The 72089-nt window shown below is 36.8% G+C and overlaps 1 protein-coding gene and 1 long non-coding RNA gene across 2 annotated transcripts; one reads left to right on the forward strand and one right to left on the reverse strand.

Moving 5' to 3' along the window:
• Positions 1-26530: 26530 nt before the first annotated feature.
• On the reverse strand, positions 26531-34023 carry LOC126586034 (uncharacterized). Its single transcript, XR_007610722.1, has 2 exons — positions 33506-34023; positions 26531-27346 (listed from the first exon to the last, which is right to left on the reverse strand). It is a non-coding gene; the product is annotated as an uncharacterized LOC126586034 (long non-coding RNA).
• Positions 34024-50887: 16864 nt separating this feature from the next.
• On the forward strand, positions 50888-53899 carry LOC126613708 (scarecrow-like protein 6). The gene has a single exon (XM_050281286.1). The coding sequence runs from the start codon at positions 51457-51459 to the stop codon at positions 53707-53709; it is 2253 nt and encodes a 750-aa protein (XP_050137243.1). The 5' UTR covers positions 50888-51456; the 3' UTR covers positions 53710-53899.
• Positions 53900-72089: the final 18190 nt, after the last annotated feature.

The raw sequence follows: 72089 nt of genomic DNA on the forward strand, positions 1-72089 counted from the left end.
TAGTTATTACTTGGAGATTTGTTATTTAGTACTATCGTCTAGTGGTATTCCTCTTCACTTGTAAGTGAGAGGTCTTAGGTTCGATTCTCGCCAAAGACGAATTTAAATCATATTATCACTAACTCATTGTGAGGTTTAAACCACTCATCACCCCCTTTGTATAAATAAATACCTTTTGTCAAAAAAAAAAAAATACTTGAAGATATTTTGTTAGGAAAACTAATGAAAATGACATGAAAACTTTAAGTTTTAACGATAAGAATAAAATAAAGGGTAAAGTGAATAGTACCATGATTGACTTTTTAGTGTAAAAATATGATTTTTCGTTAAAGTAAACAGTACCATGAGTTTTTCGTTAAAATTTCCTATTTTTTGGTATGCACAGTGTATATATACCCCGATATTGTGATATACACATTTGACATTTTGTTTATCTTAGGAACAATATGAAATTGGGGTGAATTGAAGAAGATCAACGGACAACTTTTTAATTTTCGGTCATCGAATCGGATGAATTGAATTGTTTGGCATAGGTACCAGATGGTGTCTTATCTTTCGGCCTCACATTCAGAGATGGACCAAATGATGTCTAGTTGACCGGTCAATAGCTTGACCAAGATGTAAGGTCCACACCATCTCATTGTTCTTGGTTAAAAACTTAAAATGGAGCCTCCTTGTATTTTGTCATTTCTGTTTAGTGATGTAAAATCAGTTTGAAGTCGTTATAGATAGTGTAGTTTTGAACAAGTTTATTAGGAGGATGGCTGGATTTATAACATTTTTGTTTGCTAATTTTTTATCTAGGTTGAAATTTAAACTTTTGTTTATCTTTGAAATGATTCAAAACTAATGCAATTCGATGAAATATATTTTGTGTTTTTGTCCTTTACGTAAAGCTCCCAAAACATAAATGTAGTATGTCAAAAAGAGAATTGGAATTAATATGTAACAGATAGTGGTTAAAAAAACCTCATCCATTTAGAGAGAAACAAACAGAATTCCTCTTACATCGCCTACTATTTTTGGTTTTGGAAGCCGTGACAATTCTTCTTGGTCTTTCCCTTCGCTTATCTTCATGTTGTTTTGATTTCGGTCTAGAATTGTGGCTGTGAAACTCTGTACTCGCTGGGAATAGTTGCCATCGTTTGCACCAAGCAGACAATCAACACAACGATTTGACTTTAATTTGGAGTTGCGAAAGCCTGGAAGTTATCAAATTGCATCGGGTTTGGGTTTAGTCAGTACAACAATCGAGCTTAACCGATACAACGTTGTGACTCTTCGAGAAGTTTGGAGCGTTGCAATGTTTTAGTTTGATTGTTATAATTACCAGAAACTCACTAGGACTTTTTTGGTTTTTGATTATCTATTTAGGAGAGTTCTTTTATTTTAGTTTTTCATCTCGATGTGTTGGATCTCTTGCACATCTATATATGAAGGGGTGAAGCTAGTTTATTTGCTGGATCTAGTCAATTTGGTGTCTGAAGTTATGTTGGTGTTGACCCTAAAAACTACCAAGCTTGCGTGGCGTGCATGCCGAGCAACTAATAAGTTAACTAGTCAAAATTCGTCCATTTGATCCTGTTTTACTTCAGAGGAAGTTGAAAGTCCTATATTAGAAATACAATTCAAAGTATCAAAATTCTTTCAAAATATTAACCAAAATATAATAAGATTAGGGTAAAATATATAATATAAAATCTACTCATCAAGGCATACCAACTTGTCGGCCAAGTTCAGCCGTAGAGTAAAATATGTCGATGTGGTGTTGGGCTCACTGCTAACTTATTGATTTTGCGACTGCGGCCGAGGAAGGAACACGTCTCGACTTTTGGGTTTAAAGCCTAAAGACAGGGTTGCTAGTTTCTTCGAAGTTCACAAATCGTCGGCATCGTTTTAAGTCTCGGTAATTATATTCGTGAGAGTATAAGTACGCCGAACTGGCACCAAATTGTACAGACACAAATACTCGAAAGAGATAAATGTCATGATTGTAAAAGTGGTGCAGTCATTGGAGTGCCAAACTCTAAAATGTACTTGCGAATATCCAATCATAAAACAAAACTCATCAATGTGCCAAGCCTAGTAACTTGGTAACACCTCACTTTGCCGAGAAGGCTAATGAGATGACCTTTACCAACAAGGACTCGGAAATCCTTGTTGACCGAGACTTGGAAAAATAATCAGTCGATCTCAAAGCAATGTTGTCTATCCAAACTGAAGATGCTCATTGGTCGACTAATTCTATGGCTCAAGTGCTGTCTATCCAAACTGAAGATGTTGTCGGTTACCTTCACAGTGCTATTTATCCAAACTGAAGATATGTTGGCGAGAAGAAAAGGGTAGAGGAAACAATCTCAAAGTTATTGAGAAACTTTGCGTAGGGCAATTTGTGTGTTGATTTGAAAGGGCCTTGAATGATGCACTCCCTTCTCTATTTATAGCAGTGAACCCACCTCATGGCCGAACTAGAAATGTATTCGGATTAGAACTCTTCAACCCAATCTGATCAAGTTTCAGCCAATCCTAACCCCTATAGGACTTTGAACCAAGCTCCTTAATGAATCGGATTCATCCCCTAATTCTAAGCATCTTCAGCTTTAAGACTCTTTGTTGCACTAGGGTTCGACTACCTCACCCATTTTCTAAACCAATCGTTCTAGCAACAAGATTCAGCTGACTTTGACCAACTCTAAGCTCAGCCCAAAATATTATTTTGGGCAAGATTAAAAGCACACCACAAAGTAGCACACAAATGTCCTATTGATTTTCCTTATTAACACTAAGATTTGTCAATTGTAGTATATGAAAATAAGGGTCTTACTCGTAAAAGATTCTTTTATCTAATTACTTAAAATGTCACGAAAATTGGGCTGATGTCCTTACTGACCAGCCACAGAAAAATAATTATTAGACCGACTTACACTTATCTAAAGTCTACGAAATTTGCAGACACTAGACACATAGAGGTACACTTGCACAAATTTTTGGTATTTTTGGAGTTGATTTACTATTTAAATTAAATCGAACAAAAACAGGACAAAAACAGATTTTAAGTAGTTCACTAATTAAGAAAAATGAGTTAGGGGAATTGCTATCCACCACCAAATAATCATGCAAACATGTTATGTTTCATTCAAATTCCTTTTATTTCCGGATGAAGATGCTTAAGTTGGTTCAATGTTAGAATTCAACTTATTACTCTTTCTTATGTAGTATGTTAAGAGAATGACATTTTCAACTTAACTTAGTCCTTAATATGCAATCTAGAATGGTGTGTTCATATATTTAACAAGTAGAAAATCATTAAGAACGAAAAGAGTTTGAGTATCACAAGGCATTGTAAGTACTAGCGTTGTCTTACTTATCCTAGAAATTAGTTCACATGTTAATCGCAATTAACAAGTACTACTCTAGAACATATGTAGGTCCTCATTCGACAAGGGCAGACATACACATATTCATAGCATTAGAATCCTAGATATTCTTACTAATTATGCATTCGTAGAAAACACATAAAGAATTCATCACTGACATAAGTAGCGAACCAATTTTCATCCATTCATAAAAGTAATTCAACGAAATGTAATAACAAATTGCAATCATATTCGGAGCTTCAAAACAGCTCCTAACTACTAAAAATCAAAAGATAAAACCGAAAGAAATCGAGTGAGGCCTCCTCTTCTTTCCTTCCTTCCTCAACGCTATTGCCTTGCCTTTTTTATTCATTTCCACTGCAACCTGCAGCCTTTTTTTTTTTCTTCTCTTTTTCAAAATTATTTATGTAAAACTCTACTTTATTCCCTCCCCCAACGTTTCTTTAAACCAATTCTTGCTGCATCATTTTCTTCTCCATAACTCCCCTCATTAATAACAATTTAGTGATGACAATAAGTGAGAGAAAATGGTAAAACAATTGTAACTCTTTGAGTGGCCTTTATGCCAAGTACTCCCACTTAATCCCCATCTTTAATTGCATTTCCTCTGATATTTAAATAGGTGTCAGCTGGCTTGTTCTTGGCTGCATCAGTTTTGGCTGCAAGATTTATTGGGTTTATTGCTTTCATTGCAGATACAAACTGCTCAGTCTCTTGTTAACCTTTTAGTATTAAAACGGCCATAACTTTTTCTAGAAAAATGATATTAACAATCCGTGAAATGCTCCAAAAAATAGACATCTGTAGATTTCCATGCATACAAGGCTCATTCTTTAATTCATTCTAAGTTGTTCGCAACTTGCTTCCAAAGTTAGCTAATTTGCACAGATAGTTTTGACGAATTTGTTACTTAAAATTCTACAAAACACAAAAACAAAGTAAATAGCTCAAAAATATAAGGACCTAACTAAGAAAATTTGATGTAATATATATATATATATATATATATATATATATATATATATATATATATATATATGTATTTGAGCTTATCAATAGTTAGTTATTAGGTTATGTAGTTAGACGTCATGGGCATTATACTTTTTGTCCCAATATGATTTGAGAGTTTTTGCTCTTGTCAGAATCTCCTATGAATGTCTGTCGGGCAATGAATGGGGATGATTATTTGGGGGGAGTGTTAGTGCATATAACGAGACTTCCTACATATCTTATTTGTCAGAAGAAACAAACCACATGTAGTTCCAGTGCTAAACCAAGAGAAAAATCCGAAAAAAAGGTCTAGGACAAGATCTCTAATCCTCCTAGATTCTGATTACTTGCCTTATCCCAAAATATCTTTCATAATTTGACTGAATTGAAGTCAAGGGTTGTAACAGGGCTTGGGGGTAATGGCTAACAAAGAAAGGATAGGGATAACAAACGTTCTTAAAGCGATAGCAAGCAAAGCAATGAAATAGACACTTGGAAATCACTTTAGAATGCAGAATCAACTTTTAAATACAAAGGGAAGATTCATGCAACACTTAGGGCCGAATTCAATATTTTGGACCCCTTTCTTTAACGAACAACACATTAGAGCTCTTTCTCATACTCTTTTCAATTTTTTTTTTCTTTTCTACCCGTGCCTTATTAAGGACTTTGGCACACACACACACACAAGAATCATTTCCCCCACACTTGCTCTCTGCAATACATTGATTAAAAAGGAGTTCATTTTAAGTCATGCTTTACTATGCTTTAAGAATAAGGGTATGGATGGTCCTAAAACTAGGCTAGGTAAGGATAGTATGGGTTAACAAAGAACATAGGCTTAACAAGGCTCAACGGGGTTAAACTTAAACACATAATGAAATAGGGGCACGGCAATTTGGCTTTGGTGGTCACTACACAACTTCATCTTGAATATGTGTTATACAAATCAATAGCATGCTTTGAATGAAATAGCCATGAGTTCTAGCATTTGGAACTAAATGATGAAACGCCTTCTAAGTAGCAACCAAGCAAAGAATAATGAGATCATGCAACGACTTTAGAAAACAATGATGCACAGATTATTAACTCTCCAAATAAACGTTTAGGCTCAAGTCTCACAAGGTTGTAGCGTTCATTTAAGTTCCTTCCTTCAAGCATGTTACAAAAACTGATTTTTCCTTTATGATTGCATGTGAATTTATAAATTGTAACCACAACCAAGCATACACCAAAGAGTAAATCAAATTTTCATCCATGTTTATAACTCTCTTTAACAGTCATGTAATTAAAAACCAAATCCTCATCATTGTGTTGGAAGGTACCCTAAGACACAAATAAACACACAAAAACAACTCGTTTTTTTTTTTTGGGTTTTTCAAAACAATTTTTCAAATTTTTATGAGATTTTTGGATTTTTATGTCAAAACACACTAAAACACTCCAAAAACAGCTTAAAAATACTTACAAACAGCAAGGAACAATACTAGAAGTAATGGGTGATAAACTCTTACGAATTTTATGCAAAACAACTTGGTTACCCCCCCCCCCACATTTAAATCAAACATTGTCCTCAATGTTTCAAGCATAAACTCACACAAAAACAAGCAAACAAACAAACAATGAATAAACATGACAAGTATAGCAAAGTAAAAACCAGACAGAGTAGAGTTTAAGAACGCAAATCTGGTTTTGGAGATAGATGATCTTGTTGACTTTCCACAGCTTTGATCTCGAACTGGTTTGGAATTCTGAGTGAGGAATATTAGAGTTCCTTGGTTGTGCAGTCTGCATTCTTCTCTGCTTGTTTCTTCTGCACGACAGGCAGACACGAAGTAGAGGTGATGGTCTGTTTCTTTCTTTAATCTTTCCAAGTGTCGACCATTTGCTTTCTTTCTCCTTGTCCCTAGCTGAGGCTGAATTAGCACATTGTCTCCACATGTTTCGAGGTATCATTTTCACTTCCCTTATCTGTTCCCCAGGCAGCTGTGGTAGCTTGAGGAAGCATAAGATGTTGAAAATGAGTACTCGAGAGCAAGGCTAGGTAAGCAATCAGGAAGGGGTTCCAGGCAGTCGGTTCCAGATCGGAAGATTGATACCAAGTGCTGGCTGATTGCTCTCTTTCTCCTTATCCCGCAGGTGAAAAACAACGACAAGGAGAAGGACAGGGAGAAAACATGATATGAGATACTCTTGCTTTCAACCTTCATGATATGAAATACTTTTGCTTTTGATGGGTCATTTGCAGAGGTATCCCAGGAAATAAGGAACACGGAGTGACTCGAGAGGCTTTGTTGGGAAGGCAATCTCGAAGATGAAGAAGGGTTATGTATGTCTGCCTTGTAATGGATGGTGAAGGTCGACATTTATATGAATTAATAATCGGTACTATTCTTTCACTCTTGTCGGCAACCGTTGGATGATTGAATAGTAATCTTCACGTGCTTTCTACGTCACCAGAAACCTTCGACAGATTGCCCATAATTTCCGCAAGGCTGAGTGTGCATGTGACAGATACTAACACGTATGGAAAAGCAAATGCCTCTTTGATATCTGAAATCGGCGCTTCGACAAATTGCCAGTGATTTTCGCAAGCTGAGTGTGCATGTGACAGATGTTGACATGTCTGGAAAAGCAAATGCCTCTCCGATTTCTGAGCTTGCCTCTTCGATATCTGAGCTTTGTTGAGTGCAGAGGTTGCATGTGACAAGTGCAGACAAATCTAGAATAGAGGATGGCCCGTGGTTTCTGAGCAAGCCCAGCTTTTGAGAAAGCTAGCACCTTTTCGATTTTTGAATTGGCCTCTTCGATTTCTGAGCTCACCTCTTCAATCTCTGAAATCTCGTCGAGTGCTGATTTTTATAGAGGATAACCAGTTCGTTTCTAAGCACACTTGAATTTCTGCTCGTAGAAACTCCCTTCATTGCACTTCTAAGATCTCAATTTGTCCGACCTCTTCTTTCTTCAACACCTTTGAAAATGTCTGGCCCCTCCGACCGTCGTTTTGACTTAAACCTTGGTGAAGAGGCATTCATGCCTTCTTCAGACAACATATGACGCCCATTCTTCATATCCCTTACTGGTCCTCTTACCGTTGGGGATTCAGTGATGAAGAATGATATGACCGCTGCGGTGGTGGCCCGGAACCTTATCACTCCCAAAGATAACAGACTACTTTCCAAACGGTCTAATGAGTTGGCTGTTAAGGATTCTCTGGCTTTTAGTGTGCAGTGTGCGGGTTCTATGTCTAATATGGCCCAACATCTATTTGCTCGAACCCGTCAAGTTGAATCATTGATAGCTAAAGTGATGAGTATGAAACACAAGATTAGAGGGCTCAAGCATGAGAATAAATAGTTGCACAAGCTTGCACATAACTATACTACAAACATGAAAAGGAAGATTGACTAGATGCAGGAATCTGATGGTCAGATTTTACTTGATCATCAGAGGTTTGTGGGTTTGTTTCAACAGTATTTACCTTCGTCTTTTAGGGCTGTTCCGCGTAATGAAGCTCCAAATGATCAACCTCCGATACCTCATCCTTCTGGGGCTCCGCCGTGTTGAAAATGTGCCCTAAAACCAATCATATGATGATACTTTACGGACATTTCACATGTTAAACTAATCTAGTTTAATATCAAGAGGCATAGATTTTTGTTTTAAGTCGTCTCATATAAATGTTATATGCTTAAACGATAAGTCCAAGGAATATGTAATTGGAAGAATGCGATCTAAAGAAGTTAGATTCATGAGACCATTCTTTCGTAAACACATCCTAAACGTTCCTGATCATAGGATTGTCAATTGGGCATTGACAGTTCATTAAGATCAGTATGTGCTATGTCTTCTCTCATGGAGAGTGACTGGTCTCGAGTCATTGGTGTGACTGACACCAAGATAAGTACGTAGGTGCTCAATAGCGAATGAGTCCACTGAACACGATCAACGAGGAGTTCTCATACTCATGTCACATGAGAACTCATGGTTGGGATAATGCAAAGTAGTCCTTTGACCTGAGGCATCATAGTTGTCTTGTGTTTAGGTCCTTGATATTTGACTATGTCAAAGTCACCCCGTCAGAGGGTGTCCACGACATAGTTGGGGTTAAGCCACTTAGTCATTGAGGCAAGTGAATGCACAACAAGGGATCTCTAACCTTCAAACCGTTTGAGGGAGAATACTCTATGATATGATTAAGAATCTCTGGCCAGAGTATGAATGAGATTTAGGAAGTCGTTCCAAATCACATTCAAGGTAATCATATAAGCACACGAATCACATTGGATAGTAGACATGAATAAACTATCAAACCAAACAATGTGGTCAAGAGTATTGTATTAGAGAAAGATCGTATTGCATTTGTAATCCTAAACTGAATAGGTTCTCCACCTCTTCTGATTAGCTTGGGTAACCATGATATGCTGCTAGGTGTCACTCATGGTTTGTGGAAGCCCTAAACGTATATAATCACTAAAGGGAGAATTGAAAGTAAGTTTCAATTCACAATCGATTTGAAATGGTTTTAATCGCCCATTGCTTCGCTAAAAGGAACCTAATGGATCGTACACCGTGTAAGGTGGAGATTGAAGAAACAATGGAGATGAGTAAGAATAATTAAATGGTTTAATTATTTATGGCAAGGATTAATTAATATGTTAATTAATCAAACGAATAAGTTTGTTAAAGACCTTGGGATAGTTTTGGACCTTAAGGCCCAATGGGCTTCGAACGTCAAGCCCATTGAATTAAGTTGTATGACAACTTAATGAATAATGATTCACAAAGGCCCAATTAGCCCAATAATACCCTAAGGCCGGCCATTTAGAGATGGAGTGAGTTTTGGACTTATTTACAAGTTTGCCACTCCAATGAATTAAGGTATAAATATGACTTTATAGCCAAAATTCATTTAGGGTTTTTCTTTTGGGGAAAGGATGAGAACATAAGCTCTCCTTTCTCTCTAAAGTGGCCGGCCTCCTTGGAGGGTTTAGCTAGCAATCCTACTACTCCAATGTCACTCATTTCTTCTCCAATCTAACCTTGGTGAAGAGACTTAGAGGTTCTCAATTTTGGGAACTTGGAGAACCATTTCATCCATCCAAATCCATAGATCTAAGATGCAAGGAATGAAGGCCCTCTCTTTGGGTGATTAGCCTTTGCTTATGCAAAGGGGAATATACAAAGGTATAATTTCTCAACTAACAAATGTGTTTTAAGTTGAGTCAAGATTCACCAATCTACTAGGCTTTGAATTTCATGGTTAATGTTTTGTTTTTAAGTGCATACAAGCATGATTCCGCCTTTTAATTGTTAATTGCATGCTATAGATGTTGCTTAAATGAACATGTTTTTCACAAAATTTCCTTCAATTGGTATCAGAGCCTAGGTCTAGTAGTTGGTGAATCCTTTTGGGTTTTGTAGTTCATAGTCTTTGATTTAAATGTTGTAATATGTTACAAGCTTTATTCTTGCTTCTTTGAATGTAAATTTTGTTAGAAAATTTGCCATATCAAATGTTGTAGATGTAGTTCATATGAGCATGAATATTGGAGCTAAAATTTGGTGCCATGTTTTTGAGGATTTTCGGCCAAATCCAAAGGGTGGATTTTTGGGTTCATGTTTGACTTGTTAAAAGTGTTTTCAAGTAACTTTTGCAACCCCTATGTACCCTAGTTTGGTTATATGTTATTTCCCTTAAGTTTGAGTGTTTTTGGGATGTCTTTGGATGAAAAATGTTCATGAAGCTTTTATGGGTTTTTCATGAATGTTCTTCATTGTTCTTGACATTTTAGCCAAGAACAAAAAGTTTGGTGTTTTGATTCAAAGTTTTGATTTATTTCATAAAGTCTTTGTTTTGTGCTTTATCAAATGTTTTAATGTGATTGAAATTTTGAAAGGTGATAGAAATGGTGATGGGTGTGTAAGAAGTACTTCTCTTACACACACACCACTTGCATGAATTTATGTCACACACACCACTTGCATGGCTTTATGACTTTGTTGAAAAATTTCAAAATTTTGCATTCCTCACTCTATCTAAAACCGGCCACCCTACAAGTGGGGTGCTTTTGGGGCTTTTATGCAATTACATAAAGTTTTGGTACTTTTGTGTATTTGCAACTTTGGCCCAAAAGTTTACGTATTTACGTAAAGGCCCAAAATCATTAAAGGACAAATTGTTTTGTTCCTTTAATGATGTTTTTCAATTTGTTGAAATTTTTGGGTTCTAGTTGTGATTACATGAAGTAGTGGACTTTTGTGTTTTTACAAAATGAGCTCAAAAGTTTAAGTTTTGCAACATAGCCCAAAAAGTTGAGGTTATTGCATTTTGGCCCAAATTAGGATGAGAACAAAATGGTTTTGTCTCTTTAAATGAGAATTGGATTTTCATTTCATTTAGCTCCATTTAAATCAATTTTATGGATACAAAAACCAAATGAAAATGTTGCATTCAATTTAATTAGTTAACGTGTTAATTAATTAAAGGGTGATTATGAACCTAAGCCTACGATAATTGAGCTATGTGAAAGGCCGTTTCAAATTTGTTTGAACCATGGGAATGTGTAGATTAGATTTTGGTTGTAATTTGATTTGATCAAATGTTGTAAAAGAGCATAAGCTCTTCTTTACTTTAAAGTAATTTGTATTATTCAAATGTTGTAAAGAGTATAAGCTCATCTTTACTTTGAAGTACTCCTTTCTTGTATTATTTGATATGCATGAAAATGGAGTAGAGGGTCCAACGCCCCTAAGACAACACGCCTTAATGTGATTAAACGCGTAACTAAAATCAATCACGATCCCTAGACCGAGATTCAACACTAGGCTCGTGTTGAATCTAAATAAAGGTTCATAGTCATCCTAAGGCCCTAAGGCAACTATATAGTCCATCAAATGAATGCAAAGTTTATGTTAGTAGTATCATATACTCTTGCTTTAAAAACCGTTTTATAAGCATAGTGGGAGTATTATATACAACTAAATTCAATCAAATGAACCAATAGTTGTAATAGGACCAAAATTGTTTTAATAAAGATTAAAATGAATATTTATATGTGATGAGACCTAAAAACCCTCAACCAAACCATTATTAAGTTGAGAAGCGTGAGAGTGCTTTGAACACTCTTTCGTGGCCTTCCACCGTGGTAGGCTCCGATCGTTTGTGACTCGTACACCGGCTTCACCCTATCATGGGGGAGTACAAAGTGCGTGCTTACACTCAGGAGGAGTCTATATGCATACTTGATGTTGTGAAAGGTAGGCAACAAGAATGATCAATATCATATCATTGTGAGGTTGTTCTAGAACCCCTACCCGAACTTGCATGGTGGGAATGACTTAACTAAGTGCAATGGAGCCAATATCATATCATTGTGAGGTTACATTCTCTAGAGGCCAAATAAGATGGGTACTTGCAAGAGATGCAAATGAGTAAGAGTACTCTCTCATTATTATTAATGCTAGCCAATATCATATCATTGTGAGGTGGGCTTGGTAGTAGTGAGTCTCCCATACCCTACTAAGAGTTTCCTCCAAAACTCTCAAATTCCAATGAGGGATATGGAATTTGCCAAAAATAGTGGGTGGTGCTATTTGATTTAAAGACCCGGATCAAATGGCTTAAAATCAATCTATTTATATTCGTTATGTATTTATTTACCAATATATTTGCAAATGCTATCCAACACTTGACAAATAAAATCCGAAAGCTTTAGTTTCCGGACTTGGTACTACAAAACCATAGATTGTCTTTAATGGCTTGTAAATGTACCTAAGTAGTCTCATCCTCACAATCTTCCTATTGATAATGTATCATTAGAAGAATATGTTAGAAAAAGTCTATCATAAAGAGGACAACACTTTTAATGTCATAATTCTTCAATTACAATTTGTTGTATGAAGAAATAAGAGTTGCTTTGAACAACTCTTAGTTAAATGCAAACATTAGTGCTTGTTTCTTTGTTACATGAACAAGGAACTTTAGAAGTAAGAACAAGGGCATGGACACTTTATGTGCCATGATTCTTCACTTACAAATTGTTGTATGAAGAAATGAGAGTTGCCTTGAACAACTCTTGAAAGTTTGTTATTATGTTTAGAACATAATGGTTGTTTGACAAAAATAGTCCATCAACATGGACTTATGACGATTTTGAATCATTGAGTGTTGAAGTGATAAACCACTTAACGAGACGGAAACTAGGCTAGGACTTCACATTTATGTCCCTATCCTAATGGTTCACTAAGTTTATTGTAAACTATGTAGTGAACAATAAACACATGCTCTCCAAAATGTTTGATGTGCATAACACAATTGAAATAAGTTTCAAGAGAGATAGTGGGAGTTTAGGGACCATGACTATTGTAGTCAAAGGAGAAGTCAAATGAAGAAGATAAAATTAACTCCAAGGGAACAAACTTTCTTTATGAAAGAATGGACATTGGAAGGGGTATTTGCAAGAAATGTCTTGCAAGTGTCAAAAACACACCTTTCGAAGGTGTTGTAAATTGTTCTTGAATAGTTCAAAATAGTTGGTTCTTCTACTTGAATGCTTGATTCCGTATTAGTAACTATGTTTTACAATCGTTGTAAAAGTGTGACTAATAAGAAGTAGAAGATATATGAGAGAAGAAAAAGGTGCTTCACATTCGGAACGTGAATAAAATAAAGATCTCTGCGAAAGCAGATAGTACTTACTTCCTCATATGAACTACCAAAGAAATTGGAAAAACCAAAGATTATCTTTACATTCCAATTTTAAGGAACTTAATTCCGTCACTATAGTAGAGATGGATGAATGTTTTGTTTGACAAAACATTGTTTTTTATTAGTCAATGATTGGATTATAGTAATCTAATTGATTGTCTCTATAGTAGAGATGATGTGGTAGTGTTAACTGCGTAGAATATAACGATGCTTAAAACCCAAAAGGTTGCAAGGTAGTGACTAATCCCAACTGAGTTGTGATACCTCAAAAACATAAAATACGAGTTGGTCATAGATCGATGCTTTGGATCGTTAGATCCGGACCCAACACCTTCTTATTAAAATTGTATAGAGGCGAAATGTTCGAATCTTTATTCTTTTGGAAAGAAGAAAGAATCACAAAGTTGTTGAGGTTAATTCACTTAGATGTTAGTGGCACTTGTCCACAACATAATACAACTCATGTTGTATGACATTCACCGAAGATCACTCTCGGTTGGACTATAGTTTATTTTGAATAAACACAAGTCCGAATACTTTGCAAAAGGTTTCAAAGAATTCAAGAAATGTAAGTTGATGAGTAAGACGTCTAAAGTATTTGCCTCCTTAGATTTGATCCAAGGAAAGATAACACTTTAGAACAGTTTCCTTGAATAATATCAAGGAAAGAAGCATCAAAAGATAATGGATTTCTCCATTAGGAGAAGAACGAACTTGAATAAGATTTAGTTCGTTGGATGTTATCAATTACCCATATATAGGATATATGCTTCTAAGACAATATGATTGTCAATTAGAAGATCTTCCAAAATTTTCATGACTCCATAAGATGTAGTTGGAAAGAAAGACAAATCTTAATCATTTTAAGATTTGGGGTTGTGTGTTAATAAGCAATATTTGTTTGAGAATTATCTTGTAGGTATCCTTAAATTAACATTTGGATATCACTTCTATAAACCAACTAACAAATGTTGTTTGTTAGGTAGTTCATTGTAATCCTACACCAGGATTTGCCTAAGATAGAGCAAATGAACGAGAGATAGAACTCAAAGAATGGGTTCTTTGAGAAACAAGATAGTGATCAACAAATATAACAACCTAGTTCCTATACCACAAGCTCCAAGGTAGTCGAGAAGGATTTATAAACCGTCTCAGTTGAATGGTTTGAACTTTATGACTATGTCATAGAGTTGCACCTCTTAATTCGAAAGAAATAAGAATGAAAAATCCTTATGACTACATTGAGTGTATATACGATATATACTCAAGGAAATGGTAAAGTACCATTTGACTCGAAATAATGAAACCTTTATAGCTAATTAGTAGCTTAAGGTGACTACAATCAAAGAGATTGGTTGACTTTGAAGAAACCATCTTTGACGTAGTCTTAGTTTCAATTAATTCGAAGATTGCTAGCTACAACTAAATGGTGATTCAATGTTTGGACATAATATGGGTTTCCGAAACCATTATTAAGATAGTCTTGATAATATATGTCTAAAACTATGAATCACAAGACATGTAAGTTGTAGAGATCCAACCATCATGGATCTTAGCAAGCTAGTGGGAGCTATAAGCGTCTTATGAGAGAAAGATCAAATCGTTTGATTTCTCATAAAGATGTAAATGAATCTTTTGTTTACTAGGTTTACAAAAGATTAGTGGGAGTTAATCATGTTCCTAAATTTGAATATATATATATATATATATATATACAAATATATGATATATTAATTTTGGAAATGAAAAGAATACTTCTTCGTTAAAGTTATGACTTTAAAACATTATATGAAGATAGAATGTATATGGGAGACATAGTCTATAAACATGAGAAGTAAATCTATAATGATAGATTTCAAGATATAATTTGATTATATCAATCCCTAATAATAGACAATAGATGATAGGAAGTTTCCCATATGATGATGAACTTCAATCAAAAAGGACAACTCTAGTGAGACTAAGAAGTTGCTCTTCTCAAAGAGAACGTACTCTTTGACTCCCAAAGAAATAATGCGTAAATAGAATCCTTTATGCATACACAGAAAAGTGATTTATGTATTTCATATTGTATGAAAAACATTGATATGAGTTGTACCTAGAACGGTACAAGACGATATCAGTGCAAGCCCAGGATCAGAACCATGGCAACTGTCAAGTGAGTCCTTAAGTATTTAAGAAATACTAAAGGATAAATTCCTCAAAGATCGAGGAAGAATTAAAGTAACGTAATGGAAGCGTAAATGTATTAGATTATGAATCTAATCCATCATTGGATGTTTCTTCATTATGAATGAAGAGATAAACATATATCTCTTCATTATGACTAAAGAGATATTTGGATGGAAACATTAAAGTAATGACTTTAGTGTGTTCCATTATGAATGCAAAATATATTGCCATATAGAAGTTTACAACAATGTTGTTTGGATAGGAAAGTTCATTTATGAACTCTCTATTCGGTTCCAACCAGAAAGTGTCTCTAGTGTACTGACACTATAACACTAATGGGGCGATAGCTCAAGCCAGGGAATCAAGGTCTCATCAAGATTCGAACTCAATTGAGAGACTGAACCACATGCTTAAGAATCATGTATAATGGTGACGTCGTGATTCTCAAGGTTGCTTATATGGATAACATATAGATATCCATTGTCTAGGCCTACTACTCAGCCATTTAAGAAATGACTACAAAAGAGGTATCATCACTGATGACCAAGCTGATTGGCTCTAGTGCAAGTGGGAGATTGTTGGAAATGTGCCCTAAAACCAATCATATGATGATACTTTACGGACATTTCACATGTTAAACTAATCTAGTTTAATATCAAGAGGCATAGATTTTTGTTTTAAGCCGTCTCATATAAATGTTATATGCTTAAACGATAAGTCCAAGGAATATGTGATTGGGAGAATGCGATCTAAAGAAGTTAGATTCATGAGACCATTCTTTCGTAGACACATCCTAAATGTTCTTGATCATAGGATTGCCAATTGGGCATTGACAGTCCGTTAAGATCAGTATGTGCTATGTCTTCTCTCATAGAGAGTGACTGGTCTCGAGTCATTGGTGTGACTGACACCAAGATAAGTACGTAGGTGCTCAATAGCGAATGAGTCCACTGAACACGATCAACGAGGAGTTCTCATACTCATGTCACATGAGAAATCATGGTTGGGATAATGCAAAGTAGTCCTTTGACCTGAGGCATCATAGTTGTCTTGTGGTTAGGTCCTTGATCTTTGACTATGTCAAAGTCACCCCGTCAGAGGGTGTCCACGGCATAGTTGGGGTTAAGCCACTTAGCCATGGAGGCAAGTGAATGCACAACAAGGGATCTCTAACCTTCAAACCGTTTGAGGGAGAATACTCTATGATATGATTAAGAATCTCTGGCCAGAGTATGAATGAGATTTAGGAAGTCGTTCCAAATCACATTCAAGGTAATCATATAAGCACACGAATCACATTGGATAGTAGACATGAATAAACTATCAAACCAAACAATGTGGTCAAGAGTATTGTATTAGAGAAAGACCGTATTGCATTTGTAATCCTAAACTGAATAGGTTCTCCACCTCTTCTGATTACTTGGGTAACCATGATATGCTGCTAGGTGTCACTCATGGTTTGTGGAAGCTCTAAACGTGTATAATCACTAAAGGGAGAATTGAAAGTAAGTTTCAATTCACAATCGATTTGAAATGGTTTTAATCGCCCACTGCTTCGCTAAAAGGAACCTAATGGATCGTACACCGTGTAAGGTGGAGATTGAAGAAACAATGGAGATGAGTAAGAATAATTAAATGGTTTAATTATTTATGGCAAGGATTAATTAATATGTTAATTAATCAAACGAATAAGTTCGTTAAAGACCTCGGGATAGTTTTGGACCTTAAGGCCCAATGGGCTTCGAACGTCAAGCCCATTGAATTAAGTTGTATGACAACTTAATGAATAATGATTCACAAAGGCCCAATTAGCCCAATAATACCCTAAGGCCAACCATTTAGAGATGGAGTGATTTTTGGACTTATTTACAAGTTTGCCATTCCAATGAATTAAGGTATAAATATGACTTTATAGCCAAAATTCATTTAGGTTTTTTCTTTTGGGGAAAGGATGAGAACATAAGCTCTCCTTTCTCTCTAAAGTGGCCGGCCTCCTTGGAGGGTTTAGCTAGCAATCCTACTACTCCAAGGTCACTCATTTCTTCTCCAATCTAACCTTGGTGAAGAGACTTAGAGGTTCTCAATTTTGGGAACTTGGAGAACCATTTCATCCATCCAAATCCATAGATCTAAGATGCAAGGAATGAAGGCCCTCTCTTTAGGTGATTAGCCTTTGCTTATGCAAAGAGGAATCTACAAAGGTATAATTTCTCAACTAACAAATGTTGTTTTAAGTTGAGTCAAGGTTCACCAATCTACTAGGCTTTGAATTTCATGGTTAATGTTTTGTTTTTAAGTGCATACAAGCATGATTCCGCCTTTTAATTGTTAATTGCATGCTATAGATGTTGCTTAAATGAACATGTTTTTCACAAAATTTCCTTCACCGCCGACTGCTGAGGCTCCGTCGACTATTGAGACTTCTCCTAAGCAGCCTTTGTGAAGGCTCCCTCTTGTATTTTTCTGCCTCCTGTTCATTTTCAACGAATTTTAATGTAAAATACCTTGCATATATGTCAATGTTTCAAAATTAAACCCACACCAAAAACAATTAAACAAGCAACAAATAAAAATGACAATCATGGGAAAATAAAATTGCAGAAAAGGGAAGGATTTTAGGAACGCAAAACATGGGTTGCCTTCCAAGAAGCGCTTGCTTTAACGTCTTGCAGCCGGACGACACTTCCTTCTAAGCTTGGATAGGGCCCACGGCACTGAGTGGGATTTCTTCCACAATCTGCCCCACATTACTCTCATAGTATAGCTTCAGGCGATGCCCGTTCACTTTGAATTCGTCACTATTCCTTAAGCTTTTAACTTGGACTGCACCATGGGGAAAAACATTAGTGACAACAAATGGCCTAATCCACTTAGACCGTAACTTACTAGGGAATAATCGTAGACGGGAATTGAATAGTAGCACTTTCTGTCCAATTGAGAATGTTTTTCCCCGAATCATTTCGTCATGAAACACCTTTGTTTTCTCCTTGTAAATTCGTGCATTCTCATAGGCTTCGTTCCGTATCTCCTCAAGTTCATTCAGTTGGAGCTTCCTATTCATTCCAGCAGCATCTAAATCCAAATTGAATGTTTTAACAGCCCAGTGCACTTTGTGCTCCAAGTTCCACAGGTAGGTGACACGGCTTACCGTAGATTAGTCGAAATGGAGACATCCCTATAGGTGTTTTGTAGGCAGTACGGTATGCCCATAGTGCATTATCTAAACGCAAGCTCCAATCCTTCCGGTTTGGCCCAACAATCTTCTCCAAGATTTGCTTGATTTCTCTATTTGAGACTTCGGCTTGGCCACTTGTTTATGGGTGGTATGGCGTGGAAACCCGATGCTTCACATTGTACTTTTTAAACAACGCCTCAATGGTGTGATTACAAAAGTGGGAGCCTCCATCGCTTATGAACACCCTCAGCATGCCAAATCTGGAAAAGATGTTAGTCTTGATAAAATCTGCCACCACTCTAGAATCGTTAGTATGGGTGGCTTTGGCTTCCACCCATTTTGACACATAATCAACGGCTAACAAAATATAAGTAAAACCATATGAGGGCGGAAAGGGTCCCTTGAAATCCATACCCCATACATCAAAGATCTCCACATTAAAGATGGGGGTTTGAGGCATTTGGTCTTTGGCACCGATTGTACCTGTTCTTTGGCATCTATCACAAGTTATACAAAATGTTCTAGCATCCTTAAACAATGTAGGCCAATAGAAACCACTCTCTAAAACCTTAAGGGCTGTCATTTGGGTGCCAAAATGACCCCCCACATGCATAACTATGGCAAAATGCAAGAATTGAATTAAACTCGGAATTATGCACACATCTACGAATAATCTGGTCAGGACAATACTTCCACAAATATGGATCATCCCACACATAAAATCGTGCATCATTTCTGAGTTTATTACGTTTGTATTTATCTATAGTGCTAGGAACTTGTTTTGTGACCAAATAATTGACCAAATCAGCATACCAGGGCTCACTTACCTCTAGGGACAGCAATTGTTCATCAGGGAAGTTCTCTAGAATGGGTAAAGAGTCCTCCTCGTGCACCAAACGGCTGAGGTGGTCAGCCACCATGTTTTCACTCCCCTTTTTGTCTCTTATTTCAATGTTGAACTCTTGAAGTAGGAGCATCCAATGAATCAGCTTTGGTTTGGCCTCCTTCTTGGTGAGGAGGTACTTCAACGCTACATGGTCAGAATATACAATCACTTTAGTGCCAAGTAAGTATGAACGAAATTTATCTAAAGCAAATACAACTGCAAGAAGTTCTTTCTCAGTGGTAGAATAATTCAATTGAGCATCATTTAGTGTCCGGGAAGCGTAGTGGATGACGTGGGGCTGTTTGTTCCTCCTTTGGCCTAAAACAGCACCAATGGCATAATCGGATGCATCACACATTAGCTCAAATGGAAGACTCCAATCTGGTGGCATGATGATGGGGGCCGAAGTTAACATGTCCTTGAGGGCTTTGAAAGCGGTCTTACACTCCTTATTGAACTCGAAGGCTACTTCCTTTTGGAGTAAACGGCAAAGGGGTTGGGCGATTTTTGAGAAATCCTTGATGAATCTCTTATAAAATCCTGCATGGCCGAGAAAAGAACGAACCTCCCTCACCGAAGTGGGAGAGGGTAAGTGACGTACAAGATCTATTTTAGATTTATCAACCTCAATCCTTTTTTCTGATATGATATGCCCCTAAACTATACCTTGTTTGACCATAAAATGGCACTTTTCCCAATTCAAGACAAGATTAGTTTGGATGCATCGTTGTAAGATCAGAGTAAGATTATTCAAGCATGCATCAAATGAGTCACTAAAGACACTAAAGTCATCCATAAACACTTCAATGATCTTTTCCATAAATTCTGAGAAAATACTTACCATACACATTTGGAATGTGGCTGGTGCGTTGCATAGCCCAAATGGCATACGTCGATAAGCAAAGGTACCAAAGGGACATGTGAAGGTAGTCTTTTCTTGGTCATCGGGAGCTATCACAATCTGATTATAACCCGAATAGCCATCAAGAAAATAATAAAATGAATGACTGGCTAACCTTTCCAGCATTTGATCAATAAAGGGTAGCAGAAAGTGATCTTTTCTTGTCGTAGCGTTGAGCTTCCGATAGTTAATACAAACTCTCTATTCGGTTTAGATTCGGGTAGGCACAAGCTCATTATCTTCATTTACCACAGTGACTCCGGACTTCTTAGGAACAACTTGGACCGACGAGACCCAATGGCTATCAGAAATTGGGTAAATCACTCCACAATCTAGTAGCTTGATGATTTCCTTCTTCACAACGTCCATCATGGGAGGATTGAGCCGGCGTTGTGCTTCTCTAGATGGTTTGGCTCTTTCTTCCAAGAGTATTCGATGCATGTAAGTGGTAGGGCTAATTCCCTTGATATCGGCCAATGTCCACCCAATGGCAGTTCTGTATTCCCGAAGCACCCTCATCAACTTGTCCTCCTCTTTTGCAGTGAGTGAAGAAGAGATGATGACGGGCAGCGTCTCTTGCTCTCCCAAAAACACATATTTCAAATGGCTAGGCAATGGTTTAAGCTCTAGGGAAGAGGGCTGGATTACAAAAGGAAGCAACTTGTTAGTCGAATGGTAATTGAAATTAGGTTAGGAGACTTACCAATATGCCTTGGATTTGACTCTAGGGCATCAACCATCTCCACCAATTCTTCTTGAATAGGCACGGCAAGATGTTCCTTGTTGTTGCCGTGTGCATGCCTAAGTGCTAACCCTTCGTTTTTTAGTCCAATGTTTTGCATGAGAGTCTTTTCAAGTGCATCCTCATTCAAATCATCAAGGAATTCTTGCGCCCAAGAGTCAATCACATCGATAGAGAAACAAGAGTGACCATCATGAGGATATCTCATAGCATCAGAAATATTGAAATCAATAACTTCCCCATCAAATTCCATGGTCAATGTTCCCTTGAATACATCTATCTTTGTACGGGCAGTCTTCATGAATGGTCGGCCAAGTAATATTGGTAATTGAAAGGAATGGTTCGAGTCTTCCATTTCAAGCACGTAGAAGTCCGCCGGAAAGACTAGGTGATTCACTTGCACTAAAACATCCTCCAAAACATCTTTTGGATACCTATTAGATCTATCGGCCAGTTGAATGATCACTCCATCATTTTTTAATTCTCCTAAGTTCATAGATGCATATATTGAATAAGACATGACATTTATTAATGCACCTAGATCTAACATGGCAGATTCAAAGCGAGTATTTCCTATAACACAAGGAATTGTAAAACTACCTGGATCTTTGCACTTAGGAGGTAGTTTTCGTTGCAACACAGCTGAGACATTCTCACTTACCCTTACCACCTCTTTGTTTGAAGCCCTCTTCCTTGTAGTGCACAACTCCTTCAGGAACTTAGCATACTTAGGGACTTGTTTAATTGCATCTAGAAGTGGAATGTTGACTTGCACCTTTCTAAATGTGTCAAGGATGTCTTTGTCACTCTCATCCTTCTTTGATTGCATAAACCTGCGAGGAAATGGTGCATTGGTTGGAATGGAATTAGAAGTCATGGAATTTGAACCCAACTTACTTTTGGTGGTCAAATTAGGGTGTGTAGATGGCTGCGGCAAAGATTGCTCAATCCTTACCGAAGGCAGGCCTTGCTCTTTCTCCTCAGATTGCATCTTTTCGTCCTCCTTTTGATTGGATTTAGATGGGCTGGGATCAGATCCAACTTTTTGTCCATTTCGCAAGGTGATGGCTTTGGCAGATTTGAAGCCTTCCTTTGGATTCACATCCGTCAAACTAGGTAACTTACCTGGCTCTCTACTAAATTGCCCCATGAACTCAGCAATTTGTCCCATCTGTCTCTTCAATTCAATCACCTATCGAGCTTGATTTTGCACTTCCTTGGCGTAATTATGCATATCTTTGGCTTGATTTTCCTGACCATTCGCCAACGTAGTTAGTAACTGAATAACTTGAGCATTATTAAAAGACGAACCTGAGTTATTTTGGGCAGGTTGCGTTTGGGGTTTTACGGGTGCATACGACATTTGATAGAATCTCGGAGGTTGTTGTCTGAATGCACTTTGTTGTTGGGTTTGTTGGGGCTCCCTCCATTTAAAATTTGGATGATCTCTCCAATATGTATTCGAGAACGGATCATTCCTTGGTTGGTTTTGACTCCCAAAACCCACGGCGTTGGCAGATTCCCACCCTCCGTTCTCGATCAATTAAGGGCACTTATCCATGAGATGTCCATTCATTGAGCACACGCCATAAGCAGCTACACTTTGTTCTTTTGGTTTTTCAACCACCTGTGAAAGAAGAGTAGTAAGATTAGCCATTTGATTTTGAAGTTCGGAAATAACACTTACCTCATTAACTTGTTGCTGTCGTGGGTTGTTTCTTTGACCAACGCCTTCATATTGTTGAGCATTCAATGCTCGATTAGCAATTAAGGTCTTGGCAGCCATGGGTGTTTTGTCCACCAAAGCTCCTCCCGCTGAGGCGTCTAACATTTGGCGTTCAATTGGTAAAATCCCTTTGTAGAAATATTGAAGAAGAAACTCCTCCTTTATCTGGTGTTGTGGACATGAAGTAACAAGGGTTTTAAAACGCTCACAGTAAGTGGGAAAGGATTCACCTTGGTTTTGCTGAATGCCACTAATCCTTTTGCGTAGTAGAATGACTCGAGAAGTTGGGAAAAGCTTCTCCAAAAATGCCCGTTTCATAATCTCCCATGATGTGACAGTTCCGGGGGCTAGCTTATACAACCAATCTTTAGCATTTTCCAAGAGAGAAAAGGGAAAAGCCTTCATTTTTAGAATGCTCCCATCAACATTCACAGGGGTCATGCTCGAACAAACAACCTCGAACTCCTTCAAATGTTTATTAGGATCTTCCATGGACAACCTATGGAACTTAGGAATATGATGCAATAAATTGGACTTTAATTCGAACTCGTCGGTCTTGTTTTGGGCCACCCTTGGATATTGAATGCATAAAGGCAGAGCATTGTCCAATCCCGAAGCGGAAAGCTCCTTGATTGTTCGATTGTCTACTGCCATATCTTGGACTTCTTCAAAAGTCCTTGCCGTGGCCTCCTCTTGCTCTTCTACTTTGTCTTCTTCAAGATCTGGTGCAGGTTGAGATGGTTGGGGATCTTGTTGATTCCTTGCTCGTCTTAAAGTTCGTTCAAAATCGTCGTCAAAGTCAAAGATGTGCTTATGAACAGGTTGAGAACTTCGAGTCATAAACCACCTAAAATAAGAAAACAAGTAAAATCAGCAACTAGGAACAAAAACACATGAAAATAAACAAAAAGAAATAACAAGGGATTAGCAAAGTTGTTGATCCCTGGCAACGGCGCCAAAAACTTGATGCGAAAATTAAATTAACACACAAATTTAACCCTCTTTTGACAATTGTAGTATAAGTATAAGTAAGGATCATTCTGGACCGGGGATTAGGAGGGCTTGCTAATAACCTCTAAACTGACTCAAAAACATAAAACTAAACTTAAAAACACTTAACAAGACTCACAAGACACAAAGCAAACTTAAAATAATCAAAACAGCTTAAAACAACTAAATAAACTTAAACTAGACACTAGGAATGACTTTGGATGAAAATTGACTTTTACTTGAATCAAAACACTTAAAAACACAAACTAAAACCGATTTGAAACACTTTGAAACAAGAAACTAAAATGGGGGTTTTGATTTGGACGAAGTTGAAACAAACAAACAAGTATGAAAAATTAGACAGATTGTAAAATAAATTTGAGAAATAAGATGATGGATGGGATAGCTAGAGGCTTTTTCTCCACACATGACATTGATGTGAGAATTACTTGACACACAAATTAAACCCTCTTTTTGACAATTGTAGTATAGATGTAAGTAGGGTATCGTTCTAGGCCGGGGATTAGGAGGGATTGCTAATCTATTGTAAATTAATTTAAAAATATTAAATAAGACTCAAGGACACAAAACTAGGCTAAAAACTCTAATAACTCGAAACACACTTAAAATGACTCAAAATAATGAAAACAATTAAATTAAACACTAGGAACTGAAATGGACGGAAATTAAATTAAAAGACTAACAACAAAGAAAACTAACTAAATAATATAATTTAATAATGGATGGGTGTTTGGTTTTGATGAAAAGTAAATTAAACTTAATTAAATTACAGAATTGATAAAAACATAAAATTAAGGTAAAATGATAAATGACGGACTATCTAGAGGGTTCTTCTCCACACATGACACATATGCAACCTAAATTAATTTTCAGTTATTCTTTCAATAAGTTGTGAATTTCAATACTCCAGATTAACCGTGAACAGCACTTTTTTAATCTTCAAGTTTTCCTTAAGTTATTGAATTGGACGGGAAAACGCATACAACAATTCAAAACATTCTTCAAAAGTCCCCTACGTGAAAAGCACAATAGAGATACAATCAAAGATCATTAAACTTTGTGAAAACTATAAGCATTGACGAGACATTTGTAACTATGAAAAGCATGATACTCTTGCCAAGAATTTACTTAACACGATTGTGGATAGCAACCTTCACTACTTGTGAATATAAGTTCATAACGATTAGGTGAAATTCACTTATATTCTAGCATCAAATTCATGCATGTAAATTAAGTATGCATCCTTAATCGACATACAAAAATAAGTTATCAATCAAGCAGTTAAGCAAATTAAATCACAACTCAGAAATCACAACTGAATGTAATCAATTCAAATTACAAATATATTCATGGCTTTGAATTAACCTCTAGCCAAAATAAATTTAATTACACATTATTGAAACAGAAATAAAATAGAAGTTTGGAAAGATTAAACCGAAAGAGAAAAAAGATCTTCTGTGCTTATGCGCAGTTCTCTCCACTCTCCTGCACGTCAACTCCTTGCTGCCTTCTATATTATCTCCCCATGCTCACGCTGCTACTCTCCTTTCTGACCTTCTCTCCTTCCTGCGTCTCTGCGAGCTGCCCAAAGGGCAGCTCCCTTCTCCCGCTCCAAGACCCCCCTGTGCGTCCTCTCCTCTCTCCTTTCTTATTCTTTTCTTTCTGGCCGTTCTCCTCTCTTTTATTATTTTATTCCCTCTTTTCCGCACTACTGCTGTCCGTCCCTTTTTCCATCCTCCCACATGCTGCTTCTTCCACGCTGCAAAGGCAGCGTTCCCCACTCCCACGTCAGTTCCCTTTATTTCCCTGCTGTCCATGACCTGGTCCTCACCTTGCTGTCTCTCCAGCTCACGTTTTCTGCCTTTGCTATCTTTCTTTCATGATTATGCCGTCTGCCTTCATGCCTTGGATTCTTCTTTGACAATATAGTACAAAACTAATTTGTATCATAAACTCTAAATTAGTAGCAGTTGGGAATTAAGAACAAATTCAAGTAACAAATCCAAAACCAATATTCTTTCTGTCTATTATTTAAAACTCATTTGTGCTATTTTTATTTTCTTTGCATAACAAATTCTATAAACACAAAAATAACGTAAATAGCTCAAAATATAAAGAACTAACTAAGAAAAGACGAGTGAATTTGAAGTAAAAATATATATAAATATGATCCGATCAAATACCCCCATACTTAGCTTTTGCTAGTCCTCGAGCAAAACAAAGAAAACATGAAAAAGTACTAACATGAAAAACATTAGTTTCCCCCTATGTGACCCTCATAGAATTTCATTCAAGAAAACAAATCATCAAGAACCATAGCTAGCATCAAGGAACTAATCCAAGTTCATCTTCCTTGATTCAAATATTAGCAATAATCTTTGAATCATCCTTGAAGTGTAGTGTGTGAGATAGCCATGCTAATGCAATTTCAAGTTTTTATTTTTAAGATCATCATATGCAAACTAGCGACCTTCTCACTGGATATGCACTCAATCACACATGTGTTTAGTTTTAATGTGTTTCGCTCAAAGAATCAAATGTGAAATTTCTACCATAAGCTTGCATAAAGATCACTTCTCCACAGTCATAATTGCAAAACTTAAATCAAGAGGACTTTTATTGGATGTAATGAGGTTTAGGGATAGGGTTATTGAAACAAAAGAATAGGAAAACACAAATTCCAAGCTACATTGCAAGCAATTCTTTTCTTTAGATTTATAAGAACTCAAGCTCTCCAACAATTCTTCTAGCACCTCCAACCATACTCTTAAACTGAAACTTTAAAAACTTTATATATATATATATATATATATATATATATATATATATTTTATACAATCTTTCTTTTTTTCTTTTTCTTTTTTCTTTTTTTTTTTTTTTTTTTTTTTTTTTTTTTTTTAATCACAAACATGAAATACCCCCACACTTATTCTTTTGCCAAACATCTTCACAGTATTTCACAAACGTTTCTCATAAGACAATCTCGCATTGCTCGCTTGGAAAGGGTAAGGAAAAATGTTTCAGGTATAAGGATAGACATATCTGGTGATAAGAAATAAAAGGCTCAACAAATACGGCTCAAATTGGCAATCTAATGATATCATTTTTCTTTGGGAAACATGGTTATTTGGGCCATAGTGGTAAACCTAATGCCTCTATCATTTCCAAGTTCATGCAATCAATGACAAACATTTCGAAAGATCGTTACGCAAGTTCTAGAGATGTATCTCACATAAGTTCATCACACATGAAAGAATAGGAGTGTATGAAAAATGCACATACTTTCAATAGGCTCAAAAACTCACATAGGATATATATGGTCACTAAATTCACATATGAAGCTTTAATTCATACTTTAGTTTCACATCAACAAGGCTATGTGCATTTGGTTTTTCAAAGATGATCAAACATGTACAAAACTAACAAGAGAATTAGGAATTTCACAAAACACATGTTAACTAAGTTCTTGATAATCATGATTCAAATTTTATCCAATTATATCGTTGGGTCGGGAAACTAACAAAAATCTAATTCAAAACAATAAGGGAAACAAGACAATATTTTTGGATTTTTTTAAATTTTCCGATTTTTTTATTTTTATTTTTTTAAGAAAACAAAAAGTAACAACACAGAAACAAATGAAATTCTAGAGATTTCTACCCCCACACTTAAACTTGACATTGTCCCCAATGTCAGAAAACACTATAACGCAAATAAAAATAAAATAAAATAAATAAATAATAAGAAACAAAATAAAGCAATTGGATTGAAAACTTCCCTAATTTGCAGTAAAATCAAGCGATGACCCCCAAGCTAAAATTCTGCAATCAACTTCAAGGGTGGAAATAACCAAAAGTTCCTGCAAAGAAAAGAAATAATTCAGTTAAGTAACGCAAGAAAATTAATTAAAAAAAAATTGCAAACGAAAAATTGAAAATTACGATAAAAGATAATGAATAAAACTAATAAATAATCATTGGTCGTGCTTGTTGACTTTCCACAGCTTTCCTCTTGAACAGGGTGACACTTAGCTTTTCACTTGCAAGTGATGATTTTATGCTATTGTACTGCGAGGCTTTGCTCTTTGGCGAATGTGCCCTCCAAATGTTGTTGAAGCTTCTCGAGTTCTTCAACTCGGACTCCTTGTGCTGGTTTGATTGTACGAGCTGCATTCTTCTCTGCTTGTTTCCTCTACATGGCGGGCAGGCACAAGGTAGCTGTTTTGGTCTGATTCTTTCTTCAATCTTTCCAAGTGCCCACCTCTTGCTTTCTTTCTCCTTGTCCCTAGCTGAGGATGAATCAGCACGTTGTCTCCACATGCTTCGAGGAATCATTTTCACCTCCCTTACTTGTCCCCCAAGTAGATGTGGTAGACAAAACGGAAGCATAAGATGAAGAAAATGAGTACTCGAGAGCAAGGCTAGGTAAGCAATCAGGAAGGGGTTCCAGGCAGTTGGCTCCAGATTGGAAGATTGATACCAAGTGCTGGCTGATTACTTTTTTTCTCCTTGTCGTAAAACAAAGACAAGGAGAAGGACAGGGAGAAAGCATGATATGAGATACTCTTGCTTTCAACCTTTATGATATGAAATACTTTTGCTTTGAATGGGTTGTTCGCAGGAGTATCCCAAGGAATGAGGAACACAGAGTGACTCGAGAGGGTTCTTTGGGAATGCATTCTCGGAGATGAAGAAGTGCTGAGAGGGTATGCCTTTGCTGTGGAAGGCGAAGGTAGATACTTATGGGACTTTTCTTCACAACCGGAACTATTCCCTCACTCATTGTCGACAGCCGGTGGATGGATGAATAGTACAAATTACGCGCTTTCTGACAAAGCTGCCCGTAATTTCCGCAAAGCAGATTCCTCATTGATATCTGGAATTGGCGCTTCGAGCTCTGAGCATCGTCGATTGTAGAGGTAGCATGTGACACGTGCGAATAAATCTGGAAAAGAAGATTTGCCCGTGGGTTGAAGCCCAGCTTTTGAGAAAGCTAGCGTGTCTTTGACTGTTGAATTTCCCTCTTCGATTTCTGAATTGGTGCTTCGACAAACTGCTCGAGATTTCCGCAAAGCAATTTGCGTGTGACAAGTGACGACATGTTTGGACAAATTGATCTTTTGAAATCCGGGGTTCGGCTCGTGGTTTCTGAGCAAGCCCAGCCTTTAAGAAATGAAACGCCTCTTTTGAGAAAAGAATCCGGCTTTTGAGAAAGGAGCCCCGACTCTTCGATTTGCGAGAGGACGCTTCTCTGAGGAGCGCCTCTCCGATTTCTTCTTTTTATAGAGGCGCTAATTGTGTTCCACAACACACTTGAGCTCCCTCTTGTAAACACTCCCTTCTTGCACTTCTGAAATCTTAATCTGTCCGACTCTCTTCTTTCTTCACCACCTTCAGAAAATGTCTGGCCCTTCTGATCGTCGTTTTGACTTGAACATTGGTGAAAAGGCAGCTCCGCCTTCACCAGACAACATATGGCGCCCATCTTTCATATCCCCTACCGGTCCCCTTACCGTGGGGGATTCGGTGATGAAAAATGATATGACAGCTGCGGTGGTGGCCCGGAACCTTGTCACCCCAAGAGATAACAGACTGCTCGCTAGACGATCTGATGAATTGGCGGTTAAGGAGTCTCTGGCTCTTAGCGTGCAGTGTGCGGGTTCTGTGTCCAACATGGCCCAACGCCTATATGCTCGAACACGTCATGTTGAGTCGTTGGTGGCTGAAATACAGAGTCTCAAACAAGAGATTAAAGGGCTCAAGCATGAGAATAAAGAATTGCACAAGCTCGCACACAGCTATGCCACTAGCATGAAGAGGAAGATTGACCAGATGCAGGACACCGATGGTCAAATTTTACTTGATCATCGGAGGTTTGTGGGTTTGTTCCAACAACATCTGCCTTCGTCTTTTGGAGCGGCACCGCGTAGTGAAGCTCTAACTGATCAACCTCTGCCGCCTCCTCCTTCTGTGGCCCCGCCGACTGCTGAAGCCCCGCCTACTACTGAAGCACCACCCGACCAATGAATACTATTAGTTTACATCATTGTAAAATATTTGTACTTTTTTTATTATTATTATTATTTTTTTTTTAAATTTTTTTTTTTTATTTTTTTTTTATGTATTTTTTTTTTTATCATTAATTTTAAATTTTATCTTTTTTTTATCTTTTTTTTTTATTTTTTATATATATGTAAATTAATGTAAAGAGACTTGGTTAACCTTCCCCCACACTTAAACTAAATAACACAAACTCACAGAAATCAACCAAATAACACAACTAACTAAACAAAACAAAATGAAAGCAGTAAAGATAAGGGTGGAAGAATGCAAAGTTGATTGGGTTAGCGATTCCAAAGTCTCCCTTCGTTGAATGCTTGGGTTGCCTCCCAAGAAGCGCTTGATTTAACGTCTTTAGCCGGACGCATCTTTCCTTTAAATTTCCCTCGGCTCCATTTGAACCTAAAATCAAAGAAAGAAAAATAAATCAAATATCAAAAGTAAAATACACAAACACCAATATAAACATAAACAAAAACAAAAATAAAAGGATTAGCAAAGTTGCTAATCCCCGGCAACGGCGCCAAAATTTGATGCGTAAATTACTTGACACACAAATTAAACCCTCTTTTTGACAATTGTAGTATAGATGTAAGTAGGGTATCGTTCTAGGCCGGGGATTAGGAGGGATTGCTAATCTATTGTAAATTAATTTAAAAATATTAAATAAGACTCAAGGACACAAAACTAGGCTAAAAACTCTAATAACTCGAAACACACTTAAAATGACTCAAAATAATGAAAACAATTAAATTAAACACTAGGAACTGAAATGGACGGAAATTAAATTAAAAGACTAACAACAAAGAAAACTAACTAAATAATATAATTTAATAATGGATGGGTGTTTGGTTTTGATGAAAAGTAAATTAAACTTAATTAAATTACAGAATTGATAAAAACATAAAATTAAGGTAAAATGATAAATGACGGACTATCTAGAGGGTTCTTCTCCACACATGACACATATGCAACCTAAATTAATTTTCAGTTATTCTTTCAATAAGTTGTGAATTTCAATACTCCAGATTAACCGTGAACAGCACTTTTTTAATCTTCAAGTTTTCCTTAAGTTATTGAATTGGACGGGAAAACGCATACAACAATTCAAAACATTCTTCAAAAGTCCCCTACGTGAAAAGCACAATAGAGATACAATCAAAGATCATTAAACTTTGTGAAAACTATAAGCATTGACGAGACATTTGTAACTATGAAAAGCATGATACTCTTGCCAAGAATTTACTTAACACGATTGTGGATAGCAACCTTCACTACTTGTGAATATAAGTTCATAACGATTAGGTGAAATTCACTTATATTCTAGCATCAAATTCATGCATGTAAATTAAGTATGCATCCTTAATCGACATACAAAAATAAGTTATCAATCAAGCAGTTAAGCAAATTAAATCACAACTCAGAAATCACAACTGAATGTAATCAATTCAAATTACAAATATATTCATGGCTTTGAATTAACCTCTAGCCAAAATAAATTTAATTACACATTATTGAAACAGAAATAAAATAGAAGTTTGGAAAGATTAAACCGAAAGAGAAAAAAGATCTTCTGTGCTTCTGCGCAGTTCTCTCCACTCTCCTGCACGTCAACTCCTTGCTGCCTTCTATATTATCTCCCCATGCTCACGCTGCTACTCTCCTTTCTGACCTTCTCTCCTTCCTGCGTCTCTGCGAGCTGCCCAAAGGGCAGCTCCCTTCTCCCGCTCCAAGACCCCCCTGTGCGTCCTCTCCTCTCTCCTTTCTTATTCTTTTCTTTCTGGCCGTTCTCCTCTCTTTTATTATTTTATTCCCTCTTTTCCGCACTACTGCTGTCCGTCCCTTTTTCCATCCTCCCACATGCTGCTTCTTCCACGCTGCAAAGGCAGCGTTCCCCACTCCCACGTCAGTTCCCTTTATTTCCCTGCTGTCCATGACCTGGTCCTCACCTTGCTGTCTCTCCAGCTCACGTTTTCTGCCTTTGCTATCTTTCTTTCATGATTATGCCGTCTGCCTTCATGCCTTGGATTCTTCTTTGACAATATAGTACAAAACTAATTTGTATCATAAACTCTAAATTAGTAGCAGTTGGGAATTAAGAACAAATTCAAGTAACAAATCCAAAACCAATATTCTTTCTGTCTATTATTTAAAACTCATTTGTGCTATTTTTATTTTCTTTGCATAACAAATTCTATAAACACAAAAATAACGTAAATAGCTCAAAATATAAAGAACTAACTAAGAAAAGACGAGTGAATTTGAAGTAAAAATATATATAAATATGATCCGATCAAATACCCCCATACTTAGCTTTTGCTAGTCCTCGAGCAAAACAAAGAAAACATGAAAAAGTACTAACATGAAAAACATTAGTTTCCCCCTATGTGACCCTCATAGAATTTCATTCAAGAAAACAAATCATCAAGAACCATAGCTAGCATCAAGGAACTAATCCAAGTTCATCTTCCTTGATTCAAATATTAGCAATAATCTTTGAATCATCCTTGAAGTGTAGTGTGTGAGATAGCCATGCTAATGCAATTTCAAGTTTTTATTTTTAAGATCATCATATGCAAACTAGCGACCTTCTCACTGGATATGCACTCAATCACACATGTGTTTAGTTTTAATGTGTTTCGCTCAAAGAATCAAATGTGAAATTTCTACCATAAGCTTGCATAAAGATCACTTCTCCACAGTCATAATTGCAAAACTTAAATCAAGAGGACTTTTATTGGATGTAATGAGGTTTAGGGTTAGGGTTATTGAAACAAAAGAATAGGAAAACACAAATTCCAAGCTACATTGCAAGCAATTCTTTTCTTTAGATTTATAAGAACTCAAGCTCTCCAACAATTCTTCTAGCACCTCCAACCATACTCTTAAACTGAAACTTTAAAAACTTTATATATATATATATATATATATATATATATATATATATATATTTTATACAATCTTTCTTTTTTTCTTTTTCTTTTTTCTTTTTTTTTTTTTTTTTTTTTTTTTTTTTTTAAATCACAAACATGAAATACCCCCACACTTATTCTTTTGCCAAACATCTTCACAGTATTTCACAAACGTTTCTCATAAGACAATCTCGCATTGCTCGCTTGGAAAGGGTAAGGAAAAATGTTTCAGGTATAAGGATAGACATATCTGGTGATAAGAAATAAAAGGCTCAACAAATACGGCTCAAATTGGCAATCTAATGATATCATTTTTCTTTGGGAAACATGGTTATTTGGGCCATAGTGGTAAACCTAATGCCTCTATCATTTCCAAGTTCATGCAATCAATGACAAACATTTCGAAAGATCGTTACGCAAGTTCTAGAGATGTATCTCACATAAGTTCATCACACATGAAAGAATAGGAGTGTATGAAAAATGCACATACTTTCAATAGGCTCAAAAACTCACATAAGATATATATGGTCACTAAATTCACATATGAAGCTTTAATTCATACTTTAGTTTCACATCAACAAGGCTATGTGCATTTGGTTTTTCAAAGATGATCAAACATGTACAAAACTAACAAGAGAATTAGGAATTTCACAAAACACATGTTAACTAAGTTCTTGATAATCATGATTCAAATTTTATCCAATTATATCGTTGGGTCGGGAAACTAACAAAAATCTAATTCAAAACAATAAGGGAAACAAGACAATATTTTTGGATTTTTTTAAATTTTCCGATTTTTTTATTTTTATTTTTTTAAGAAAACAAAAAGTAACAACACAGAAACAAATGAAATTCTAGAGATTTCTACCCCCACACTTAAACTTGACATTGTCCCCAATGTCAGAAAACACTATAACGCAAATAAAAATAAAATAAAATAAATAAATAATAAGAAACAAAATAAAGCAATTGGATTGAAAACTTCCCTAATTTGCAGTAAAATCAAGCGATGACCCCCAAGCTAAAATTCTGCAATCAACTTCAAGGGTGGAAATAACCAAAAGTTCCTGCAAAGAAAAGAAATAATTCAGTTAAGTAACGCAAGAAAATTAATTAAAAAAAAATTGCAAACGAAAAATTGAAAATTACGATAAAAGATAATGAATAAAACTAATAAATAATCATTGGTCGTGCTTGTTGACTTTCCACAGCTTTCCTCTTGAACAGGGTGACACTTAGCTTTTCACTTGCAAGTGATGATTTTATGCTATTGTACTGCGAGGCTTTGCTCTTTGGCGAATGTGCCCTCCAAATGTTGTTGAAGCTTCTCGAGTTCTTCAACTCGGACTCCTTGTGCTGGTTTGATTGTACGAGCTGCATTCTTCTCTGCTTGTTTCCTCTACATGGCGGGCAGGCACAAGGTAGCTGTTTTGGTCTGATTCTTTCTTCAATCTTTCCAAGTGCCCACCTCTTGCTTTCTTTCTCCTTGTCCCTAGCTGAGGATGAATCAGCACGTTGTCTCCACATGCTTCGAGGAATCATTTTCACCTCCCTTACTTGTCCCCCAAGTAGATGTGGTAGACAAAACGGAAGCATAAGATGAAGAAAATGAGTACTCGAGAGCAAGGCTAGGTAAGCAATCAGGAAGGGGTTCCAGGCAGTTGGCTCCAGATTGGAAGATTGATACCAAGTGCTGGCTGATTGCTTTTTTTCTCCTTGTCGTAAAACAAAGACAAGGAGAAGGACAGGGAGAAAGCATGATATGAGATACTCTTGCTTTCAACCTTTATGATATGAAATACTTTTGCTTTGAATGGGTTGTTCGCAGGAGTATCCCAAGGAATGAGGAACACAGAGTGACTCGAGAGGGTTCTTTGGGAATGCATTCTCGGAGATGAAGAAGTGCTGAGAGGGTATGCCTTTACTGTGGAAGGCGAAGGTAGATACTTATGGGACTTTTCTTCACAACCGGAACTATTCCCTCACTCATTGTCGACAGCCGGTGGATGGATGAATAGTACAAATTACGCGCTTTCTGACAAAGCTGCCCGTAATTTCCGCAAAGCAGATTCCTCATTGATATCTGGAATTGGCGCTTCGAGCTCTGAGCATCGTCGATTGTAGAGGTAGCATGTGACACGTGCGAATAAATCTGGAAAAGAAGATTTGCCCGTGGGTTGAAGCCCAGCTTTTGAGAAAGCTAGCGTGTCTTTGACTGTTGAATTTCCCTCTTCGATTTCTGAATTGGTGCTTCGACAAACTGCCCGAGATTTCCGCAAAGCAATTTGCGTGTGACAAGTGACGACATGTTTGGACAAATTGATCTTTTGAAATCCGGGGTTCGGCTCGTGGTTTCTGAGCAAGCCCAGCCTTTAAGAAATGAAACGCCTCTTTTGAGAAAAGAATCCGGCTTTTGAGAAAGGAGCCCCGACTCTTCGATTTGCGAGAGGACGCTTCTCTGAGGAGCGCCTCTCCGATTTCTTCTTTTTATAGAGGCGCTAATTGTGTTCCACAACACACTTGAGCTCCCTCTTGTAAACACTCCCTTCTTGCACTTCTGAAATCTTAATCTGTCCGACTCTCTTCTTTCTTCACCACCTTCAGAAAATGTCTGGCCCTTCTGATCGTCGTTTTGACTTGAACATTGGTGAAAAGGCAGCTCCGCCTTCACCAGACAACATATGGCGCCCATCTTTCATATCCCCTACCGGTCCCCTTACCGTGGGGGATTCGGTGATGAAAAATGATATGACAGCTGCGGTGGTGGCCCGGAACCTTGTCACCCCAAGAGATAACAGACTGCTCGCTAGACGATCTGATGAATTGGCGGTTAAGGAGTCTCTGGCTCTTAGCGTGCAGTGTGCGGGTTCTGTGTCCAACATGGCCCAACGCCTATATGCTCGAACACGTCATGTTGAGTCGTTGGTGGCTGAAATACAGAGTCTCAAACAAGAGATTAAAGGGCTCAAGCATGAGAATAAAGAATTGCACAAGCTCGCACACAGCTATGCCACTAGCATGAAGAGGAAGATTGACCAGATGCAGGACACCGATGGTCAAATTTTACTTGATCATCGGAGGTTTGTGGGTTTGTTCCAACAACATCTGCCTTCGTCTTTTGGAGCGGCACCGCGTAGTGAAGCTCTAACTGATCAACCTCTGCCGCCTCCTCCTTCTGTGGCCCCGCCGACTGCTGAAGCCCCGCCTACTACTGAAGCACCACCCGACCAATGAATACTATTAGTTTACATCATTGTAAAATATTTGTACTTTTTTTATTATTATTATTATTTTTTTTTTAAATTTTTTTTTTTTTATTTTTTTTTTATGTATTTTTTTTTTTATCATTAATTTTAAATTTTATCTTTTTTTTTTTCTTTTTTTTTTATTTTTTATATATATGTAAATTAATGTAAAGAGACTTGGTTAACCTTCCCCCACACTTAAACTAAATAACACAAACTCACAGAAATCAACCAAATAACACAACTAACTAAACAAAACAAAATGAAAGCAGTAAAGATAAGGGTGGAAGAATGCAAAGTTGATTGGGTTAGCGATTCCAAAGTCTCCCTTCGTTGAATGCTTGGGTTGCCTCCCAAGAAGCGCTTGATTTAACGTCTTTAGCCGGACGCATCTTTCCTTTAAATTTCCCTCGGCTCCATTTGAACCTAAAATCAAAGAAAGAAAAATACACAAACACCAATATAAACATAAACAAAAACAAAAATAAAAGGATTAGCAAAGTTGCTAATCCCCGGCAACGGCGCCAAAATTTGATGCGTAAATTACTTGACACACAAATTAAACCCTCTTTTTGACAATTGTAGTATAGATGTAAGTAGGGTATCGTTCTAGGCCGGGGATTAGGAGGGATTGCTAATCTATTGTAAATTAATTTAAAAATATTAAATAAGACTCAAGGACACAAAACTAGGCTAAAAACTCTAATAACTCGAAACACACTTAAAATGACTCAAAATAATGAAAACAATTAAATTAAACACTAGGAACTGAAATGGACGGAAATTAAATTAAAAGACTAACAACAAAGAAAACTAACTAAATAATATAATTTAATAATGGATGGGTGTTTGGTTTTGATGAAAAGTAAATTAAACTTAATTAAATTACAGAATTGATAAAAACATAAAATTAAGGTAAAATGATAAATGACGGACTATCTAGAGGGTTCTTCTCCACACATGACACATATGCAACCTAAATTAATTTTCAGTTATTCTTTCAATAAGTTGTGAATTTCAATACTCCAGATTAACCGTGAACAGCACTTTTTTAATCTTCAAGTTTTCCTTAAGTTATTGAATTGGACGGGAAAACGCATACAACAATTCAAAACATTCTTCAAAAGTCCCCTACGTGAAAAGCACAATAGAGATACAATCAAAGATCATTAAACTTTGTGAAAACTATAAGCATTGACGAGACATTTGTAACTATGAAAAGCATGATACTCTTGCCAAGAATTTACTTAACACGATTGTGGATAGCAACCTTCACTACTTGTGAATATAAGTTCATAACGATTAGGTGAAATTCACTTATATTCTAGCATCAAATTCATGCATGTAAATTAAGTATGCATCCTTAATCGACATACAAAAATAAGTTATCAATCAAGCAGTTAAGCAAATTAAATCACAACTCAGAAATCACAACTGAATGTAATCAATTCAAATTACAAATATATTCATGGCTTTGAATTAACCTCTAGCCAAAATAAATTTAATTACACATTATTGAAACAGAAATAAAATAGAAGTTTGGAAAGATTAAACCGAAAGAGAAAAAAGATCTTCTGTGCTTCTGCGCAGTTCTCTCCACTCTCCTGCACGTCAACTCCTTGCTGCCTTCTATATTATCTCCCCATGCTCACGCTGCTACTCTCCTTTCTGACCTTCTCTCCTTCCTGCGTCTCTGCGAGCTGCCCAAAGGGCAGCTCCCTTCTCCCGCTCCAAGACCCCCCTGTGCGTACTCTCCTCTCTCCTTTCTTATTCTTTTCTTTCTGGCCGTTCTCCTCTCTTTTATTATTTTATTCCCTCTTTTCCGCACTACTGCTGTCCGTCCCTTTTTCCATCCTCCCACATGCTGCTTCTTCCACGCTGCAAAGGCAGCGTTCCCCACTCCCACGTCAGTTCCCTTTATTTCCCTGCTGTCCATGACCTGGTCCTCACCTTGCTGTCTCTCCAGCTCACGTTTTCTGCCTTTGCTATCTTTCTTTCATGATTATGCCGTCTGCCTTCATGCCTTGGATTCTTCTTTGACAATATAGTACAAAACTAATTTGTATCATAAACTCTAAATTAGTAGCAGTTGGGAATTAAGAACAAATTCAAGTAACAAATCCAAAACCAATATTCTTTCTGTCTATTATTTAAAACTCATTTGTGCTATTTTTATTTTCTTTGCATAACAAATTCTATAAACACAAAAATAACGTAAATAGCTCAAAATATAAAGAACTAACTAAGAAAAGACGAGTGAATTTGAAGTAAAAATATATATAAATATGATCCGATCAGACATGTATGCAAATAACTCGATTTTCAGTTACTACTTCATTGAATTATGAATGACAATGCTCCAAATTAACCGTGACATCACTAGTTAACTCTCAGATTTTCCTTGTTTTATTGGATTGGATGACATCATTCGACAATCCAAAACATTCTTCAAAAGTTCCCTACATGACATCATAATAGAGATGCAATCAAAGATCATTACGTTTAATGAAAATCATAAGCATTGACAAAGCACTTGCAACTATGACATCATGTCACTCATGCTAGGAATTGAACTTAACACGATCGTTTATAAGCGACCTTCACTACATGTGAATATAAGTTTGTAACAATTATGTGAAACTTCCTTATATTCTAGCAACGGATTTATGCATGCCAATTTGTCGACCCTTAATTAACAAATACAAATAAGTTATCAATCAAATAGTTAAGCCAATTGCATTCACGATTCAAGAGTTCATAACTGGAATTTATCAAATTATATTGCGCACATAATCATGGCTTTGAAATCACCCCTAGCCAAGAGGGGTTTAGCCACTCATATTTACAACAAAACGAAAAGAAATGAATTTAAACATTAAAAACAAAAGAAAGAAAACACCTAAATGCTTCAACGATCCAAGTTGGACAACAAGCACGTCCAAGCACTTTCCTTCCCTTCCTTTGCTACGGCACAAGGTGTTGGTGAGTGTTTGAAGGTTAGTTTATATGGAGGAATGGATGTGAAGATGAATGGATGTGTTTGGATGAAGGTTGTGTTGAATGCGGCAAAGAGTGGAGAATTATGTAGATGATGTGTGTGTGTGTTTTGGATTGATGTCACCCATGATGAAGGGTGGATGAATGTATTTATAGGCTAGGGAGCGGATGTAGTGGGTGGTGGTAATGAGTGGATGTAGTGGTAGGTGAATGTGTTGGGTGGTTGAAATGAGTGGATGTAGTGGTAGGTGAATCTGTTGGGTGGTTGTAATGAGTAGATGTGTTGGGTGAAATGAGTGGATGTAGTGGTAGGTGAATGTGTTGGGTGAAATGAGTGTGCTAAAATGGTTATTTATAGGGAGAGGATGATGCACAAACTTCAAATTTCGTCCATTCCTTTTGCTCCAAGCATATGTTATCCATTCCATGCCCAAAAATGCTCCAAAATGCTCCAAAATGCACTTCTTTACCACATTAACCCTTTGGACCTACAAACACATGAAAATAGCTTAAAATACTAAAATAACTACGAACTAACAACATAAATGACAAGAAACAAGCTAACTAAGTCGTATAAATATGCTCCTATCATGGTGGCAGTTCCAGCTCTTCTAGTGAAGGATTGAGTACTAATATGCAGAAGATAGGTGGTAGATTCACTAGAGGCCCTAGGTTCTAGAGGCAGTGAGATTTTGGTGGTTCAGGTGGATCTGGTGCCCCCTTATGCCGCAGGTGTAATAATCGGCATTTTGGGAAGTGTAGGAGAAGCAGCAATGAATGTTTTACTTGTGGACAGATGGGTCATAGAGCTGCCTAATGCCCTCAGAGTCAGCAGAGACCCCAGCAGCCTTCTTTCTCACCACCTGCACCGACCCAGCAAGCTTCCGGATCTGGTGGTTATTCTCAAACTGGACGAGGAGGTGCCTACCACTATTAGGGCGACGCCGCTCCTTACACCTCAGGACAGCAGCAATACTCTCATGATCTTTAGTATCAGAGTGGGTATCCTCAGTATCAGGGAGGATCTATATTTTATCAGCCACATTCAGCCGGTAGATCTCAGTGGTACCAAGGGGGACAGCCCCAGCAGGGAAAGATTGCTGTTAGTAGTGTAGGATCTTCGAGGCAAACGACAGCAGAATCAGGGGCGTATCCATAACATGTCACTGCAAGATGCCCAGAATAATCTAGATTTAATTATGGGTACGTTAAATATTCTTGGTTATTTTGCTAAAGTATTGATTGATTGTGGTGCTATACATTCTGTTATTTCTCATACATTTGCTCAAGTGACACAACCTCATCCTACACCTCTAAGTTATAATTTAGAATTTTCTATGCCTAGAGGGGATATATGTTTTGTGGATCGGGTATATCCAGGATGTCCAGTGATAGTAGAGGATATTATTATGCCGGCTAATCTTATGTTGTTGGATATTATGGATTTTGATGTGATTTTGGGCACTGATTGGTTGCACTATAATCGTGCCAAGATAGGTTGTTATGGGAAGACATTCACATTTCATTGTCCTGGATTACATGAAGTTACATTTGTAGGAGAGCCTAATGGGGTGAGGCATGGTATTATGTCAGCCATGAAAGCAAAGAGACTGTTGTCGAAAGGTTGTCAGGGATATTTGGCTCATGTGGTGTTGAATGATGATGCTCCTAGTAGTGTGGAGGATGTTCGTGTGGTCAGATATTTTTCGGATGTATTCCCTGAGGATTTTCCTGGATTGCCCCCAGATAGAGAGGTGGAGTTTGTTATTGATCTGTTTCCAGGTACGAATCCTATATCTTTGACTCTTTACAGAATAGCTCCTGCTGAATTAAGAGAATTGAAAGTACAGTTGCAAGAGTTAGTGGATAAAGGTTTTATTCAGTCGAGTACGTTACCTTGGGGAGCTCCAGTGTTATTTGTGAGGAAGAAAGACAGAACTTTGAGGCTATGCATTGATTACAGGCAACTGAATCGGGTAGCCATTAAAAACCGTTATCCATTGCCTCGTATAGATGATTTATTTAATCAAGTCAGAGGTGCCTGTGTATTTTCTAAGATTGACTTGAGGTCGGGTTACTACCAGTTGAAGATTAAAAATGAAGATGTCCCTAAGATCGCATTCAGGACTCGATATGGTCATTATGAATTTCTTGTGATGCCATTCGGGTTAACTAATGCACCAACAGCTTTTATGGATTTGATGAATCGAGTATTCCAGCCATATTTGGACAGGTTTGTTATTGTCTTCATTGATGATATTCTGGTATACTCTAAGTCTAATGCTGAGTATGCTAAACATCTGAAGTTGGTGTTGAGCAGTTTGAGGGAACACCAGTTATATGCTAAGTTTAACAAATGTGAATTTTGGTTGAATCAAGTGGCATTTTTGGGACATGTCATTTCTGCTCAAGGCATTCAAGTGGATTCTCAGAAAGTGGTAGCTGTGGAGAATTGGAAGCAACCTCGAACCGTTACTGAAGTACGGAGTTTTCTTGGCTTAGCAGGTTATTATAGACGGTTTGTTAAGGATTTTTCAGTGATTGCCTTCCAATGACGAGGTTGACGTGAAAGGATGTTAAGTTTGAGTGGGATAATAAATGTGAGCAAAGTTTTCAGCAGTTGAAGTACTATCTCACTCATGCTTCTGTTCTATCACTTCCAAATGATAGCAATAATTATGAGGTTTATAGTGATGTTTCTCTTAATGGTTTGGGTTGTGTATTAATGCAACATGGTAGGGTGATTGCTTATGCTTCGAGACAGTTGAAACCTCATGAGAAGAATTACCCTACACATGATTTGGAGTTAGCAGCTATCATCTTTGCCTTGAAGATTTAGAGACATTATCTTTATGGTGAGAAATGTAAGATCTTCACAGATCATAAGAGTCTTCAGTATTTGTTTACTTAGAGAGATCTTAATCTTCGACAGCGGAGGTGGATTGAGTTACTTAGTGACTATGATTGCACGATTGAGTATCACTATGGTCGTGCAAATGCAGTGGCGGATGCACTTAGTAGAAAGACTCCAGCCACACTTAATGCCATCTATGATTGTCATGTTCATCTCTTAGCAGATTTGAGGTCCATTGGAGTGGAGTTAGGAGTGGAAGATCGAGAAAAAGCTTTGCTTGCTAATTTTTCAAGTCAAGCCAATTTTAATCAATCGGGTGCTTGAGGCTCAAATGAATGATGAAGAGACCCAGGAAATAATTCAAGCAAGAAACCAAGGCAAAAAGAAAGATTTTGAGATTCGGGAAACTTATGGCATGCTTGTGCAGGAAAGCAAGAATGTATGTGCCGAATAATGCAGAGTTAAAGAAAGAAATTTTGGATAAAGCACATATTTCGGCATATGCGATGCATCCAGGAGGTAATAAGATAAATCATACCATTAGACCATTTTATTATTGGCCGGGTATGAAAAGAGAAATTGTCGAATATGTGAGTAGGTGTGCCATTTGCCAACAGGTTAAAACTGAAAGAAAAAAGTCGTTTGGGTTAATGCAGCCACTTTCTGTTCCATAGTGGAAATGGGAAAATATTACTATGGATTTTGTGTACAAGCTTCCTCGCACATATAATGGTTATGACGACATTTAGGTGGCAGTTGATCGGCTTACGAAGTCAGGACATTTTTTTTCCAGTGAGGGAGAAGTATTCGCTAAGCCGATTAGCTAAGTTATTTATATCACAGATTGTGAAGTATCATGGTGTGCCAGTTAATATTATCTTGGATTGGGATCCTAGATTTACTTCCAAGTTCTGGATAGCATTACAGGAAGCTCTTGGTACGAGATTGCTTTATAGTATGGCATATCATCCTCAGACAGATGGACAATCTGAGAGGACCATTCAGACATTAGAGGATATGTTGAAATCTTCAGTGCTGCAGTTTGGAGATAGTTGGCATGATTGTTTGGATTTGATGGAGTTCACCTACAACAACCGTTATCATTCGAGCATTAGTATGGCACCGTTTGAGGCACTTTATGGGAAATATTGTCGTATGCCTCTATGTTGGTCAGAAGTTGGCGAAAGAGTTTTAGTGGGCCCTGAGATTGTGGATGTGACTACTCAAAATGATCAGGTAATTAAGTCTAACCTGAAGTGGCCCAAGATCGACAAAAGAGCTTAGCAGACAAACATACCACTGATCGGAAGTATGATGTAGGCAATTGGGTATTCCTGAAACTATCACCTTGGAAAGGTGTTGTACAATTTGGAAAGAAAGGAAAGTTGAGTCCTAGGTACATTGGACCATATATGATCACCGAGCGAGTTGGTGAGGTTGCTTATAGGCTTGAGTTGCCTCCAGAGTTGTCCAAGGTGCACAATGTATTTCATGTTTCAATTCTTCAACATTATGTTTCCGATCCTTCACATGTGATTCCTCAACCCTTGGAAATCAATTTGGACTTGACTTATGATGAGGAACCAGTGACTCTGTTGGATTGGAAGGATAAAGAACTGAGGAACAAGACAGTTCGTTTGGTAAAAGTGTTATGGAGAAATCATCCAGTGGAAAAAGCTACGTGGGAGACAGAGGATAGGATGAGAGAGATGAATCCACGCTTGTTTTATGATTATTAGTGGATGTATTGGTTGTATGTAATTTCGAGGATGAAATTTTATAAGGTGGGGAGATTATCACAGCCCGTCCCGAGAAATAATTGTTATTGATGTGAAAAAACTAGTTTACCCTTGGATATATAAATGTGTGGTGCGTGATTTGTTTTGAGATGGATTAATTAAGCTTCTCCTAAGTTTTTGGAACCACTTAGGAACTAAGAAGCTTTGGTTGTGATTGGATTGTTGGCTAATTTTGGACCACACACATTACTCCTCCCTTATCTCTCTCTTGGTTTCACTCTCTCTCTCCTTGCTATACGTGCGAACAAGGGCAAAAACACCTCAAACCTCACAGATCGAAGATGAAAGTGTTCGTGAGGACCATACGAGTTCAAAGGTATCAATTTCAAGTAAGGGAACCTTCGATTTCACGTGGAAACCCTAGCCCCGATTTTGGTCACTATTCATGTGGACGTAAATATGTTGGTTTTAGGGAATTTCAAGATCATAGAGAGCTTTAGGAGGTCCTAAGGAGGCTCGGGGAGGTTTGTTGGATAAATTTGGACGTCGGGATAGCTAGTTTCGAAGTTGACCGGATTATCAAGCTTCCTCAGGTAAATTCTAGTGGATTTCAAGGCTTAAAAATAGTATAACGTGATTCTACATGTTGTTAGCTTTCCAATGGTTCAAATTTCATGAAAAATGGTTGAAAAACGAGTGAGAATAGTGGGTTTAAAGTTTTACCCAATTTCCCGACGACTCGCAGGAGAAGATGACGGCATATTCCGTCAGTTTGGATGAAATATGCTGACGTGGTCAGTCATTTTTAACGGAATATGTTAGGTTTTAACGGAATATTCCCTAACGGTGGTTAAGGAATCTGTCAGGTTTGGCCGCGCTGGAGGTGCGTTTTACCGTGTCCTTGTCGGCGCGTGGTGGTGCATGGGAGCTCGAAAAATTTATCTAAAATTTTAAGGATGATCCTGAGGTTGTGTAGGTCAATTTGGTGTATTCATATACCCATTTTGAGCAATGTATGAGAAGTTATTAGCTAGTTTTGCCTATGTGCTTTAAAATAACATTTTTATAGTTAATTCGCATATAGTTGAGACTTATCCCGAGGACGAGCATATCCAAGGGCGACTCGGGGTTACGACCCGTCGACATATCAGTAAGTGGGTTTTTGTTTTCAGTATATAATTCTATACTTGATATATTTCCCAGAAATGCATTTTTAAGGAAAGTATGCTTATAAATAATATGCCAAATGCTTTTATATTCTGAATATGCATTTCATGGTTGCATATATATATATATATATATATATATATATATATATAAATGTGGTGTTGTGGAGGCACAGGTAGGTTCAGGTAAGTTATGTTTGATTATGTGAATCATCGGTGATGTGATATGTGAAATGATGTTGAGCTCATAAAACTGCACCTAGGGTGATTGAGATTTAGCCAGAGATATGAAGTACATGCCTGTTTATTTACGTCACCTCCCGCACTATATGCTCATATTGGATCTAACTTAAGTGCACAGTCTTGTCGTACAGACCTTATTCATGGTTCTGACTCGTAGATGACTAGTGATTTATCGCTCGGCTATTATGAGAGAATATAATTAAGCATAATTATATTACACCCAATCTTGTCATACAGACCCTTTTTTATAGTTCCGACTTATGTGCAGTACATTGTCGTATAAGTCATTGTAGTGACTCCGGCTAGATTGACTTTTGAGCTATGATTCAGCCGTACAGACTACCACAGGGGTTCCGGCTAACATATCATATTTCTATGAAATCATTCTTACCTGGATTGTTTACTTTGTTATATTTTGGCCTGGCATACATATGAATATGATTATGTGAAGCATGAATTGTTATGATTTCAAATATATATATATATATATATATATATATATATATATATATATGCTTATATCTTGATTCTGGGAAAATTATACATGTTTTACAGAGAGGGGTTAGATATGTTGATAAAGAAAATGATTTTGTAAAACATTTGTTTTTGCCCACTCACGTTTTCTGTTTTGCGCCCTTCCAGGTTTTAAGTAAGCTTGTTGTTGGTGGCTTGAGGACGTCGGCAGTTCTGACTTATCCAAATAATAGTGAGACATTCTTGGTACTGTATAACTAGTACTTGTCCTACTGGACTGCACCTAGACTTTATGCTCTGATTAGGAGTGTTTACTGTTGTAACTAACTCCTATCACTATCTGTTTAGTAGTGCACTCTAGTAATTCGGTTTTTAATTATTCGTATAATTCTTATCTTTATTGCTTCTGCACTGTGGCCAGCATGTCTTGATCTCGATCGGGGTGTGTCATGAAGTGGGTTCCTTCCCGCTCACCAGCGCACTCTGATATTTAGGCACTCTTAGGTTTAAATTTGTTCACATTTTTCCACATCATTGCACTTTATGGCTTCGTCACCTTCCAGGTGTCGGCCAACGCAGCTCGATTCAGAGTCCTAGTAGACATTCCGGGTCGGGGTGTGTCACTAGGTATTAATAACATCATTAATTATTTCAATAATAAAATATTTTTATTTCTAAATATATTCATTTAATGTTAAAAATGTTACAATTAGTATATTTATATTTATGGCTAAATTTTTTATCATATATTTTTATTTTTAGTTTGTACTCATTTTTAATTTGCAACCCTTTTTTAATTTGTATCAATTTTCTTTTCAGTTTTAATTTGTACCCATATATTAATTTCTTTTTGTGCCCATATTTTATAAAGTTTTATTTGTATTTGTACCCATATTTTTTTATTTATATGTATCCATTTTTAATTTTCATTCTTAAATATATCAATTTTTTATATGTAAAATGTACCCTTTTTTTATATATAAAATATATTCAATTTTTTTTTCTAATCCGTTTTTAAACTTAATTATATGGGTACATTCTTTTTTCTTTAATTTGAGAATATATCCATGTTAAGTTTAATCGAATAAATTTACTAATTTTATTAAACCTAATATCTTCTTCTCCTTTTTTTATTTTTTTTATTTTGAAGAATGTACCCATGTTTGATACAATAATTTTTTGGTTAATTTTGATGAATGTACCCATGTTTATATATATACACACACACAATAGTATATTTATATTTTAATACTTTTAATCCCACAAATTATGGTTTTTTATTTAAAATATCATTAATATAAACAACTATAAATTTCAATTTTTAATTTAAAAAATATGGTAACGTACATAGAAATAAATTATCATATTAATTTCACGAACTTGGATCCAAAATTGAAAACCGACAAGGTTTCAGTCAAAGAATATTCATAACTAGGGACCGCATCCAATGTCTCCCTTTGTGGGATTAAAAATATTAAAATATAAATATACTATTGTATGTGTGTATATATATAAACATGGGTTCATTCATCAAAATTAACCAAAAATTATTGTATCAAAACATGGGTACATTCTTCAAAATCACAAAAAAAAAAAGAAGATATTAGGCTTAATAAAATTAGTAAATTTCTTCAGTTAAACTTAACATGGATACATTCTCAAATCAAAGAAAAAAGAATGTATGTAACGACCAGTCCCCAATTTTTACGATTTTTATAATTTTAAAAAGTGAATTTACAAAAATGCCCTTCGAGACAAAGTGTTGACTCATGTTGTCTGCTATGTTGTGTCACGTAAGATTCATTTTCTTGGTGTATCCTTGTAGTAATCGTCGCTACGGACGCGTGGCGCAAATGGAGCGCAATTTGGAGTTATAACAAAGGAGATATTAACATTTAAAGTCGGGGGCATTTTAGTAAACTAATTAATTTCAAGAAAATTCCAGATTTTTGGAGAAAAATCTGGAATGCCACGTGTGTGGCCCAGATTAAAAAAAAAGTAATGGGCGGTGCAAATGGTGTATAAAGAAGAGAAAGGAGGGATGAACCGACTAGTGAGAAGAGGAGAGAGAAGAGGGTGACCAATGGGTGAGGAGAGAAAGGAGGAGAAATGAGAGAAGAGGGAGGCACGAGATTAGGATCCCTCGCCCATCAACCCGTGCGACCCAACTTGTCGAGCAGTTTTCCGACGAAATGAAACCTCCCATCTCCCTTACATGATTCCACCACCTCTTATCTTCCATTTCCACCCAAAATTAGAAGAAATTTGGGTGTGAATTTGTGAAAAAATCAACGGCGGGTCTACGGGCTCATGATGGCCATTCCTCAAACCCTGAAGCTAAATCATTCATTTATGACCATCAAAACACTCATCTGGAGTTCTGGAACAACGCCCAAACAAGTTTAGGGGCATTGGAGCTGCTATGAGGACGAATTAAGAAGCACCATGTACACCCTTTATAGGGTTCTGGCGGGTTTGGATGAAATTGAGGCTTTTCCAAGCTGAATTGGCCTTAATCATATGTATAGGAGTTGCTCTACTCACTGAGATCTTCATTTATGTGAATTTTGAGAATTTTTATAAATAGTTGATTTTTCCGGCAAGTTAAGGCCGCCAGCAGCCACCTACGTCAGCGCGTGCGGCGGCGCGTAGGCCGAGACGTCTCCTGACCTTCCTAGGTTAAATTTGAATACCCTGATTCCATTGTTAAAGTCCGATTGACGAATTTCCATCATTTGAACGTAGTTCCATTAAGGTCCGCCGCTTGATTATTATAGCAATCGACAATCCGACCGTTGGATTGTCACCAAACTTTGATATGTTGTAGTATGTAATATTTGAGGATATTAGAAACTTATGAATCGGGAATTTGAAGTACGAATCTTCTCGAATAGGATATGTAATTTACATGTTCTATTGACAAGAATTCTAAGACATGTTTTGACAATTGTTCTAGGCGCCGATCGTTTGTGACGCCTTGATGTTTGTGCTAGGGAGTTGGAGCGCGAACTTCAGGTGAGTGGGCTTTTGGTTTTCTATATATACATATATATGTTTTCCATTTTCCCAGAAATTGTTTTAAATGGATTTACGTTTTAAATGCCATGTCAATTTCATTACATTGTAGTATATGCATTAGTATAGATCTGCATATTATTGCATGATACTGCGGATGCCCAGGTAAGCTTCAAGGGAGTGCATATTGATGATAGTGATTGCAGTGTGTATGGTTATGTTTAGATGCATTTAGTGCTCATTATCCTACACCCCGGTGTTAGTGTTCCCTCCCATGGCCAGGGCACAGTTCTTCACGTGATGTTCACCTCCCGCACCGCACTCTCACCTTGGATCCAAGTTTGGTGCACAACCCTGTCGTACAAACCACATTAGGTTCCGACTTGTAGGTGACCCGCGATTATTCGCACAACCTTCACTTGATTGTAACACTTAAGCATATCTATTTACACCCAACCTGTCGTACATACCACATTAGGTGGTTCTGACTCATGTGAGGGAATTGGTTAATGAGCTATAGGTTCAGCCATACAGGCCACGTTAGGTGATTCCGGCTGTCATATCATTTTACATTGATTTATTTCACCTGGCTTACATATTTCATTGTTGAAATGCTATGACATGGCATACTTGGTTTTTATTGCCTTTGTGCATTGTTTTTACGTATATACGTAGTATTATTTTCTAGGAAATTATACGGGTTTTATGGTGAGGGGTTATTATTTTTGGAAAAGAGAAATGGTTTTCAAAAAGCTTTATTTTTGCCCACTCACGTTTTCTGTTTTGCGCCCCTCCAGATTTTAGATGTTGAAGGTTTGTGTCAACGAGGATTTGTGACGAATCTCAATATATGTGGCTACCTCTGAAGGTATGATCCTTACCCACACTACTGTACTTTAATTATGCTCTGACCTCGCGTGTGAAATGGGTTAATTCCCGCTTACAGCGCACTCTAGTCTTTAGGTACTTTTAGGCTTAAATTTATTCACATTTTTCACATCACTATACTTTATGGCTTCATCACCTTCCAGGTGTCGGCCAACACATATCGATTTGGAATCCTAATGGACAATCCGGGTCGAGGTGTGTCAATGTACCCATATAATTAAGTTTAAAAATGGATTAGAAAAAACAATGAATAGATTTTATATAAAAAAAAATGGTACATTTTACATATAAAAAATTTACATTTAAGAATGAGTACATTTTAAGATTAAAAATTTGAAAAAAAATTACATGAATGGTACATATAATTAGCATGGGTACATTTAGCAAAATTAAAAATGGGTACATATAAATAAAAAAATACGGGTACAAATACAATAAAACTTTATAAAATATGGGCACAAAAAGAAATTAATATATGGGTACAAATTAAAACTGTAAAGAAAATTGGTAACAAATTAATATATGGGTACAAATTAAAACTTTAAAATCTCATTAATATAAACTACTATAAATTTCAATTTTTAATTTAAAAAATATAGTAACGAACATAGAAATAAATTATCATATTAATTTCAGGGACTTTGATCAAAAATTGAAAACCAACAAGGTTCAGTAAAAAGATATTTATAACTAAGGACCGTATCCAAAGTCTTTCATTATTTTTTCTAGAACTCATGTCGGATTTCAATGCAATATCAATATTTTCCAACCAAGTAAAAAAAGTAAAGTATTACATCATTAGTGTTTTTGTATCTAGACCAAAAATTCATTCAAGTATTTTCTGCATAATTTTGTCTAGTTTGTAACGATCAATATTTGTTTGTCAAGATAAATATGAAAAATTACATGTCTAGTTCATTTAATTATGTGAACATTTTCGTTCTGCTTTTTGTATATTCTTTTGCTGCTGTAAGAACACCAAAATACCAAAAGGAGTAAAAACGCCTCCCAAATCGGTGGATAACTATCTTGGCAGCTTCCGCTCGCCTTGTCTGAGTGCAAACTAAATCGGACCACCCCTTCAATCCCGCCTCATTCATGTGTCCTGATATGGATCACTTCATTCCAACATTATTTGCCATCCAATTGTTCAAGAATTTTTTGAATTAAAATTAATTAAACTGTCCAAAAAATTTAAGAAAAAATCGAATAACTAAAACCAGTTAGATTTTTTAAATAATAAAAATTTATAATACACAAACCACCACCTTCATATCTTTATTTTTAGAGTGAGTAATTGACACGTCAACTATTTTATTTATTTATTACAATTAGCAAGTAATAACGTGATTTAGATTTACTTTTGACGAGAATCAAATTTAAAATTTGTGGACCGTAGTATTAAATGATTAATAGTGAGCTTGATAGGGTTTGCGGTTGGCATTTACGCGTGATGCATGCGAATGGGTTTGAAGGGAGTGACAGTAACCCTAGTCCTTAGCACGAGTTAGATAACTACATCTACAGACAAAAGCCACATAAAAAAAAAAATTAAAAATTAAAAATTAAAAAACAAAAGTTAGAAAACGAGAGAGAGAGAGAGAGAGAGCACTTTACCACTTTTATATGTTGCACGCATCCACATAGCAGAAACAGAAGGAAGACGAAGTAGCACTACTCCCCCAACCTCAAGGCTCAAGGCAAACCAGAAGCAGCGGAGGAGAAAGAAAGAACAAAAAAAAAAAAAAATCCCACAAAAACGCCTAAACCCACACAGACAGAAGAAATGAAGAAAGAAGATGGTTCCAAAAGTGGGTGTCTTGAGCCCCGAGGCCTGTTTGCTTCAAATGCAAAAGCTTTTTCTGCAACAACAAAAAGCTACCAGAACAGCAGAAGCCGCATCAGCAGCAGCTAAAAGTGCTTTTGGGTACTGAGAGATTTCGTTTCAACAGCTGAGCATGTACTTGGGTAGTCTCTGTTTGACCCAGAATCTGGACTAAAAAACCAGAAAAAAATGAGTTTTTGATTTTGGGGTTTGTAGCATTGAGCTCTCTTGGGTTGTAAATTTGAGTTCAACCTATTTGATTTTGTGGGTTCTGTTGGTTTTGAAGAAAAACTGGAGATTTTTGGGTTTTGTGGTTTGAGGAGATTTGTAGGAGTGTTGATTTTGTTAGATGAAGGCCATGCCCCTACCCTTTGAGGAGTTTCAAGGGAAGGGGGTGCTAGATTTCTCTTCTGTTTCTTCTTCTTCTGCCGCTGCTGCTTCAGATTCATTTCTTTCACCGCCGCCACCGCCCCCGCAAAAGTGGATTCACCGCCACCACAGCAGCAAAGAGAATTGCTATGTGGGCAGTACTGAGCCCACCTCTGTTCTCGACACCAGAAGAAGCCCAAGCCCGTCCACATCCTCCTCAACACTGTCTTCCTCCCACGGCAGCGGAGCCAGCGGTGGCTCGACAGACACAACCACTGCGGCGGGGGTCGAAAACCCATCTCAAACACCCTTAGAGGAACAAAAATGTGGGCCGCCGCTTGGCATGGAGGACTGGGAGAGCGTTCTGTCTGAGTCCCCCGGTCAAGACCAGTCCATCCTGAGGTTGATTATGAGTGACATCGAAGACCCGTCTTTCGGATTGAACACGCTGCTGCAGAGTTCAAGCGGCTCACATCATCACCACCAAAATTTGGAATTCGGCGTCGGAGGGTTTCAGGATGTGGTGGATCAAGGTGGAGGATACGGCGGCGGATTCGAACTCGATAATCATTCTGGGAGTTTGGTTAGCCCCTCTCTGCATGCAAGTTTTGGTCCTGATTTTAGTTTCAGTAATAATGCCTCAAATGTTGAGGCCCAGAGCAGCAATGGGAGACCAAACCCTGCAATGTTCTCTGCTTCAATGAGTAATCCTTTTCCGGTTTCGCTATCTTCCGGCATGTTTCAGCAGCAACAGAACATGGGTTTGGATGAGAAGCCTCAGATTTTGACTCCCCAGATGGTAATTAACCAAAACCAAACTCAGTTTACACAGAACTCAGCTATGTTTATGCCTTTGACAGATGCCCAATTGCAAGAGCACCACCTTCTCTCACCGCCTCCGTCGAAAAGGCTCAATTCTGGTGGATTTGGACCCGGTTACCTGGTCCAAAGGGTACCGTTTTTGAATCCCGGGCAAGAGCTATTGGTTCGGGCTCAGCAGCAGCAGCAGCAGCTTCAGTTTCTTCCTCAGGACCTTCAGCGGCAGAGGCCAACAATGCCGATGGCAAAGGAGAAAATGATGAGCCCGGCAGAGGGCGGTAAAGAAATGATGAACCAGAACCAGCGGCAGCAGCAGCTTCAGCAAGCAGTAATTGACCAGCTTTTCAATGCAGCAGAGCTGATCGAAACAGGAAACCCGGTACTCGCGCAAGGGATATTGGCGCGGCTCAATCACCAGCTCTCTCCCATTGGTAAGCCTTTTTCAAGGGCTGCTTTTTACTTCAAGGAGGCCTTGCAATTGCTCCTTCACATCAACACCTCTAGTAACTCCTCCTCGGCTTTGTCGCCTTTTAGCCTCATTTTCAAGATTGGTGCTTATAAATCGTTCACTGAAATCTCGCCTGTTGTCCAATTTGCCAACTTCACTTGTAACCAAGCCATCCTTGAAGCCGTGGAGGGCTTTAAACGTGTTCATGTTATTGATTTTGATATTGGCTATGGCGGGCAATGGGCTTCTTTCATGCAAGAAGTTGCCTTGAGAAATGGGGGTGCATCTTCTCTTAAAATGACTGCATTTATATCGTCTTCCGCGCATGATGAATTTGAGGTTAGTTTCACTCGAGAAAACCTCAAACACTTTGCTAGTGAGCTCAACTTGGCATTCGAACTTGAACTTGTGAGCCTTGAGTCGTTGAACTCTGGTTCGTGGGGATTACCTCTTCATGCTTCTGACGGCGTGGCAGTTGCTGTCAATCTCCCGATTGGCTCCTTTTTGAGTAACCCTTTATTGCTTCCATTGATCTTGCGCTTTGTTAAGCAGCTTTCTCCCACAATTGTGGTCTCTTTGGACAGAGGCAGTGACCGGACCGATGTTCCATTTCCTCACCAAATAATCCAAGCCCTCCACTCTTATTCCGGCCTGCTTGAATCAATAGATGCTGTCAATATAAACCCAGATGCACTGCAGAAGATTGAGAGGTACTTGCTCCAACCAGGCATTGAAAAGATTGTAACGGGTCGCCATCATTCCCCTAAAAGAACACCTTCGTGGAGGACACTGTTTTTGTCATCTGGGTTCTCACCATTGACATTCAGCAATTTCACCGAGTCCCAGGCCGAGTGCTTGGTGCAGCGGACTCCGGTTGGGGGGTTCCACGTCGAGAAGAAACAGTCTTCGCTTGTTCTCTGCTGGCAGCGCAAGGATCTCATATCTGCCTCGGCTTGGAGGTGCTGAAGAACCAGCATTTTGAAGTTGGTTCTACCAATTCATAACTTACTGCTTTAGTTTTGGAACTCTTTCGGTTCTCTTCCTTGATTCCGCAACTATGCCCTAATTGTCTATGGTGCTGTAGTAGGCCTTTTGTTTCCAATGAAGAAACCAAACATTTAAAGTAATTCAATGGCTTTGTACAGTTTTATTTTTATTTTTATTTTTTTATAATTTATTTTTATTTTTTATTTTCAGTTTCTTACTTTAGAATTTGGGTATTTCTATATATTCTGGTGTTTTTCATAAGGATGGTAATGTTCATTCACTCATTTTTTTATCTTTCACATCCTTGTTAATTTTTGAATATTGACATCTTCAATTCAGTTGATACAATGACGGGAAATTGATAAGGGTGTGTGAGAAGCAAAAATGGATGTTACCCTTCACACCCTTGTTAATTTTTGGATATTGACGTCTTCAATTCAATTGATACAATGGCGGGTAATTGATGACGAGTATAACATCCTTCATTTCCAAAAAACCAGAAAATTAGAAGAAAAAATAATCTAATTAGATAACGAGTATAACCTTCAAATTTGGTACCCATCGTTCATGTTCATGATCAATAAAAGTTGAGAGTTTTATAGCTAACAATGGTATCCAACTTGACAACTGCTAAGACCATCTTCAACTCATGGTATAAAGCTTAAAATATAAGCTTTAAAACCCCTTCAAACGATCTCCAACCATTGGCCTAAATTAAGCCTTGGGAATAAAATATATCTTCGGGCTAAATTTCTCCAGAATTTAATTATGCCTTAAATTATTCTAAACCCACCAAGCTGTCATATTTCAAATCTTTTGTTGTTGTTCTTTTTTACTTATAATCTAACAGCTGTGATCAAATGAGATCAAATCAAATGCTAAAAAAATATATTTGATGATCCAAAATTAAATCTAATGTCTAAAATAATTAAGAAAATTATTAAATCAAATTTCACTTAAAGCTTTATAAATACCTATGTATTTGTATGATTTTTAATTAGTTATCGGAATTTAAACATTTTAATCTCTATTTTTAGATTAAAATGTTCATAAAAAAAATTAGGCTAATACCATCATCTAATAATCTCAGGGTAAAATTTTAAGCCATAAGGGTTAGAGGAGAAAAGCAGTTTATGAGTTATGGTGTAAAATTTTTAAGCTTTATCCCCAAGGGTTGGAGATGGTCTAAATTCTTAACTGGCTATCCACTTAGCAAGTAGGAAATTTGGTTCATGATAATAAATAATTTTAACTATTGGCATATATTAATGGTCGCTTTTCTATTTATTGGATTATCTAATTTATTGACGATAATATGATGTGAGTCGAACACTATTAAAATCGGCAGTAAAGTTTAAGCGTTGAGTCCGTAGTACGTCATTTTACAGAGAACGACTCTACGAGTCAAACTCACCACGTTGTTATGACATATGAACTTTTAAAGCCATATTCCTTTGTTCACTAGGTTAAATTCATATTTTAGTTTTGAGTATGTGTTTGGAATTTCGTTAACTTTGTATTTTGTTTCCATTAGGATTCCAAGCAAGCCTAGGGTTCATTCATGGTATAAAACCAATTTTATTTGGTCTTGGGGTTATTTTATAGGAAAACTAATAAAAAAGGCTTGAAAACTTTGAGTTTTAATGATAAGGACAAAATAAAGGGTAAAGTGAATAGTACCAGGATTGACTTTTTAATGTAAAAATGTGGTTTTTCGTTAAAGTGAACAGTACTGGGTGCTTTTCATTAAAGTTCCCTTATTTTATTGGCACCTCTCATTTTGTTGAATGTGCCCCACTGAAAAAATTAACATTAAATAACTTATATGTCCCAATAAAAAAATGACTACTTAGACCGCAGAAAGGTAGTTTATTTAAAAATAAAAATAAAATATTTTTTTAATACATTAGGGCTTGTTTGGATATGTTTTTAAAATGACTAAAAGCACATTTGATAAAAATGTTTTTTGAACCAATCCTTAGTAAAATTGCAAGTAAATTCTGGAAAAGCACTTAAAGTGCTTCCTGGAAAAAACACATAATTGGTGCTTCTTGCATAAAGAACTTTAAGTGCTTTTGGAACCAAAAAATATTTTCTCTAAAAGCACTTTTAGCCATTTTAAAAGCACATTCAAACGAACTCTAAATTGATACGTAATTTTCTTCAAGCTTTCAAACCCACTCCCCACTCAATTTTAGAACAAAACACTAATCATTGAAAGTACGAACACATTTTATGAAATGAAAAAAAAACTTAGTTTTGACAAATGGTTTATGAAATCAGTCATTTGGAGGCTTGCATGAGGTAATGTCACATCCCAATCCACATAGTAAGATATTGGATATTGTCCGCTTTGGGCCACGCCCTCACGAATTTGTTTTTGTACTTTCACCCAAAACACGTCTCACTATAGGGAGGTGGGCATGTACATATAAGGCACATCACCTCCTTTCCCCTGAGCGATGTGAGATCTTACAATCCACCCCCTTAGGAGCCCGACCCCCTCGTCGGTACACTTTCGGGCGGGGAGTGGCTTTGATGCCAAATTGTCACATCCCAGTTCGCATAGTAAGATATTGTTCGCTTTGGGCCACACCTTCACGGATTTTTCTTGGGCTTTCACCCAAAACGCGTCTCACTATAGAGAGGTGGGTATGTACATATAAGGCACATCACCTCCCCTCCCCCAGACGATGTAGGATCTTACAAGTAAGACTTCATATTTTTATCATTTTGCATCAATTTGAATGATGTCGTTATGCTTGTTAAACCCTAAATCGTGATTCATATTTTGGGTATGTCACATCCCGGCCCGGGAGGGACCACTTTCCGGGCCCGCTCCATCACCGTAGCACAATATTATCCGTTTTGGGCTTACCATTCCCTCACGGTTTTGTTTTTGGGAACTCACGAGCAACTTCCCAGTGGGTCACCCATCCTGGGAGTGCTCTGGCCTTCTTCTCGCTTAACTTCGGAGTTCCTAAGGAACCCGAAGCCAGTGAGCTCCCAAAAGGCCTCGTGCAAGGTAGGGATGTGAATATACATTTAAGGATCACTCCCCTGGGCGATGTGAGATGTTACAATTCACCCTCCTTAGGGGCTCGACGTCCTCGTCGGTACACTTCCGGCTAGGGATTGGCTCTGATACCATTTGTCACATCTCGGCCCAGGAGGGACCACTTCCCGGGCCTGCTCCATATATTATCCGCTTTGGGCTTACCATTCCCTCACGATTTTGTTTTTTGGAACTCACGAGCAACTTCCCAGTGGGTCACCCATCCTGGGAGTGCTCTGGCCTCCTTCTCGCTTAACTTCGGAGTTCCTACAGAACCCGAAGCCAGTGAGCTCCCAAAAAGCCTCGTGCTAGGTAGGGATGTGAATATACATTTGAGGATCATTCCCCTGGGCGATGTGGGATGTTACAGGGTAGGTACCTACTAAAAATTTGAATATATTTCTGTAGCTTCAACTCTTCGGTAGATACCTGCTGAAACTTTGAAACATTGTACTTGTAATGTATTATTTGGTTGGAGCATACTAAAAATATGCACGCCTTCGGTATGTACTTGCTGGAAGCATAGTTTTGGTAGCTTCCAACTGAAATATGGCACAGTTTTGGAAATGACATGCTGAATCTTAAATTCAGTAGATGCCTGCTAAAGATATGAAAAAAATCGCTAGGTATTTGTTAACAATTTATAGTAAGTGGATGTGATGGTAGTTTTCGTACGTAAATAAGGTGTATTAAGGTAATTTTTAATTTTAAAAATAAGTGTGAAGTACTTTTAGTACGTGAGGGGTGTTAAAAAAATATGTGGAGTGCCCATATATACGAAAACCTATATTTTCAATAGGCTCTAACCTACAAATACGTAACAAATGAAACAGTGCTAGGTATCCACCATTCTTTATCTCTTCGGCAAAGACGTATTGAAATATTGCCGCATTTCTGGGGACCTACCAAAAACATGTTGGGATTTATGGTTTCACAATTAGTAAGATGTTCAAATTAAAGCAAAATAAGAAAAATATGAAGTCATACATCGTCCAAAAAGTCGATTTCATGTTTCATGCCTAGAAAAAGAGTAGGTTTGAGAACTTAACAGGTCATCTAACTTTAGAAATGACTTAGGGTGTATTTAAAGAATATTTATAAAAAAAACATTTTAGGGCCTAAATTTTCATTTCATATTAGAGCATCTAAGTCGTTTAGTATTAAAATTTTAATTGGGATGTATTTAACAAATATGGGGTGTCAATAAAACAACCCTTATTGTTTAATTTCCTTCTCATTATCATGCTACATCCCTCTAACTACCAAGAATTGTCTCCATTTTTAAATTGTGTGTATATGTTTATTTATGCCAGGTGAGCTAGATATGTAATCGTTTACAACCAATATTGATAATTATATCCAATATATCAAATTTTATGTTCTTTTCTACAAGATGAAACTCTAAACTACTGTTGTTTGTACCATACTTAAGGCCTCTGTATTTAGATCTCGTATAAATACTTGGGGACTCAAATGTAATTATGTAATAAATGGAGGGGCAAATATGTAAAAAGGGGAGGAGCCCTTATTCTATAAAAGGGTCTCTTCACCCTCACAAACCTCATGCCCTCTCACCCTCACAAAGCTCATCTCTCTCAAGCTCTCATGCTCACAAATAGAGAGCCCTCTCAAACTCTCTCTTTCTTTGGGGGACTCCCCCTCACTCTTGTAATACATACATACAGTCAGAGAAATACAATATCAATATGGACGTAGCCCGAACATTGGGGTGAACCACGATACATCTTGTGTTATTTATTTTCTTGCAGATTTACGATCGGATTTACGTTGTTCCAAGACCCCTCTGGTTTTGTGCATCAACAATTGTAATTTACGAAGACATGATTCAAATTTGGTAAAAAAGGCAAGAGACTAAACTAATAGTTTAGTTTAGGACATTTATCTTCAACCCACTGCGTCTCGAAATCAAATCATTCCTTCCGCCTAGTGTAGTTGTAGTAATATCACTTATAATAGAATAATAATAAGACAAACTCACAAAGAAAAAATGCTTATATACACGGTAGCATATATAAAAATGAAGACAAAATTATATAAAAATAATAAACCTTACCCCTCATATAGCAAGAAAAACAAAGTATAAGAAAAGAAGGGGTGGGTGGGTTGGGGGGGGGGGGCGCATACACCTTACCCATCTTGAAAAAGAAATACAATAATGGAATCCCAACTCTTAACAAGAAATCGATGACTAACAATTTCATAGCCATCAGAATACGAAAAGACTCCAGATGTAGAAGCTTCCCAAATTAACACGACCTTGTCTTCACCAATTGATAGGCATCTCTAAAATCTCTCTAGCCAAGTCTAGAAAAGTAGAAGAAAAAATAGAAGGAATAACCTGTTTTCCCATACGAATAATATTTGAGACCTTAGTACAAGATAGAAAAGGAGCAAGTTCAGTAGCACTAGCAACCTCCACAATAGGCGTGTCTAACAATTTATCAACCTAAAGAGAAGTACTAGAATAATTCCCAATCACCCAACGACAATTCTGAAACAAGATATGAAGAATGTATTTAATACCAGGCTATATAGAAGACCATTTGTAACAAGAAGAGTAAAAACGACCATTTAGCTGGAATCGTTCTAAAAAATAAACACTCCAAGGAGAATTAGGATTAATAATAACCCATCCAAGGAGAATCAGGAGTAAACGACCATGTAGTTGGAATCATTCTCGAAAATAAACACTCCAAGGAGAATCAGGAGTACTAATAACTCATCCAAGCTTTAAGAGAGCTGTAGTATTTAGAAAGCAAAGATCACGTACACCTTCATTTTTCGGTGCACACATTTGAGACCAAGAAACAGTAACAATCTTCTTTGAGATCATGTCAACAGATCATATAAAATTGTGAGCACATTGCGGAATAGACCTCAGCAAGGAAGAAGGTCACTGATAAACAGAAAAACTATGCAAAAGGCGTACTCTGAAAAACTGATTGAGTTGAACTCTTCTTGTCATAGATAAAATTTTCCCCTTCCAACCTGTTAACTTAGCTTTCACTTTATCTGCCAAGGCTTGAAGGTGACACCTCTTAGGCTTGTCACAAAAATTGGAACTCCTAAATAGACAAATGGTACTTTACCTTCTTTGGATCCTAAGTAACTCTGACTACAACTTTGCGATGCCTTGAAGTAGAGACCAAGTAGAAAGTACTTTTATACTTATTGATGAATTGACCAGAGTCCCTACTATATCTATAGAAGAAACCATGCAAATTACGCAGTGTGACACCATCACTACTACATAAAATGAATAAGTCATTTGCATAAAGAACATCAAAAGGAGAAATACAACATCTTGAAGTAAAAATTGTCTTAGTAAGCCCATCAAGTTGAAGTCGACTTAGACCCCTTGATAAGGCCTTCTCAGCTAGACAGAAAAGCAACAGAGGGAGAGGATCCCCTTGGCGCTCTTCCCAAGAACAAGAGAAAAAACCATGTGGGGAACCATTGATTAAGATGGACAATTTGGCATATCTTAAGATAATAGAAACCCAGTCCATAAAACAAGTGGAAAACCCAAAGTTAGTAAGCACCTGCTATAGAAAGGACCAATCTAAAGTATCAAAAGCCTTAGCTATATCAACTTTTAACTCTCATGTTACCATCGCGAGATTTGTTGTCAAGCAAATTGAAACATTCTGAAACAAGGCCAATACAATTTGAGATACATCACCCAGCTATAAAAGCAGCTTATTGTGGAGAAATAACGCGTTGAAAAACATGAGAAAGACGAATTGCCAAAATTTTGGGAATAATCTTGAAAAGAAAATTTGCCAAGGCAATAAGTCTAAATTGAGTAATGGAAATAACGTCTTCTACCTTCATTATCATAACAAAGAAATTACTATTGACATTAGGACCAATTTGATTGAAAGAATTGCTTCAAAAATTGAATAACATCAAAGCCAACAATATCCCAACAATGGTGATAGAAAAAACTTGGAAAACCATTTGACCCAGGCGCACTAGAAGCACTTAAACAGAAAATTACCTTCTTAATTTCCTCATCAGTAGGTAATGCAGATAAAATATCATTTTCTGAATCAGTGACCATTGGCTGAATGACCTCACAAACCTCATCAATACCTGAAGGAGTGAAAGATGAACCGACCGAAGTCTGATAAATGAAAATGATGTTGATAAACCTACATGTGCTAAGTGTTTGTTTCTTTAGGGGCTACTTCTTTGTTTTAGCTAGTTTTTATTTATTTGTTTATTTTTATTTTGAACAAACGATAGTATCTATACTAAGAGGGTGATGTAGTCGGCTAAGCCTTACAATGAGCTTACCAATAATAATGTGGTTCAACTTCGCTTTTGGCGAGAATCGAATCTAAAACTCCTTACTTACAAATGAAGAGAAATACCAATATAATATATCAAACTTTGACATAAAAACAACATTACTTTACGACAATTAATTTAATAATATAATTATTTAATTAACCATAAATTATTAGCGCTAAATTTTGGTTGGTACTCCAAATTTTATATTTATTCGGTTATAACTCTTTTTATCTAACAAAAAGTAAGGGTCTCAAAGGATGGACGTTCAATTATCTCCTAAATTATATATGTCAGCCTTCTGTATTATGCATAATGCATTGCAACGTTTTGTTGTTCAATTACCTCCCAATGAAATCACATCACATGGGTTGTGTTTAATGACCCCTCAGAAGGCTCACATGATTAGTTTACAGTATATCCTTTTAGCACCTTGGAAACACTTCATTAAACTACTTTTGTTTAATATAATAAGATTAGAAAATGAGGACATGTTGCATCAAGAAAGGCAACAGTGGTTGCCTCCAAGGACAATAAGAGGGCGTTTATTTGCTCTCACTAAGTGGGACTAGACTAGATTAGATTAAATGTTTGTGTAATCCTGTGTTTAATTCCCGTGGGACTAACTTTAGTGGGACAAAGTGGGACTCGCACGGACTAACGGGTTCGCTAAAGGGTCTTAGCAAGACCCCCCAAAATTGGGCAGACTACTAAGACCAATCAGCTCCCCACTTTGCCCTTCCCATCTACTTCTTCCTCACTTGCTTAGCCATTTTCAAAACTAGATAGTGGAATTTGAAACCTATAATTCAACCCAGAATTCAAAACCCATTTTCAAAAATCCAATCCAGAATTCAAAACAAAAAACAAAAAAAAATTTTAAACTCTCTACGTTTGAAACCCAATTGTTCCATGAGTTGCATAACCCAGAATTCAAAACAAAAAACAAAAAAAATTTATAAACTCGTTGCGTTTGAAACCCAATCGTTCCATGAGTTGCATATTAGTTGTTTCAGTACCACCAGAATCCAAATTGCGCCATGGGTTTTGCTGATTGTGTGACTTGTTCGTTAGCTTGGCTGTGAGAGAGGGAGCTTTTGTCGACGACGAGTGGGATGAGCACCGATACCTCTGCATTAAGAAGGAGAAATAGGAAGTGAAGATGTGAGAGAAAGTGAAGAGGGTGAGTTGTGTTGTCTGCAAAGTCATGAGAGAGGGAAAAGTGAAGCAATTGTACTGAGAGATAAAAGGGGAAGTAGCTGCTTCCAGAGTAATCCCTTATCTTCTAAAAAATAATGGCATAAGATATTTTATAATATAATATTTAGTTTATTATTTGTGGCACTGCACCAAACACTTCACTATTCTTGTCCTACTTAGTCCAAGACAAGCCAGTCCAGCTTAGTCTCTGAAGCTAGTCTAGTCTGAGATAGTCCGATGCAACAAACGCACCTTAATAGTATAATACTTGGCCTAGTTATCTTATATTCTGCTTGCCTCTTGTTTTATATTGATAGAATTTTTACCACCTGCAAAAGTAGAGATAAAAAAACTCAAAAATACTTGCAAGATAATTGTAGTATAAATGGCTCAAACAATGTCATTCCCCGTAAGAATTATTTGAAATAATTAATATTAAAACCAAATATGAATTAATTATTTAACACAATGATTAGAAAAAATTGAGTTTATTATTTAAAATAATAAACACAAATTTTAATAAAAATAATTAAACAAATCGGCAAGAAAGTACTGTAAGGAAGACAAAAATTGTAAATACACAGTTTTGAAAAACAATGATAAAAACACACTAGGGTTCCGCCGTCACTTTAACAATCCTATGTAGTTTTACCATTTAATTATGAATTACAAATGCAACTTTGAAGGTTAGGTTCTCCTCATGCATATTGTTCTCGTAACACTCAAGCAAGGACGTATATCTAACATGCAGTAGGTCTGTGTTATTCAGATCAAATACGCAAATGCAAGACTCGTTAAGTTTTGTGAAAACCTTCTGAAAGCACATGCAACTTTTAAAATGTGATATTCGCCTTAAGTGAATCACAATTGTCAATCACAAGAAGCCATACTCAATCTTCCAATGATATTCTGGCCGAATTGCACCTGATTACTTATATAAACATCCTAATCGTAGCTATGTATTAAGATATACAGATAGTTTAAATACAAAGATTAATAATTCAAAGTATCCATGCATAATTGTGGAGCAAAAAAATAATCAAGAAAATTATGGAGGCGACACGTGGACTTTTGGGTTACAAAGACAAAATTACCCTTGAGACACACCAGGATTCCCACGCGCATGCAACGGACAATAACGGCTCAATCAAAGTCAAAGGTGATCAAAATGGTATTTATTCAAAACCCTCTCATCACTCTTCATCAAATCCTCACCCACAAGGTAACTCCTAATTATTCTTTTCAAATTGGGATTAATTACCAAATTAATTGCAAGATATTATTTGACATAATATCTTGCAATTATATTCAAAATACCACCATAAGTGGCCGGTCCCTATTTCTCAAAATAGGGCTTGCCACACCCCTATATATTAGGGGTGGGCAAACGGGTAGAGGAACCGCGAGTCGGGGCAGGTACGGGCTGGTTCCAAAAATTGTAGAGAGAAAACAGTCTAGGCCGAGCCGGGCCTCTGTCAATTACAAGGTGGGCCAGTCCCATATAATTAAAACAAACGGGTACCCGGACATACCCATTTCTAATTATAATGAACGGCCGAAATTGAATGATAACTTATCATCCAATCTCAACCGTTAGTTTCAACCTAGCTAATTCCTCCCGAGTTCCAGAATCACTCTCATTCTCAGACTCTCAATCCCTCAACTCCAATCGTCCTCTTTCTCACAGTGCTCACCAGTCGTCGATTCTCCTTAACGACATCACCGCCATCGCGACAAACACAACGACACCACCCATCATCATCCTTGAGGATATCCCAGAGAACCTAGGCCATCACCTTATCATCCCCGTTATGGATTCTCTCCTTTTCGACAACATCCTCGCTGTCGCGACCACCATCACCCCATCACCGTCGTCGAGGACACTGGTACCAGCTATCATCCTTCTAAAATTTAGGTAATTTTGAATTAGGGTTTTGTTATTAATTTGAATTTCGGGTGTAGGGATTTTAGGGTTCTTAAATTAGAATTTGAGATTTTAGGGTTTTCGAACTAGGTTACTAGAGTTAATTTTGCAATAGATTACTGATTGAATTGATGATTGATCTGTCTGCTTCTGAGAACCAGATGGCCTTTGATAATCTGAATGTTTGGACTATTAGAATTCCTATTTGCAGTACATATGCAGCAACAACTTTGTCATTTTGATGAATAAATCAAGTCATATTGTTTGTTTTTGGTTCCGATTTCGACACTACGAAATCCTCCTGGCAACCGGTCTAGACAATCTAAGGCGATTTTTGTTGGTTTGGCTATATTGAATTCCTACCATTTGATGGATCATGAGTTTTCTGGTCTATACTAGACTATGAAATGCAACTATAGCTGGTAAATTTGAGGCTAGCTGAGCTTCATTGGTTTGTTGAATTGTGCTAGGGCTGTGAGAAATTGAGATTTGGGATGAGATGCCAACTTTTTTCTTTCCCTTTTTGTTTCAATTTTTTTTTATGTAAAAATTTAGAGGAAGAGATGATTTTAGAAGTTACTATAAGTCATAAATTTTATAACCATGATCCTCAGAAAATTATTTTGGCAAGCTTTGATGCCTTCTAAGTTTTTAAGGAAATTAGATACTAGATAGTGTGACCACTACTGAAGAAATGAAAACGAGGGACTGGAAACCGTGTTTTTGCTCTCAGGAATCCCATAAATACTTTCACCTATGAAGTTTAACATGCTTATGTAATGTTTTGAAAAATAGGGATATTGATAAAGATATAATTTGTAGTTTTTGGGGTTAGTGAGGTTCCAAAAGTCTGTCTACATAAAGGATACATTGTGTCTGGCAAAGAGCGTTTTGTATTCTTTAGGATGTCTCATTAGGTAGGAACTCCAATGGTTGAATGTTGAAGCTTATAAATTGTAGTGGCTGCAAACGAAGTTGAACTCACAATTATGATCTCTCTCAATTAAGAAAACAATCATGACATGTTTACTTATCCAGGATGCGTATATACACTATTCTGGACTTGCTTGCACCCTGAGCCAGATTTGGGTATTTTGTATGGTGTTCAATTTGGCTTTTCACTTGATTTATGTACTTAAAGTGTCTCTTTAATATAGATCACTCACTTTCTTTGAACATTTTGGTCTCTACAACTTCAGGTTCTTACACTAGTTTTGATTTGTTAGGATTATAATAGATATCTGACTATGCATTTGTATATTTTGATTCCTAATAGAAGCATAAAAGGAGAGATATTATTCTCATTAATAATACCTCTATTTCCTAAATATCATTTATCATACTGTTTTATTGTAAATTTCCCAGATGGTCAAGAGTAACTCATACATTTTTATCGTTTCTCTCTTGTAGTTGTCTGGAAAAGAGTGGTGCCAGATTCTAGTTGTGGAGCTAACCTCCCTTACAAGTTCAGCATCTCTACCAATTGCAACATGTATAATTAATAAACTTATCTCACAATGATGTCAAAATGTCCCAGATGTTCACTTTGTTACCTCAAAATATTAATCTATGAACTTGGATGTTGTACTTTGTATTTGGATTGGATGTGAATCATTGCAGGGACTAGGAGTGAATTTGTGCAAAATTTGCACAAATGCAGTCTGCACTGGTACGGGTAGTGAATCTGTGCAAATTTTAGTTTTTTTTGTTTTTCAAAAAAAAAAAAGGACCCGTGGACCCTATCCGAACCGGCCCATTTCAACCAGGTCAAGTAAGGTCCGGTTCCTATATTAGAAAATGTTACCCCTGGCACGGCCCAGCCTGTTTCCTTTGAACCCGGGTCCAGTCCCTTTAAAATTCAGCCTGGCCTGGCCTGTGCCCACCCCTATTATATATAGCCTCATCTTCACACCAAAATACAAGTTCATTCTCTCCCTAAAATTCTAACTTTGGCATCAGAGATTTTTTATCAAAGCACCCCCCCACCCCACCATTCATCGTGGGCACGTGAGACTTTTGGCCTTGATCTTAGGTGTTATTATTTTGCACGTGCATTTTTGTCAAATGAGAAGAAGATGGAAATTTGCATCCACAATAATATCATAACCAATTAAATAAAGACTACACATTCATACTAAGGCTTGTGACCTTAGCAAAAAGGATTAGTTATATGCATAATCATAGTTTATTTTGAACAATCGATATTATCTATATTAGGGTGAGGGGGTGGGCTTAGCCTCACAATGGGCTATCAATAATATGGTTCATATTTACCTTTGGCAATAATCGAACCTAAGACTTTTCACTTACAAGTGAATAGGAATACTACTAGACCGTAGTACTGAGTGGCTTAGATGTTCGAACCTAATCATAATTAAAATCTAAATATTATTAAGAAGAAAGGGATTGAAAACACCTTATATGGAAGTTTGTAAATCTCCAAAAGTCTATGCAGAATTCTCTCTAAAAAATTTCATAGAGAGAACCCTAAACTCGACAAAGCCTTATTTGTACTACTGCAAAATAAAATCCTTCATAGAAAAGGTCTTCTAAAGCTAGGAAACAAAATAATACAAGGATAACTTAGGAAACATAATCCTAATCAATAATGGAAAATCTGCCCAACCACAAATATGCAACGTTTAGAGCCCCAAAACACTTCCAAATCGAGCCCAAGAGAGCTTGTCTTAAAGCTTGAGATGTCCTGAAAATCTTTGTAGAAAGGAAAAAAATATCATCTTGGCCACCAAAAAGCCCAATTAAGCCCAAAACGTCTCTTTTACAACTTCGCGCCCTGGTCCATTATTACTCCATAAATCAATAGCTCAACATAAAAATCTGAAACTTTGACATAAGCAAGTTGAAAGACTCGCAAACACCCTGCAATTGGAATTACTCCAAAATTCATCTATTTGCTCACTTTTTCTCAAGAGAGTTTCGCATGTCCTACATTGGAAATATAAATTAAAGTATCAAAATCTCACCAAAATAATTACCAAACTTTAATATGTAAGATCTTACGCATTCATAATAATTATTATGAATATTACATATTTGATATTTACGACCTAATTGTGTTATCATTCCAAAGTTATATGATAATTAATACTAATGCTATATATAGCCAATATTTTTTTACTACAAGTATAACCAAAGTTATATCAAGGAAATAGATTGAAAAGATAGACAAACAATAAGAGTGTCAAATGCTGACTTACATTTACTAAAGAAAAAAATCAAATAAATACAATATATTCATGTGAATAAATCCAAAGACTTAAGTCATGAAATAAAGTATCATGCACATTCAAGCCCAAGTGTCATGAGTCTTCTAACCATTGAGCAAATGATAATAGATCATGTTTATTGAGGCAAATATTATTGTACGAGAAGGGTCAACTATAAGTATAAATATGAACAAACTTGGATAAAATATAAGAAGACAAACTTTCAAGATGGTGAGAAGGGTCAAGTTGTTGAGAATGAGTCCCACATTGATGGGAGGAGGGACTTTGCATGGGCTTATAAGAGGTTGAGCTACTCCCCATATTGCCAATTGGTTTTATGGTGGAACCTCAACTTTCATCATGGTATTAGAGCCTGGTTGTCCCACGTGTGAAGCTAAATGGCCACGTGCGCTCCACATCACCCTGTTGTGTTGTCCACGTGTTAGGCTTGAAAATTCGTCACACGTGAGGGGGCGTGTTGAGAATGAGTCCCACATTGATGGGATGAGGGACTTTGCATAGGCTTATAAGAGGTTGAGCTACTCCTCATATTGCAAATTGGTTTTATGGTGGAACCTCAATTTTCTTTAGGACTCTTATGAGCTTAATTAGGTCCGCCAATGATCTATAAGAAAGAGGATATCATAAGAAAATATAAGCGATATTTCCTTTCCTTGGGTTATTGACCATCCGTCGAGAGTTTCAGTTTAATACCAATATTTCAAAAAATGATATTAGAGATATGCATAATATATGGATAGAAAATATTTTTATTGGAAAATTCTCGAACTTTTAACTTAAAAATGAAGGTTGATGTTGAAGCTGGATCAATATTAATACTGACACGAACCGTAACAATTATACTAAGACTAGGGTTTATAAGTATCAAATAATTGATAAAATCAATAATAAATATATTTTTATAACAAACTTCAGCAAGATTAAAAAAAATCAACGTATCCAATCAAAAACCCCTTTTGGATTGAATGAGAATAAATGAAGAAATACTAAATCGCCCCATATCAAATGTAGAAATCTACAATGCTCCATAACATAACCTAACTCGGAGGAATAAGTTCATTACTCTTTCTTAATTTGGGGAAGTATTTTAATAAGTTTCTAGAAAATTGTACAAGTAGTTATTGGGTTAGTAATATTTCTCTACATTTAAAAATACGGTGAGAAATATTTGCATTCTTGATGGAGGAATGCACGTATCTTGTACCTCTTGCAAATTATGTATCTTCATTATATAAATTGTACAATCCAAATCATTAAATTTCTTAATCTTCATTTGGAGATCACTTAGCCTACAAAAACCATTTGAACCAGAAATCGTTTATGCATTCAAATGTATGAAACAAATTGATAGTGTGAGTAAGAAATAACATATTCATGATGAAGTGTCGATTTATTTGAAGATTAAGAAATTCAATGGTTTCTAATATGAAATTTATATAATAAAGGATATGTTATTTGCATGATATGGGATATGTGTATTCTCCACTGGGGATGCAAATATTATCCTTTTCAATATTTTACGTGTTAGAAATTTTTAGTAGATAAGAATTATGATTACTTTCTTATTATTTACTAAGGTTTACAATTGCTTTCTTGTTTATCAAGAGTTAGGTCTCCATAAATACACCTTGTAACTTGGTAAAAATTAAGTTTGGCAAAATGTTATCTTCTCGTTTTATGTGGTTGTCTTGACAAATATGTAGTGCTTTTTTTTTAGTTAATGGAATAATAATCAGTTTGTTGTTTTTATTCCTGTTCTTTGACTTTATGTTTTCTAGCCAAACGTTTAATGATGTTACAAGATGACATAACATTCAACGTTTGAATTAAAGGTAAAGTTATGCTATAAATTTGTCTAACTTTATCGTCCACGGCGGTTACATAATAATTGTAATTAACATTATAATTAATGTTATTTTTGTAACAATGGTGGTTTTTACATTGTGAGCGTCAAATTATACTATCAAATTTAATGTTGTGTGTGAACGTGATTACATTACAAAATTATCATTCACATTTAACCGTACTAGTGCCCTTTATTTTGTAAAAGAGTATCGTACACTAACCATACACACACAGAGAAACATGAACAGAAGAAAAGTTTTATGCCCTTATCTCTCTCTGTGTGAGCCGATCGATCAAAGAAAGCTCAAATTTGTTATAAATTTCATTAGTTTTGAGTGAACATTAGACTAACTTGGTTTAATTTTTCCTTTTTCACCAATAAAAGTATCCATTTACATATACTGATGTTGCATTATAGACAGTGGATGTATATGGGTACGTAATTAATATGAACATATTCTTTTTAAAGTGAAAATATTTTAAGCTTCTCAAGCATTTTTACAGCATCTTGGCATGAAACTTCTGGTATGCTTTTAGAGTTTAGTTGTTTCTCTTTTTCCAATGAACATCTTGGAAATTGACGTGCTCTACTACTAATGTAGGTTTTTTTTAACGACGCCCTCTAGCTATTAAGTAATAACCTCTTTATAATAATAAAATTGAGTAGGTCCCAACATAATGAGTATATATAGAAGCTTTACTCTATATATATTACTTTACATATATCACACACATGCCCTAGTGTCTCTCTGTGTGAGCCGGTTAAAGATAAGCTAAAACTTGGTAAATCTCATTAGTTTTCAGTGAACATTGGACTGAGTAACATGGTTTATTTTTTTCCTTTTCACCTACAAAGGGAATACTATTTACACACTGATATGCGGCATGCTTCAAACTTAATTAAGAGTGTATTGAGTGAATTTCATTGCTCTTGGATTCGGTTTAGATATATGCTGTACGTCTTTTGGTTACAATTTGAATGCTTGCAGTGCCTTTGAGACCAAGAATCCAAGGTCATGGTTCTGACAGTTGGATTCTCTCGATCGCTCACTTCTTCTTCACGATGACTACGTTCACTTTGATTCTTACTTTGTCTGAAGCAAAACTCCATTGCCCCATGAAGTCCAGGTATATTTTCTCACTTTAAGTTTATTTTCTACTGGGTACATGTGTAGTATTTCCTTGCCATCATATAAAACATTCCAATTTCTTAACATGGGAAAGTTCTAAACGAATGATGTTGGAGATTTAAAGTATTTTGTGTGATCCAAGCAAGCAATTGATTTTTCTCTCGCCATTTCTGCACTTAATGTCATCAGCTTCACTCATTTTCTTCTCATGCACACCTCTGTTTAATTATATCTTCAACTCGAGCCAGCAGAACCCACCAAATGCTATACTCATCAAATATTGGATTGTCCAGAAAATTTGAGGGGCAAGTTGGGGGAACAAAGCCATTTTCAAGAACGGTGAACAATTGAGGAACAATGGGAATTTCTTATCCACGAAATGGGCTTTATCAAAAGGCAAAGTATAGTCATTTTCAGACTTAGGGATTAACTTGTCAATTATTTAGAAGAGGTGGAAGTATTGCCCTCCACAAATTAGGGCAACCACACAAATTAAAGTTTTGCCCTAGGTATGAGTAGTTTTCAACCCAAATAAAACCATGACCCATATTTACCAATGCAGAATTTATTTGTTCATATTTTAATAAGTTTAGTGAGATTTAAAGGGCATTTTGCATGGTGAGTTCTAATGCAAAACAAGCATGCTCTCCACGAAGATGTCAAAATCTATGCAACTAGCAAGTATGGTCCTGATCTTTAGGTCTCTATGTTGCCCAATTTGGATGAAGAGATGTAACGAACACAAGCAAGTAATAGTGGAAAACAGTTCCTTTAAAAATATATTTTATTTTTTCATTAAAATCAAATGCAATCCCCTCTTGGATTGACCTGCCGGTCCTGCATGCTCTCCATTCTTGCCCATGTCATTTCGACAGCTGAAAGCAGATTCCATGAGAGGCAAGGGAGGCAAAGATAGAAAGACAGAGAGAGACCCATCTAAGGGGTGGTTTGGGAGTGAGGTGCTTAAAAAAAAAGCACCCATGAAAAAAAGCTGTGAGGGTTTTAGGTGTTTGGTAAACTGAAAAAAAGAAGGCTTATTTTGGAAGTTGCTATGAGAATAAGCTGAAATCAAAGGAAAAAGCTGAAGCTACTATTTGCAGCTTTGGAAAACTGGCTTTTTTTCAAAGCACACGGAGCTCCAGTGCTCCTTTAATGAAAAGACCCACTATCAACTGCTTTTTTTTCCAAAAGCACTTTTACAAAAATGTTTACCAAACACTCTGCTGATTTATTTCACAGCCGCTTATTCTCACAGCACAGCTGCTTATTCTCACAGCAGTTTTTTTTCAAAGCACATCAATACCAAACCAGCCCTAAGCATCTTGCTAGACATGGAGGCCCATAAAGTAACACGCTTTTTTTCTTGTTGTACAAGAGAGAAAATCAACCTTTGGAAAGTATAATGATGATAAACAACTTTTTATTAAGGAATTGAGGTAAGCACTTTTGTCTTGGAGAAGCCTCATCCTAGGAGCGAGGGATTTTTTCAGTTATTTTGAAAGAACAAAGATATGCTAAAGCCCCCCCCCCCCTTCTCTCTCTCAAAGTTATTTGGCAGCTTTTGTCCTCTTCAAAGTTTCAATAAGTTGCGTAGGACACAACATAAAGCTTAATTGAACAGCCCATGCATAAGTATTTTCAAT

Source organism: Malus sylvestris, chromosome 2 (assembly GCF_916048215.2).
Source record: "Malus sylvestris chromosome 2, drMalSylv7.2, whole genome shotgun sequence".
In the NCBI taxonomy this organism is placed as follows: domain Eukaryota; kingdom Viridiplantae; phylum Streptophyta; class Magnoliopsida; order Rosales; family Rosaceae; genus Malus; species Malus sylvestris.

Bases quoted from the DNA above. Each gene is read 5' to 3' on its own strand.
- LOC126613708 (XM_050281286.1), top strand. From the start codon at position 51,457: ATGAAGGCCATGCCCCTACCCTTTGAGGAGTTTCAAGGGAAGGGGGTG.